This window comes from Jaculus jaculus, chromosome 10, assembly GCF_020740685.1.
Source record: "Jaculus jaculus isolate mJacJac1 chromosome 10, mJacJac1.mat.Y.cur, whole genome shotgun sequence".
Classification (NCBI taxonomy): Eukaryota; Metazoa; Chordata; class Mammalia; order Rodentia; family Dipodidae; genus Jaculus; species Jaculus jaculus.
In genome coordinates this window covers 109,426,546-109,497,011 of record NC_059111.1, presented here as the reverse complement: position 1 = coordinate 109,497,011, position 70,466 = coordinate 109,426,546, and the positions used below count along the sequence as shown (strand labels likewise).

The window sequence follows — 70,466 nt, the reverse complement described above, 5'->3', positions numbered from 1 at the left end:
GCAATGGAACTTAGTTAGTAACTTTCAGTGTGGAAGTATATAGACCTATGAAGTTTAATCACAGGTTCCCTTCAGAGCTACTTTGGAGAGAGAAGTTGCCAGACCTGACTGGTGAGACTCCTTCCCTCTGCTCCAGAGCTTCCCAGGCCTGTCCTTGAGTGGGGACTTCAGCCAGGAAGCAGAGGAGCAGCCTGCGAACCCCAGCCCACGCCCATGCCATTCTGATGTAACCATGAGCTGCCAACGGTCTCCTGCCTGGACCCCCAGCCACGCCACTCCAGCTTCCACGAGGACAGTTGCTGTAACTCCGACCTTCTCCAGTCTAGTCTGTGTGGTCAGCATCAGCCCCAGAGCCCCTCCCACCTGGGAGACGGCACCAGGACCGTGTCCTCGAAGCTGAAGCGTGTGGGAAGTGCGGGCTCTGGCCTGGGGAAAGCGGTTCACAGAGGAACCGTCCACCTTCTGCAGACAAGCTGGCTCTGGAGGCCGTCTCTCCTGGTCTGACCACCCGCGCCCAGACTGCTGCGGGGGGAAGAAGGAGGGAGACACGTTGGGGACAGCCGCTCCTGCCTGCTCCTGGCAGGTTCGCTCTGCCTATAGCGAGCTCACCTGCCCTGGACATACCCACGAGAATTCCTCATCACATTCCCTTCCTTTTCTTTGAGAAGCAAATAGTCTGAAAAAATAGAAATATGCAAAGGGAGGAGAGCCAGACCCCGAGAACTGGAGGGACGTCGAGACTACAGAAAGGGAGTGGAGGCAGCTTCCATCCACCCGACAGTGCTCCAGTGCGGCCCTGTGGCTTTCCTCTCTGCTTAGAACGTAATTGGAATGATAACATAGAAGCATAATGAATGTGAGAAATGTCTCCTCTGAGTTAAAAAATCATCGCACGCACACATACACACAATAAAACACGACCCATTGGGAATGAGGCACCCAGACTCAAACAAGAGATCTTACTGAACCAAAGCCAGTTGCTTTATTCCTGAGCTGTGGCTCTGTCCTATGTCAAGTCTCTAATAACGACCTTTCGTATTCATATTATGCATAGCACTCCTATAATACATTTGAAGTTTCTACTTATCTCCATAGAGTTAGTTAACACTGAATTCTCTTTAATCTCACCCAAGAGAAATCCTTTTACGGATCACAATGTCCCCAACCAGACCCTCTGCTTGCCTGTCTGCACATCCTTTCCTCAGTCTATGGGAGCAGCAGACATATATTACTGTTCCCATGGCTTTTGGGACTCATATGTGTTCATGTGTGCCTAATTTCCATCACTCTAGGAAAAACAGACAGCCCATAAACTTCATAAGTGGTCAAGACTGTAGCAACAGATCAACTCTTCCATTTGGCTTGAACTTCATTTGTTGAGATGAATGATATCATCAGTTGAGGCCAGGTAGATCCTCTCAAAAGGAAAAGATGTCATAAGAATGTGGACTGTCCTATAGTCATCTGATGTGCCCAAATGCATTACTGAGCCAAGGAGGAATGCAACGTCAAAAAGATTCTGAGCAGGGTGTGGTAATGCATGCCTGCAATCCTAGCACCTGGGATGATGAGGCAGGAAGATCAGGAGTTCGAGGCCATCCTCAGCTACATAGTGAGTTTAAAGCCAGCCTGGGACATGTAAGACTCTGTTTCAAAAAAATATTCTGATGATTTTTTTAAAAAAATACTTTATTTTAAGTAATTAATTTATTTATTTGACAGAGAAAGAGGGGGAGAAAGAGAGAGAGAATGGGCATGCCAGGTCCTCCAGCCATTGCAAACGAACTCCAGACACATGTGTCCCCTTGTGCATCTGGCTAACGTGGGTCCTGGGGAATCGAACCTAGGTCCTTTGGCTTGGAGAGATGGCTTAGTGGTTAAGGCACTTGCCTGCGGAGCCTAAGGACCCAGGTTCAACTCCCATGTAAGCTACACACACAAGTGGCACAAGTCTCTGGAGTTCTATTGTAGTAGCTGAGGCCCTGGTATTCTAATTCTCCCTCTCTCTCCCTCTCTCCCTCTCTCTGTTTCTCTCTCTCTCTCTCAAAACAAGAGTCACTTGCTTGGAAAGCCTGATGGCCAGGGTTTGATTCCCCATGCAGGTGTGCACAAAGTAACATATGCATCTGGAGTTCATTTGCAGGGGCAGGAAGACCTGGCCCACCAAGGAGCTGTGTTGTGGACAAAGCATTTAGAAGTGGACTCACATGACTGAGACTGTCTGAGAAGTTAAAGGGACCTCTGGGCCCCTGACGTTCTACAGGAGGGGATTAGCCAAGGAGATTGCTAAGTGTCCTAAAAGCACACATTTTCTAATGACTTCTTCAGAAATTGTGCAGGAGGGTGATGGAGAAGGGAGCGTCTCAGAGTGTGGAGCCATGTGTCACGGGGCAGGATGATGAGAGAGAGCCCCTCCCAGGTGACCGGGGGTCTCCTCATCAAGGAGCATCCCCTCCTACTGCTGAGAAAATAAATCAGTCTTCCCTGGGGTGCTGGTGTCCTCGCGGTGAAGAATGAAGCACAGAGACAGGTGACAACAGAGGAGAAGAGAGGACTTTACTCACAGGAGAGCAGAACTGAGTGAAAGCTCTGAACTTCAGTGGCAATAGGATGCCAACCGAGAGGGCACGAGGTGGGAGTGGCTGCTCTGCAGTCCCCTTGGTGGCACCAGGATACCAAGCACTGCTGTTGTGGAGAGTCACAGTTTGAAACCCTTGGCAAACTGGGGACGCCAGCCACAAGGGGCCCCATCAAAGTGACAGCCCAGACTGTGGGCACTGTCAGACAGGAGCTGGGGGCGCTAGACTGTGGGTGCAGGACCAGGTGCCAGGAGTAGAAGCAGGTCCCGGCTTGGAGAGCCTCTCCAGCCTGTGAGGCAGGAGCAGGTCCGGCAGCCTAAGCACAAGGGGCTTCAGTGGACAGCGGCGTTTGCCTGGGAGAGGGTGAGAGGCCCAATGCTGTGGGATAGAGAGGATGTCTGTGCAGATACAGAGGGCCCTGATTGGTTAGGTGCATGCAAATAATGTGAAAATCATGGGGACCAATCAGGAGAGGTCGTCAGCCTAGGAAGGGGGAGTGACCGAGTGCCAATAGATGGCAGCTCTGGTTCCCTGTTGCCATGGCAGCCAAGGCAAAGAAGCTCCTGGCTGTCAGAAGTGTAAAGCCACGCCCAGTTATGGTGTGGTGGGGAGTTGGAGCTCTGCCCACCCTAGCCAGTATCGCCCTGGCCGCAATGCTTATTGCTCTGGGTCACTGGGGAATGGAGTAGTGCACCCCATCCTGTGACTGCGCACATCCGGGAAATACGGAAATCGGCGTCTAGGGCAGCCTGAGCTAGAGCAGAAGGTCACAGGTGAGGATGGCCACTTTCACCTTCCACGTGAAGGTTACAAACCAGTTTCTGTGACAGGCAGGTTTCCCCTGTGTTCAATTGTTGGTATACATATGTGTCGATGGAAGTCCTTGTGTGTGTGTGTGTGTGTGTGAAGTGATTATTTGCGTATACACACGTGATGATGCACTTGTAAGCTGAGGCCAAGTGTCTTCCTGAATCACTCTCTACGCTGTTTTCTGAGACATAGACTTTTCACTGAATCAAGAGCTCCCTGATTCAGAAAGCTCACTGGACACAGATCCAGTGGATCACCAGGAGTGGTGATGCACACTTTTAATCCCAGCACTCAAGAGGCCAAGGTAGGAGAACTACTGTGAGTTTGAGGTCAGCCTGCGATTACATTGTGAATTTCAGGTTAGCCTGGGCTAGAATGAGACATTACCTTAAGGAACCAACACCAGAGTATCAGCGGGCTCTGCTCATCTCTGCCCCCTAGTGCCTGGTTTACAAATGTGCGCTGCCATGCCAGGTTTCTTACATGGGTTCTAGGGATCCAAAATTGGGTCCTCATGCCAGCAGGAGAAGCATTGTACTGGCAGAGCCATTTAATTTCTCCAGCCCCAGTCAGTCCATTGATTTCACAGTTTCTGGAAGACAAGGATCCTGTCAAGAATTAATGCAGACCACAAGATCCAGGGCTGGCATTAGATGAGGCTTTGAGGGTCTGGGAATGAGGCAGGCATGTTTCGTAATTGATTCTGACCATGAAGCAGAGGGGTCCATTCGCTCTAGCCCTTCACTGATTCTGTGTGCTGCCCTCTCCCACCCCCAAATGTCAGGCGGGCAGCCAGCTCTTTGGGTCTCCCCAGTCAGGATGGTCAGGCTGCAGGAACCATCGCTTTCGTGCTCACGCTCCAGAAGGGGCCAGGACGGAGAGGTGGTCCTGAGGAGGTGAGAGTTTGGAGCACACATGGCTCCAGGCTGGGCCTCATAGGAAGAAGAGGCTGATGGCAGGTGCCAGCCTGAGAGCAGGATGGGTGCTGAGCACTGGGAGGGGCCGTGCAGGGTTAGAGTGCTTATTAGATATGCATGAGCAGGTGGGGGCATAGCTCAGGGGTAGAGCATTTGACTGCAGATCAAGAGGTCCCCGGTTCAAATCCGGGTGCCCCCTTGCTGGTGTTTCCTTTAGATGCTTGGATGCAAAACTAAAGCTTTTGCATAGAGCTAAATAGTGGCTCCAGTCACCCATGTTGGCCCGTGGCTCCCAGCTGTGACCCAGATGCACACTGCACTGTGTTCCCTTTGAGGTCTGGATTCTGCTCAGGCTCCATCTGTGTCCTCTTCCCTGGCAGGAGGCTCAGCGTGAGGCCCAGGCAGGTGCGAGTCACTCATTCCATGGCTCAGCTGTGCCCCAAGGTAGTGATGGCAGGCTGACTCCCTGCAGGTGACCCGACCTGCACGAGGCCTGTGGCCTTGCGGAGTGGCTTCTCCCTCTGACAGGATGGCCTTGTCATCACTGCGGGAAGCTCCACGAGACTCCCAGGGGGGGTGCTCCTTTGCCCCGACCCCCAGGCCTCTGCTGAGCGTCTGTGAAAATCTGTAGTCATTGGTTGTCCTAATTTGGACTAAACTTTCAGTGGTGAGGCCAGTATCCTTTCATAGTATATTCACACGGATAGCAGGGATGTCACAAACTCCCTGTTTGCAGAGTTAGTGAGTGACAGTGTGAAATAATGAGGTCCCATCTGAGGCTGGGATGATGAGCCGCCTAAAGATGCACATCCATGGGCTGGAGAGATGGCTCAGCAGTTAAGGCTCTTGTTTGTAATGTCTGGTGGCTTGGGCTTGATTCCCTAGCACTCATGTAAAGACAGATGCACAAAGTCGTATATGTACCTGGAGTTCGTTTGCAGCGGCTGGAGGCCCTGGTACGCCCATTGTCTCTCTCCCTACCTTTCTGTCTGTTTGTAAGTAAGTAAGTAAATTTTTATTTATTTATTTATTTTTTTTTTTTTTTGCAAAAAGATGCACATTCAGGCCCAAGCCCAGTCAGCTGAGGCTGCGGATCTCAGGCGTGGTCTCCTCACTACTTTCCACACGCAGGGCTTGCAGGCATGTCCCTGGACATGTTTCACATCTGCTGCGGTCACCCAGTGACCAAAACACCGGGACTGCAGAGGCTTTCTTCTCACCTTCCCAGCGTCAGCCCACAGCCGGTCGCAGCCTCTCTGAAGTTCGTTGCACTTGCATAATGTGTTGGTGTTACAGGTTTTGAGAGCAAAGGAGCCTTTCTCAGCTCTTGGGGGCTTATCTTGGGGGTTAGGGTGGCAGATACTCAACAATCACGAATACACTCCCCAGGCTAGAGGCCCTTGAGTTCTTTGTCCCCCAGTCCCATGTAACAGTGAAGGGAAACAGAAGCAAGTCATGCAGGCAAGGTTTCTTAGAAACAGACACCACTAGGTTCCCAGAGTGGGAGGGGAGAGGACTTGAAGGAATTGCTGGCCCGTATGATTGACTGCAGTAGCTTTTTGTATAGGTTTCGATAGCGTCCAAATGATGACTTGTATGGAAATCAGGCATCAGACAGGTACAGACAGACTTGACAGGTCTACTAAACACATCTGGAGTCTTTAATAAATGACGAGGTAAGGTGAGATAGTTGTAGGCTAAGGGAAGGCTACCTATATACTAGGGAGTTGAGGAGAATCAGGACATGGGGAAAACAATGAGAAGCCTGACAAAGTTCTAAGGAAGTTGGGGGCTTAGGAAGTTGGGAGAACAACGGACAGAGGACGGTGGCCGACTGGTGTCCTGATCAGTCAGCAGCCACTATATTGATGAGTAGGGACTTTCTGACAATTTTAGCCCCAGGACTGGAATTGCCTTATTGTCACATTCAAGGAAGATCCAGGTTTACTTCTCCTTAAGGGCCTGTCACCCTGACTAAGCCTCTGGCAGTGCAAGGTGCCTGGGCTGTCCTTCCTGTCAATGTGTACTTCCACAATGCTTGGCAGTCAAACCTGTTCCCAGCCAGAGAGACGGAGGGCTTAGATGGCGCTGTGCAAGGAGAAGTCAGTGTCTCCCCATCTCAGGCTGGGAGAAGGTGGCCAATGCTCCAAAAGTGAGGCCTGACAAAATTCCCTTAGGAATGAGAGGGAAACCAGAGGGGGTGGGGAGAGGAAGAAAAGGAAGAAGGAGGAGGGAAGGAGGGAGGGTGGGAGTCTAACAGCGCTGCGGCAACAGCAGACACAGGCGCTCGGCTGGCTGAGGAGGTGGCAAAGAACGACGGGAAGTGTCTTGCTCTACATCAAATAGGCCTCATTGTGGTCTCATGGGATTGTTCTTTAATATTCATGGCCCTTGACCTACGTTAGTCTTGGTACTTTAGCAATTGGGGATTCCTAAATCTACTTCTAGTTTTTTGTTTTTTTTTTTTAATTTATTTAAGAGAAACAGGCAGATGGAGAGAGAGAATGGGCACACTAGGGCCTCCAGCCACTGCAAATGAACTCCAGATGCATGCGCCTCCTTGCATGGGTCCTGGAGAATCCAACTGGGATCCTTTGGCTTTGCAGGCAAACGCCTTAACCACTAAGCCATCTCTTCAGCTCCAACTTCTAGTTCTTTCCTGGAGGGGCTCATTCTCCAACTCTATTAACTAAAAAAAATAAGCCTGATATATATGCTTGAATAGGAAGTGCTAATTGCACCTTCCCTGTCAGGATAAATTATATGTTAAATCTTATGGATGGTCAGATTTGCTAGTCATAAATAAGCTATATTTTGTTTCCTGATTTATAGTGCCTTTGTCTAGTATAGTACATCTTCTATCGTTCATTAGGGAGGGTCTCACTTGGTCACAAGCCAACTTGGAAACTTCAACAGATAAGAAATCTTAGCCTCCTAATTGACAGAATTAAGGGTGTGCGGCAATACACATCTTAAGGGACTGTGACTTTAACAAATGTTAGAGGATCTGGTTGTCATAATATGTACTCTTGTATAAATACTCTGTGCTGTTTTTCATTGAATGAGTACATTGCTTACTTAAATTTTAGAATCTGCCTATATTTTGTTCCACTCAGCCTACTTGCATACTCTCATAGCAGGCAAACCAAACATCTAAGGTCACTTTTGTAGTTACTGTAAGAGTCTTAAGAGCCACACCTAGCACCTTAAGCTCCTATCCTGAAGATATATAATATCAGATTGATTGATACATTTAATAAAACCACAGCTAATTAGAAAATCCAAGCATTAAATTAATCCAAGGTGCAAAACTATGTACACTATAACACAAGAAACACAAAAAATCAAGACAATATAAATCCAAAAAGTATTAATGCATCAGAAATGGCCTCCAATGAGAATGAGTTAGAGAAAATTCCTGAGAAATATTTCAAAAGAATGACTATAAATATGCTCAAAGAAATCAAAGAGGAAATCAAAGGAGTGAAAAAGGAAATCAAAGGAATAAAAGAAGACACGGGAAACCAATTTAATGAAATAAGGAGGTCAATGCAAGACATAAAGGAGGAAATAGAAATAATAAATAAAACCAGTCAGAATTATTAGCAATGAAGAACACAGTCAATGAAATAAAAAAAATCCATAGAAAATGTCACAAGTAGAATGGATGAAGGAGAGGACAGAATATCTAAGCTAGAAGACCAGGTGGCAGATCTAATACAGTTCAACTAAGAGAAAGACAAATTAATAGGAAAGTATTAATGGAAATTTTCAAGATATTCAGGATACTATGAAAAGATCAAGCGTAAGAATTCAGGGTATAGTAGGAGGAGAATTTCACTCCAAAGGCATAGTAGGCATTTTCAACAAAAGCATAGAAGAAAACTTCCCTCAAATTGGGAAAGAGGTGCCAATGCAGATACAGGAATCCTTTAGAACACCAACCGGACAAAACCTGGAAAGGACCTCTCCTCACCATATAATTAAGCTACCAAACATACAAACCAAAGAAAATATATTGAAATCAGTTAGAGAGAAAAATCAAGTCACATACAAAGGCAAGCCCATCAGGATAACAGCAGATTACTCAACACAAACTTTAAAAGCCAGAAGGGCTTGGAATGATGTAAGTTTGGAAAGATAACAACTGTCAACTAAGGTTACTTTATCCTGCAAAGCTATCCATTCAAACAGATGGAGAAATAAGGATATTCCACAAAAAAAGCAGGCTAAAGAAATATTTGAAGACAAAAGCAGCTCTACAGAAAATACTTGAAAGAATCCTCCATGCTGAAGACAAAGAAAAGCACACATATAAGTAACCTGAAAAGAACAAACTGTACTCAAATACTAGTTAATACAAGAGAGCAAAGGTAAAACCAGAAGAACTACAAAACAATAAAAATGGCAAAAATAAATATACACCTTTCAATAATAACTCAATAACCATGGCCTCAATGCCCCACGCAAAAGACATAGGTTTGCAGACTGGGTTAAAAAGCAGGATCTTTCAATTTGTTGCCCCCAAGAAATTCACCTTTCAACAAATGATGCACACTATCTTACTGTGAAAGGTTGGAAAACAGTGCTTCAAGTAAATGGGCCTAGAAAACAAAAAGGGGCTGCTATCCTAATATCTGACAAGTCAAACTTCACTCCAACATTAGTTAGGAAACATAAGGAAGGTCACTTTCTATTTATTAAAGGCACACTCTAACAAGAGGACATTACAATTCCAAACATATGCACCTAACATGAGGGCTCCCAACTTCCATCAAACAAATGCTATTAGAACTAAGATCACAGATAACACCAAACACAGTTGTAGTGGGTGACTTCAACATCCCACTCTCATCAATTGGCAGGTCATCTGGCAAAAAATAAACAGAGATGTATCTGGATTAAATGAGGTCATAGAACAAAGGGACCTAACAGATATCTACAGGACATTTCATCCAAATGCTGCAGAATACACATTCTTTTCAGCAGCACATGGAACATTCTCTAAAATAGACCATATATTAGGACACAAAACAAATCTTAACAAATGCAGGAAAATTGAAATAATTCCTTCCACTCTATCTGATCACAATGGGATCAAACTACAAATCAATAGCAACAAAAGCTATAGAGCAGCCAGGCATGGTGGTGCACACCTTTAATCCCAGCACTCAGGAGGCAGAAGTAGGAGGATTGCTGTGAGTTCGAGGCCACCCTGAGACTCCATAGTGATTTCCAGGTCAGCGTGGGCTAGAGTGAGACCCTACCTTGAAAAACCAAAAAATAAATAAAGAAGTAAATGCTATTGAGTGTACACAAAATCATAGAAACTAAACAATACACTACTAAATGATGAATGGGTCAATGAAGAAATCAAGATGGAAATCAAAAATTTCATAGAGTCAAATGATAATGAGAACACAACACACCAAAACCTTTGGAACACAATGAAGATAGTCCTGCAAGGGAAATTTATAGCTTTAAGTGCCTTCTTCTAAGAAGTTACAAAGGTCACAAGTAAACAACTTGATGCTTCACCTTAAAGCCTTGGAAAAAGAAGAACAAAGCAAACCAAAAGTCAGTAGATGTGGAGAAATAAAAAAAGATTAGGGCAGAGATTAATGAAATAGAATGCAAAAAAAAAAGTCCAAAGAATCAATGAAACAAAGAGTTGGTACTTTGAAAGGATAAACAAGATTGATAAACCTTTAGCAAATATGACCAAAAGAAAGAGAGAAGACACACAAATTAATAAAACTAGAGATGAAAAAGTCACCATCACAACAGATACCAGAGAAATTAAAAAAATCACAGGGACATACAAGAACATATACTCCACTAAATTGGAAAATCTGAAAGAAAGGGATGATTTCCTTGATTTATATGACCAACCTAAATTAAATGAACCAGTTAAATAGACTTATAACAAGTATTAACCAGTTAAATAGACTTATAACAAGTATGAAGACCCAAGCAATTATTAAAAATCTATAAACTTTCCAGGTGTGGTTGCACATGCCTTTAAAACCAGCACTCAGAAGGCAGAGGCAGGAGGATTGCCATGAATTCAAGGCCAGCCTGAGACTACATAATGAACTCCAGGTCAGCATGAACTAGAGCAAGACACTACCTCAAAAAAAAAAAAAAAAAAAAATCTTCCAACTAAAAAAAGTCCAGGCCCAAATGGATTCACTAATGAATTTTACCAGACCTTCATGGAAGAACTAACACCAATGCTTCTTAAACTTTTCCATAAGATATAAAAAGAAGGAATCCTACCAAACTACTTCTACAAAGCTAGCATCACCCTGATATCAAAACCAGGCAACGATAGAACAAAAAAAGAAAATTACAGACTAATCTCCCTCATGAACATAGATGCAAAAATTCCCAACAAAATATTGGCAAACAGGATACAAGAATATATCAGAAAGATCATTCACCCTGATGAAGTAGGCTTTATCCCAGAGATGCAGGAATGGCTCAACATATGCAAATAGATAAATGTAATACATTATATAAATAGACTGAAGGACAAAAATCACATGATCATTTCATTAGATGCAGAAAAAGCATTCAACAAAATCAAACATACCTTCATGATAAAAGTACTACAGAAACTGGGGTTAGGGCTAGAGAGATGGCTTAGTGGTTAAGCACTTGCCTGTGAAGCCTAAGGACCCTGGTTCAAGGCTTGATTCCCCAGAACCCACGTTAGCCAGATGCACAAGGGGGCACATGCATCTGGAGTTCCTTTGCAGTGGCTGGAGGCCCTGGTGTGCCTATTCTTTCTCTATGTCTGCCTCTTTCTCTCTGCCTGTCACTCTCAAATAAATAAATAAAAAGAAACAAAAAAAACATTAAAAAAAAAAAGAAACTGGGATTAGAAGGAACATGTCTCAACATAATAAAGGCTACTTATGATTTCATAGGAATCATTCCCATTCACAATTGCATCAAAAAAAAATAATAAAGTACCTTAGAATAAACCTAACCAAGGAAGTGAAAGATCTCTACAATGAAAACTTTTAACACTCAAGAAAGAAATTGCAGAAGACACTAGGAAATAGAAAGACATCCCTTGTTCTTGGATCAGAAGAATCAATATTGTGGAAATGGCAATCTTACCAAAAGCAATCTACACGTTTAATGTAATCCCCATCAAAATTCCAATGGTATTCTTCATGGAAATAGAAAAGCCAATCCAAAAATTCATTTGGAAGCACAAAAACCCTCGAGGATCTAAAACAATTTTGAGCAACAAAAATAAAGCTGGTGGAAGCCACGCGTGGTGGCACATGCCTTTAATCCCACCCTTTGGGAGGCAGAGGTAAGAGGATTATTGTGAGTTCAAGGCCACCCTGAGACTCCATAGTGAATTCCAGGTCATCCTGGGCTAGAGTGAGACTCTACCTCGAAAAACTAAAAACTTAAAAAAAAAAAATAATAATAAGGCTGGTGGTGGAGATTTTAATCTATACTACAGAGCCATAGTAACAAAAACATCATGGTACTGGCACAAAAGCAGACATGCAGATCAATGGAACAGAATAGAGGACCCAGATGTAAGTCCAGGTAGCTATATCCACCTGGTATTCTAAAAAAAAATGCCAAAAGTACTCATTGGAGAAAAGACAACATCTTCAGCAAATGGTGCTAGGAAAACTGGATATGTATCTGTAGAAGGATGAAAATAGATCCTTATCTCTCTCCATGCACAAGAATTAAGTTCGAATGCATCAAAGACCTCAATGTCAGATCCCAAACCCTGAAACTGCTGAAGGGAAAAGTAGGGGAAACCCTTCAACATATTGGTCTTGGCAAAGGCTTTCTGAATATAACTCCAATTGCTCAGGCAATAAAACCATATATTAACTGGTGGAACCTCAGAAAATTACAAAGCTTTTGTATGGCAAAAGACACTGTGAATAGAGTAAAGAGGGAACCTACAGGAATAGGAGAAAATCTTTGCCAGCTATATATCTGATAGAGGATTAATATCTAGGATATACAAAGAAGTCAAAAAATTAAATAATAAAAAATCAAACAAAGCAATTAAAAAATGGGCTATGGGAAGGAGACTTAGGGGCGCCGGAACCGGTCCTTTCGAGTCTTTGCGAGCCGCTGCCCGCGCCCCATGAGGAAGATGCTCACCGCGGTGTCTCGCGTGTTGTCCGGTGCTGCTCAGAAGCCGGCAAGCAGAGTGCTAGTGGCACCCCATAACTTTGCAAATGAGGCTACATTTGAAATTAAGAAATGTGACCTTCACCGGCTGGAAGAGGGCCCTCCAGTGACCACAGTGCTCACCCGGGAGGATGGGCTCAAATACTGCAGGATGATGCAGACTGTGCGTCGAATGGAGCTGAAGGCAGACCAGCTGTATAAGCAGAAAATTATTCGTGGTTTCTGTCACCTGTGTGATGGTCAGGAAGCCTGCTGTGTAGGCCCGGAGGCCGGTATAAACCCCACAGACCATCTCATCACAACCTATCGTGCTCACGGCTTCACCTTTACTCAGGGCCTTTCTGTCAGAGAGATTCTTGCTGAACTAACAGGACGAAGAGGAGGCTGTGCTAAAGGGAAAGGAGGCTCAATGCACATGTACGCCAAGAACTTCTACGGGGGCAATGGCATCGTTGGAGCTCAGGTGCCCCTGGGAGCAGGGATTGCCCTGGCTTGCAAGTATAATGGAAAAGACGAAGTCTGTTTGACATTATATGGTGATGGTGCTGCTAATCAAGGTCAGATATTTGAAGCATACAATATGGCAGCATTATGGAAATTGCCTTGTATTTTCATCTGTGAGAATAACCGATATGGAATGGGAACGTCAGTTGAGAGCAGCAGCCAGCACGGATTACTACAAGAGAGGAGATTTTATTCCTGGGATAAGGGTAGATGGAATGGATATCTTGTGTGTCCGAGAGGCAACAAAGTTTGCGGCTGCCCATCGTAGATCTGGGAAGGGGCCCATCCTGATGGAGCTGCAGACTTACTGTTACCATGGACACAGTATGAGTGACCCTGGAGTCAGTTACCGCACCCGAGAAGAAATCCAGGAGGTAAGAAGTAAGAGTGACCCGATTATGCTTCTCAAGGATAGAATGGTGAACAGCAACCTTGCCAGTGTTGAAGAATTGAAGGAAATTGATGTTGAAGTGAGGAAAGAAATTGAGGATGCTGCTCAGTTTGCCACAGCTGATCCGGAGCCGCCTTTGGAGGAACTAGGATACCACATCTACAGCAGTGATCCACCCTTTGAAGTGCGTGGTGCCAACCAATGGATCAAGTTCAAGTCTGTCAGTTAATGGGAGACTGTATTCAATGGATGTTTGTTGCCAACTGTAAAGAACTCTTTGTGCTTTCAATTTTAAAGACAGGTAATATCCAGACAAAGTCTATTGTAAAGTTTCATTAAGACTAATATGTAAATTAAATAAAAGAGTAATTGCATGTAGTTTGTATATTTTAAAATTGATGTATTTCACGTCAAAGAATATTGGGTTGGTGTATATCTAGTTAAGACAGTTAAGCCTTCCCTCATTATAAAGGACATCCCTGCCTGTGGAGAAACAAGCAAGGATGCGATGAAATAATTGTTCCATTTGAAAGTAAGACTACTTCTCAATCATGTCAGAGACAAAATAATTTAGTTTTTTCCATTTATACATTTCAACAAACAAGTCATATTTCTATTACAAGGCACATTTTTATCATGTTTATTTATTACTACGTACACTAAAACAACTCCCAGCCTCTTATACCCAGTGATTGATAAAAGGTAGAGTGACTTTGAATGAAACATTAATTTCTAATGTGCTGGGATATCAAAACAGTCACTAACACACAATTCTGTACATCTTTAATCATGTTGATAAACAGCAAGATGTTTTTAAACTGTATCAGTAAGGAGAGTCTTTAAATGCTTGAATTAAATGAGCAAGGGTGTTTCTGTGCACACTCGGAATTTTTGGGGTCATGAACAGAAGCTTTAACCACAAACAGCGTATTGGCTCACTCCTCAGCGTAAGTGTCTGATGACACCTAATCGTCTATCACTGTGAAGACTCTTGAGCCTGTCTTCTGTGCTGGGAGACTGCATGCCGGAGTCTACAGAGGACACCACCACTGCAAAACAAGAGAATCACTATTGTGGCAAAAGCTTTAGCATTTATCATTCATTTGCCATCTGCTCATCAAAATGTAATCTCTTAACTTAAAGCAAAAGTACGTTCTCTTCAAGGTCTACTTGTGCATGGCTGCTATGTAAAGGACCTTGTAGTGCCTCATGCCTTCTTCCCACCTTAAAGCTAGAACTGAGTTTGGACAGAGATGAGTAGTGTACTTTCTAAGACATAGGAAATAGAGTTCAAGGAGAGGCAGAAAACCTTTTGTTTTCTACTTCATTTAAGAGCGTATTCACACAAAACTGGAAGTGCTTACCGTAGTCTAAGGCCTCTTAGGTCTTCCTTAGTGATGTTATTAAGAATATCTGAAAGTGTATAATCCTCTTCAACAATCTGAAAAAGATTAAATATATGAGAGAAGCTTTTCAACAGTAGCATAAAAATGCTTTTGAATCACAAATTTACCTTTTTGATTGTATTTGCATCCACTCCTTGTAGTTGCAACCAATTTATAAGATCTGTGTCTATTCCAGGCCCATCAGGGGATGTTGTGTTCTCTGAAATACCTGTAATTATTAGAACTGTTTTGTAGCAATGTGTAACCACAAAATGCTTCAAAAGTGAATGCAGTGAAATATCCAGAATGTGACAAGAAAAAGAAATGAATTAAACTTGGATGATTCAGCAGCTTTAAAAAAAAAAAAAAAAAGGGCTATGGAACTAAATAGAGAGTTCTCAAAAGAAGATATACAGATAGCATATAAACATCTAAAAAATGTTCTACATCCCTAGTTATCAGGAAAATGTAGATTAAAACTACATTGAGATTCCATCTCACTCCTGTCAGATTGGCTACCATCATGAAAACAAATGACCATAAATGCTGGCAAGGATGTGGAAAAAGAGGAATCCTTTTACACTGTTGGTGGGAATGCAATCTGATCCAGCCATTGTAGAAATCAGTGTGAATATTCCTGAGGCAGCTAAAAATAGATCAATTATATGACCCAGCTATACCACTCCTAGGCATATATCCTAAGGACTCATCTCACTACCTTAGAGATAACTTGCTCAACCATGTTTATTGCCACTCTACTCACAATAGCTAGGAAATGGAACCAGCCTAGATGTCCCTCAACTGATGAGTGGATAATGAAGATGTGGCACATTTACACAATGGAGTTCTATGAAGGTATGAAATTTGTAGGAAAAATGGGTGGATCTGGAAAGGATTATAGTAAGGGAGATAACCCAGTCCCAGAAAGCCACGTGTCACATGTTCTGTCTCATATGTGGATCCTAGCTGCAAATGATTGGACTTCTATGTGAGTAGGAAGAAAACTCAGTAGCAGAAGCCAGTAAGCTAGAAAGGAGATATAAAGGGAATAGAAAGGGAAGGAGAGGGGACTTAATAGGATGATATTGTATTTTTGTAAGTAGAAGAACAGATTAATGGGGTGAAAAGGCCTAAGTGAGGTCATGAGAAGAGATTGAATAAAAGAAAGGTGGAGGGAGGGCTTATCAAATTCTAACAGGATATAATGGAACACACAGGAGCCATAGATTGTTACTAGAAAAATTTTCAGTGCCAGGGATGGGATACCTTCCAGTGAGTTTGGCCATGGAGGTCCCTGATGCCCCCAAAACATTACAGGCCATTGCTGAGGCCCTTGGTTTCCTACCAGAAGTAGATGGTAAGACCCTATTGCTGAAGACTCCACATACTTGAGCTGCAAGGCCACTGAGAAATCCTGCTGGAGCTAAGCTGAAAACCTCCTCCAGGTAGACCAGCTGACAGATAGCTAGAAAAAGCCACACTGCATGAAGTTCAATGGGAAAGAGAGAAATCAGCAATGAAGATACTCCACAGTGGACACTGCAAGCCTTATATTTGCCAGCCAGGCCAAATGAGCCAATGGGTGCAATAGTGGCACATCTGTCATGGGGGAAACCAACTGCCCTCTAATTTGACTGGAGGCCCGCTCCATGGGAGGGAATACATCCCTGATACTGAAAACTTAAAACAGGGGTAGTCATGAGTCCTAAAGGTGTTAACAGCTGCTGCTGGCTGGCTAAATGTATATACCATGCTCACCGAATTGCCCAGTAAGCACTTCTTTTAATATTCAAACCCATATATGAATGCTACTCTCACCTTTGGTAGAGAACCTTCTCTTTTCAGATAGCTGGGACCTTGGGATGACTCAGAAGGCATCATGGTGCTGAGAAGTGACAGAGGAGTGCTCAGCACTGACATGTCTCTATCACACCTTCCAAGGCTCAGGGTCTAATGCGGAAGAGGTGGGAGAAAGAATGTAAGAGTCAAAGGAAGGGTAGGACTCCTTACAACGTGCTCCTCCAGACACAAAATGGCCTGGACATCCATGACCTCACAGTGCCTGACACTACCTACACAAGGCCATCGTAATAGGAGGAAAAGATGATGACAACAAAATAAAAAAGAGACTGATTGAGAGGGGGAGGGGATATGATGGAGCACTCAAAGGGGAAAGTGGGAGGAGAGAGGGAATTACCATGACAGATTGTTTATAATCATGGAATTTGTAAATTTAAAAAATTTAAAAATAAAAAAAGCTAAGGAAACTTACAAGACTCAAGCAGTTTAGGAAATTACAGGAGAACGCACAGAGCTCCTCCCTAATGTTACCTAAGCAGTGAGGACTGGTGGAGAGAGGAAACTCCCTACTGGCTGGGCTGTAGGGAATCCATTTTTCTTTGTCATCACCCACACTGATATTGGCTTTTTGGTGATGCAACTGTGTTTGGGTCAGTTACATTCATTCAGTTAACCCCTCAGCAATGCTCGTGAAAGTAACCACCATAGTTCTCTAATTCAGTCAACCAGACTTGCATGAGTGTGTGTCTTTGGTCTGTCATCAGCACCCTACCTGGAATGAAAAGATGCTCATTCAATTCACCCAAGGAACAGTTTGTACTTTTTTTTTTTTTTTTAGAGGTAGAGTCTCACTCTAGCCCAGGCTGGCCTGGAATTCACTCTGTATTCTCAGAGCGGCCCCAAACTCATGGCTCACTCCTCCTACCTCTGCCTCCCGAATGCTGGCATTAAAGGCATGTGCCACCATGCCCGGCTTCAGTTTGTACATTTTTATGAGAGAATTGATGCACCAGGGTCTCCAGCCACTGCAATCAAACTCCAGATTCAATGTGCCACCTTGTGCGCATGTTTGACTTTGTGCATGCATCACCTTGTGCGTATGGCTTACATGAGATCTGGGGAGTTGAACATGGGTCCTTAGGCTTTGCAGGCAAGTGCTTTAACTGCTAATCCATCTCTCCAGCCCCAAGATAGTACTTTTGTAGCTGTATAGGGGGTACCTTGGACCAAATATAGGCCTACGATGGTCAGGCCTGCCTCTGTAATCACCTGTGTCAGTACAGATATTTCAGTCATGAACATTTTCTGTTAGTAGGTCCCCACCATAACTGGCTCCAACCTTGATTCTGAGGACCATCTCACAGCCAGTGTCACTGCTTGTCCAGGTGCCTTTCTGCCCCCCAGGATGAAGGCTAAGAAGAGTCAGGCCACAGGGCTCCTATAGATGGGAGCCCATCCCTTGTTACACAGAAAGGTGACAGATTTTCTCTGACTCAGACCTCATAACTCCTGAGCACTCCATCCTCAAGTGTCAACACTAGGTTAGGTCGTGTGGGTGTGGTTTAGGAGTAAAAGGTATAATTAAAGCTCATATTTGCAGGAGGGGGTATAGCTCAGGGGTAGAGCATTTGACTGCAGATCAAGAGGTCCCTGGTTCAAATCCAGGTGCCCCCTATATCCAGTGCTTTTTGGTACCTAATCTTAGCACTAAAAGGCCACCTTGATTTTCCTGCCACAGTCCAGGTTGTAGAATCAACCTGGAAGGAAGACTGGACCCTGGTTTGGTTGAATATCAGTGATGGGTTCAAGCGGTCTTCTCCTGTGTTGACTTCTGGTCTACTCCTGGGCCTGTGTGTGCTTGTGCACTCTGTCTTTGTGTGAGATAATCTCACTTCCCCAGAGGAAGGATGGGGGCAGAAAAAACAAGTGTGGAAAATGGCTGCGTCTATATAAATGAAAATATACAAAGAATGGAATTTTTAAATTTATTTTTATTTATTTATTTGAGAGTGACAGACAGAGAAAAAGGCAGAGAGAGAGAATGGGCATGCTAGGGCCTCCAGCCACTGCAAAGGAACTCCAGATGTGTGCACCCCTTTGTGCATCTGGCTAACGTGGGTCCTAGGGAATCAGGCCTCGAACCAGGGTCCTAAGCTTCACAGGCAAGCATTTAACCGCTAAGCCATCTCTCCGGCCCAAGAATAGAGTTTTTAAATGATAAGCTTATTATACTTTATATGTTTATTTGAAAGACAGAGAGATAGAGGGAGAAAGATAGAGGGAGATAGAAAGGATGGGTACACCAGGGCCTCCAGCCACTTTACATGAACACCAGACACATGCATCATCTTACACATTTGTTTTACGTGGATAGTGGGGAATTGAACCTGAGTCCTTAGGCTTCACAGGCAAGTGCCTTAACTGCTAAACCCTCTCTCCAGCCCAATGATAAAACTTTAAAAAGAAATTTTTTTATTTACTTGAGAAAGAGAGCTCACAAGTGGCTCTTGCCATTGCAAACGAAATCCTGACATGTGTGTCATTTGTACATCTGCTTTTACGTGAGTACTGGGGAATTGAACCTAGGTCAGCAGACTTTGCAAGCATGCCCCTTTAACCATTGAGCCATCTTTCTATGCCCCGAATTATTAAGCTTTTTATCTTTTTGTAATTTTTTTATGAGAGAGAGAGAGAGCAAGAAAGAAAGAGAAAGTGAAAGAAAGAATTGGCATGCCAGCGCCTCCAGCCACTGCAATTGAACTCCAGACAAGTGAAACATATTGTGCACATGTGAGACTTTGCATGTCTTCATCAGCTTGTGCATCTGGCTTACATTGGACCTGGAGAGTTGAACATGGGTCCCCAGGCTTTGCAGGCAACAGCCTTAACCTAAGCTATCTCTCCAGCCCTCATACGCTTTTTTTTTTTCGAGGTAGGGTCCCACTGTAGCCCAGGATGACCTGGAATTCACTCTGTATTTCAGAGTAAACTAGAATTCATGGTGATCCTCCTACCTCTGCCTCCCAAGTGCTGGGATTAAAGGCGTGCACCACCACCACCACCCCTTTTCCTGATAAGCTTTTAAGAACAACATTTGACTTGGAAATATAACTGTGAAAGATACTTTAATAAAAATGTATGTAACATTGAGACATTCATGTACTGGGGGTGAGGGCAGTGGTCACAGCAGATCTTTCTCCACAGAGGCCCTTTGTGATCCTCATTCCATGCTGCCTTCAGGATGCTTCTCAGAACTCCTCCATGATCCAAGGAGGATTTAGGAGGCTCTTCTCCAGCCTCCATCCTCAGGGTCTAATACACAAACCCACAGGTTGAAGAGATGTGTTGGGATGTAAGTACTGCCTGTGTCTCTAAAGAAGTTAGGCAGAATTGCTTCAAACTGAGGTTTTGCTAGTATAGCATGAGAAAAATCAGTCATGCAAATCCTAAAGGTCCTTGAAGCAGTAGGGCTATATGTCTGCTGCTCCCACAGACTAAAAAAGAGAGAGTGAGCCAGGCGTGGTGGCACACGCCTTTAATCCCAGCACTCAGGAGGTAGAGGTAGGAGGATTCCTGTGAGTTCGAGGCCGCCCTGAGACTACATAGTGAATTCCAGGTCAGCCTGGGTTAGAGTGAGACCCTACTTTGAAAAGCAAAAAAAAACTACATAGTGAATTCCAGGTCAGCCTGGATTAGAGTGAGACCCTACTTTGAAAAGCAAAAAAAACTACATAGTGAATGCCAGGTCAGCCTGGGCTAGAGTGAGACCCTACCTTGAAAAACCAAAAAATTATAAATATGTGTGTGTGTGTGTGTGTTTCTTTATTATTTATTTACAAGGAGGGAGAGAAAGGGATCCCCAGGGGCCCTTGTCACTGCAAACAAATTCCTGAGACGTGTGCCACTTTGTGCATTTATCTTTATGTGGGCACTGGAGAGTTGAACTCAGGCCATCAGGCTTTGCAAACAAGCACCTTTAACTACTGAGCCATCCCCCCCAGCCCCTGTTTTATTATTTTTAACTGAAAGGAGCTATTGCTCCTATTCAGCTCTTCTTCCATTCATTCCAAGTAACTTCTTCAGCAGACCAGGAAGCTATAGCACAGGCTCCTTCCCCTAATATCATGTCTGTTCATACTGTGTGTGTGTCTATGCAAGTCTGTGCACATGTGTGTGGCACATGTGTGTGTGTGTCTGCCAAAGAAAATAAGCTCAGATGTCATTCCTACTTTGTTTGAATTTTTTTCTTTTTTGTGACAGGGTCCTTCATGAAACTCACCAAACAGACTAAGATTACTGCACAGTGATCCTTAGAAACCCACCTGGATCCAGCTCACCGGTGCTAGGATTAACAAGTGCACCCCACCATGTCAGCCTTGGGGGGAAAAACAATAAATAAATAAGTAAAAATAAAACATGTTTTCTGAGGATTAAACTCAGTTCATCCACTTAGACTCCGTCTCATTTTTCTTAGTACCATTTTGAAGGTATCGTTGTCAAGAGATGGACAAGTTTCATATAAACTTTCCCTACTTCCCCCATATCTTTTTCTAGAATTTTCTTTTATGTTGTTTTTATTTTTTTTTTCAAGGTAGGGTCTCACTCTACCTCAGGCTGACCGGGAATTCACTATGTCGTCTCAGGGTGGCCTTGAGTTCATGGTGATCCTCCTACCTCTGTCTCCCAAGTGCTGGGATTAAAGGTGTGTGCCGCCACACGATGCCCGGCTTAGAATTTTCTTGTATAAATTTGTCTCTTTCCCTGGCTTACTGTCACCTGCTTGACTGGGCACCTTGGATGGCCTTCCTCTGCCTGCTTTTCTTCCTCCCTTGATTCCACCCAGGCCTGCAGCTTGGCTCCATGCACCCTCTCCACACTGTCAACTCCATACTGTGTGTGCAGCTGATGGCGTTCTGTGTCTCCCTCAAAAAGCAAGTGTGGCGGGGGAGGGGGCAGGCTGGAGAGATGCCAGTGTTGGTGCAGTGCTTGGCATGTAAGCATTGAGAACCTGAGTTCTTATCACCAGCACCCCTGTGAAGAGCCAGACATGTTGGTGTGTGCCTGGCACCCTAGCTCTGGGGAAGCAGAGATAGGAAAATCAGTAAGTGACCTTGTTTCAAAAAAATAAGGTAGAGGGCTGGAGAGATGGCTTAGCATTTAAGGTGCTTGCCTGCAAAGCCTAAGGACTCATGTTCAAATCCCCAGGTCCCATGTAGCCAGACACACAGTGACACAAGCACAGAATGTCACACATGCCCACAAGGGGGCGCACACATCTGGAGTTTGTTCTCAACAGGCTGGAGGTCCTGGTGTGTCCATTCTCTCTCTCTCTCTCTCTGCCTCTTTCTCTGTCTCTCTCTCAAAATAAAAATAATTAACAATAAATAAATAAAAATAAGGTGGAAGGTGGAATATGATAGAGGAAGGTAATCAACATTGAACTCTGTGCTTCACACACATGTACAAATATGTGCATGCATGCCCACATGAACATATACAAACACATACACCACACACGCAGAAATTTTACTTAGCTATTTGTCTTGGGAAAGCATGACCTTGAGGGACAAGCATGTGTCAGTTGTCATTGGGAATGCTGAATCTGTTACCATTAAATCTTGTATTTAATTTTCAGAAGCAGGAAGTGGTTCATGATTATTGTCCTTGAAAATATGGATGGCAGCATAAAAGAATTATTATAATAAAAGACAGAGAGCCAGGAAGGCCTTCTCTGTACAAGACTAGTCAGCAGGAGTGACTGTGACTCAGCCTATTGCGAGGAGGAACACACAGGACAAGCCTGCAGTAGAGTGGGGTTGGGGGGCTGTACCACATTCCTCAAAAAGAAACAGATATTCCTGTGGAAGGAAAAGGATGTAATATGAGGCAATAGTAAAGAACTGTATCTGTTCAGGGGTGAAAGACATAAAAGTCCCTTGGAACCAAAGTTTCTCCATGGATACCAAGAAGTTACCAAATGAGCTGATTTGTCCAGAAAATGGCAGGGGTTAGGATCCTACCCACGTGTCTGACTTTTTGGCATCTCCTGATGAAGTCCTCAGGCTTCTGTCATGTACGGAGCAGAGTCTTTTTTTTTTTTTTTTTTTTTTTTTTTTCAGGAGCAAATGTCCTCCAGCGCTTGATTTTTAGGAGACCCTCTGGGTCCCTGGTGACCTGTTAACTGTTACAATTGGCTGAGGATACTGTCTTCTTGATTCTGATGTGCTGAGTTTATATCACTTGGCTGGTGGGTGTGGGCCAAATTTCTCAAGGATATGTGGGTCCCCTTGTATTACAAATTTTAAGGAAGCATCATCAGTGGTAGGAGAATCTGGCTTACCTCTGTAAATCTAAGCAAGGAGACACCATCAAGCAACCAGCACCACCAACATTAGCAAGTACAGTCAGAACTCTAAATTGATTTTACGTCTTAGGGCTAGGCTCTAGATTTACCTTAAATTTACTTTAGGATTTGGCTCTGAGATCTGTCCTTAGTGATACACCTCCTTTTAATGAGACATGTCAAGGAAAAATTGGACTAATACAAATCAATAGCTATCAGGTAAACATCAGTGAGGACAATTTTGGATCTTTGACTTAAAGGCAAACAGTAGCTGACTAATCAGAGCCCGGCAGAGGCAGAAGGCATGAGTTAATCGTTCAGTATTGTAAACCAGCATCAGGCAGGGCAGTCTCTTTGTCTGGATCTTGGTTTATATTGCAATATCTTGTAGTTATATTCTCTTACTGGGTGTTTTAGACCATGTAGGCACTAAAAATTAACTATGTGTTATATTTTAGAGGTCATTCATGGCTCTGTAGGAGAGACTTTAGGGACCTGTGGGGAGTTCTATGAGTCTCAGCAATGTCATCTGCTAGGGTAATTCAAAGCCGTGCTGACCAAGTGGCCCTTCCTCTTTTGTGTGTGTGTGTGTGTGTGTGTGTGTGTGTGTGTGTGTTTTCATTTATTTGTTGTTGTTGTTGTTGTTGTTGTTGTTTTTTGAGGTAGGGTCTCACTCTGGTCCAGGCTGACCTGGAATTCACTATGGAGTCTCAGGGTGGCCTTGAACTCACGGCAATCCTCCTACCTCTACCTCCTGAGTGCTGGGATTAAAGGCGTGCGCCACCACGCCTGGCTGCCTTCCCTCTTTTGGGAAGCCTGGAGGACTGATTTTCCTCTGATGTGACTCTACTGTTGCAGATACACTGACTTGGAATTCATCTCTGGGTCTCCACATCCTCTCTAATCAAGAAGACAGGTAACTCACCAGAGGCTAGAAGTTAGCAAGTGTATCATCATCTCCTATGGCCTTCTGACCTGGGAGCAGGAACCAAAATATTGGTTATCCTTTTAATGCCAATGTTTTCAATTGACCCTGGCTTTTACATATGATTATTAATCACTCAGAGAGACTGTACATACCTGATTAGCAAAACAGATTCAGTTAAAAAGATATAGAACATATCTGGTCAGACTTGGTCAGAGAATGACACAATAGTTTAAAAGCATTTTGATTAGCATTTAAGTTTAGTTGTCAGATGACAGTGTGAGCTATATCTGGAACATAGAAAGCATACACATTTTATCTTTTAAGTAACTGTTAGTTATAAGCATAGGCAGAACATGTTAGCAGCCCTGGAAACAATATTTTATCCACAGTTTTAAATCAATTGATTTGATCTAGAAATTTATGTCAGGGAAAGACAAGGCAGCATAAAAATTTGGCATCTGTGTTTGAAAACAGCTTTAGCTGGGGCTGGAGAGATGGCTTAGCGGTTAAGAGCTCGCCTATGAAGCCTATGGACCCCGGTTCGAGGCTCGGTTCCCCAGGTCCCACGTTAGCCAGATGCACAAGGGGTACACGCGTCTGGAGTTCGTTTGCAGAGGCTGGAAGCCCTGGCGCGCCCATTCTCTCTCTCTCCCTCTATCTGTCTTTCTCTCTGTGTCTGTTGCTCTCAAATAAATAAATGAACAAAAAAAAAAAAGAAAGAAAGAAAACAGCTTTAGCTAGTCTGTATACTTATGTAGGTACCAATTACCCCACAAAGTGGAAGCACAACAGCAGGGAACATGTCTTAAGTATCAATATATCTACAAGCAATGAACTTAAGATACAAGAAACAAGACAATTACTTAAGTAAAACCTTGACTGAGACTGGTTATACATAGCTTAGGAATAAAGCCAAACCTGGTCATTGTTGAGCTAAATTAGTCTGATTTTAACATACACTAAAGACATTATGATAGACATAAATTGATGTCTTCATCAAGTACCTTTAATCACTGAACCATTTTTAAGTTTAGTATAAGGCAATATTTATGAGTGTTAGAATATATGAAGCTTAGACAAACTATATTAACACTGTATATTGCAGGCTTTCCTAGGACAGGAGGAGTTTCCTCAGTTTCCCTAAGAACAAAGTCACAATGACTAAATCAATTTTTTTTAATTTTTATTTATTTATTTGAGAGCAACAGACAGAGAGAGAAAGAGGCAGAGAGAGAATGGGTGTGCTGGGGCCTCCAGCCACTGCAGATGAACTCCAGACGCGTGTGCCCCCTTGTGCATCTGGCTAACTTGGGTCCTGGGGAATCGAGCCTTGAACTGGGGTCTTTAGGCTTCACAGGCAAGCGCTTGACCACTAAGCCATCTCTCCAGCCCTAAATCAACTTTTATAAGACTTAGCCAATAATCTCAGTGATAATAAACAAGGAAAACAGCATGAACAAGACAGGAACCATCTTAAGGTTACAGTATTTTGGGATTTTTTGTTTGTTTATTTTAAGATAAAATAACCTTATTAAATATTAAAAGGTTGACAAATAGAGGAACATAGGAAACTTGGTTGATAACTTTAAAGCAGGTCTTTTACAACCTTATACCTGTTATTATGATCAGATTAACATCAGTAAGTTAAAGTTTTAAATTATAACCTAAATATCATAACATCCTGCAACTAGCTAGGGCCATCCTTTGTTAGTCTGATATAAACTCTAGGCTAATAGTCATCTTAATCTCAAGTAGCCTTAATCTGATTAAGCACCTGAAGACTTAATCAACTTCATCCTTAAACCTTCTGTTTAAGTTTACTCATACCTTCATCTACATACTTTTACCTTACAATCTGTGTAACCATTCTGTGACAATCTTCTCTATCCAACATTGAATATCCAACATTTAAAGTTTCTTCTTCAGTTTTTCCTTTTATCTAGTTTATCTCATTATATTACCAACAAATCTTTTATTGTCCTTACCATAAGGCCTTTTAATATGAACATTTAAGTGTTTTTTTCTTTTGCCTTCAAAAGGCTCTTTGAAATAATCTTTTATGAAAGAGTAGACTAGACTTGACTTACATTATTTACTCAGAATATACACATAGGTTTTTATCATTTGTTGGTTTTTGGAACCTCTTTTATCAGCTTTCTGAAATACATATTTTAAAAATATGAAAGCAGGGCTGGAGAGATGGCTTAGCGGTTAAGCGCTTGCCTGTGAAGCCTAAGGACCCTGGTTTGAGGCTCGGTTCCCCAGGTCCCACGTTAGCCAGATGCACAAGGGGGCGCACGCGTCTGGAGTTCGTTTGCAGAGGCTGGAGGCCCTGGCGCGCCCATTCTCTCTCTCCCTCTATCTGTCTTTCTCTCTGTGTCTGTCGCTCTCAAATAAATAAATAATTAATTTTTAAAAAATATGAAAGCAGCCATGTGTGGTGGTGCACTCCTCTAATCCCAGCACTCGGGAGGCAGAGGTAAGTGGATCAACGTGAGTTCGAGGCCATCTTGAGACTACATAGTGAGTTCCAGGTCAGCCTGGGCTAGAGTGAGACCCTATCTCAAAACAACAACAACAAAATATATGTGTGTGAGAGAGAGAGTGTGTGTGTGTATATGAAAGCAGATTAGAACACTATTAGAAGTTTTAGAAATTTTATGACAAACTCAGTATTGAGTACTTCTCAATCTAAACACAAACCTTGGGACTGTTGTCTGTTAGCAGTTCCATAGAAGCATAGAGAGATAAAGTAAACTTAAAACATAGAGAGATAAAGTAAACTTAAAACATGCCAGGTGTGGTGGCGCACGCCTTTAATCCCAGCTCTCAGGAGGCAAAGGTAGGAGGATCACTGAGAGTTCGAGGCCACCCTGAGACTACAGAGTGAATTCCAGGTCAGCCTGAGCTAGAGTGAGACCCTACCTCGAAAAACAAAAACAAACAAACAAACAAAAACCAGTTACTCATGTCTTATAAGAAGATCCCATCTGTCCACAGCAGTTTGGCGCTCACCCACCATCATGTTGTGAGCAGGACCCTGAGATTCCCTGTGTCTGTAGCTCCCTTGGCTCTGCAAGACAGGGAAGCCAAGGAAGCAGAGCCACTGGAGATTTCCCTGGGGTGGCATAAGCCCAGAGAGCTTTGTGCCATGTCTCCCTATCCAATGAGACTCGTGGGCCAGGTTCCCCCTCCTATGCCAGGGCCACCTGGCCCTCAGGTAGGTCAAGCCCTGCCGGGAAAGCACGAGGTGACCGGGTGCAGTGGCAGGCGCCTGCTCTCGTGTGGTCCGCGTTCAGTCCTTGCCTCGGAGAGCTGCCCCAGCCGCAGCACATGAAAGCAAGACAGAGTTTCCCCAGGTTTCCAGCACTTGCCTGGGACTGGCCCCAGAATTTAGCTATTCCTGATTGACCTTCTGCCCCAGGGGACACAGCAGGGCAGCGTAACCCTTCTGTGCCAGCGTGGGGGGCTCTCCCTCCTCTTCTGGTAGGTTTATGGCTGGGTTTAGGACTTGAGTGACTTTCATCCTATTCGTTTAACTCAAAAGTATTTGTAAAACCTTGCAGTGAGACTTTTATCTTGGTTTGTCTTTTCTATCATTTAATTTTCTTTAGTGCCAGGCCCCAGAGTGGTGGAATTTCCCAGTAACCCAGACAACATTATCTCCTTTTACGCACCCCCCAGCGCCCCCCACACACACACACAGACACACTTCTGTGGCCGTGGGTTTTGCCAATCTTAAGTTCTGCCAGCCAGTACCTCACTACTGGAGAGCATGTTAGGAGGAAGCTGTAGGGTGATCTCTGCCCTTAAAGCTTCTGTTCTGACTCTAGTTGAGCGGTTTTTGTTTTGTTTTGCTTTGCTTTGCTTTGTTTTTCCCAGGGAGAGTTTTGGATTTCTCTCTGGGCTACAGGGCAGCTCCCTGATCTTGCCATTGTATAACTTTTAGGAGGAGGAGAATCTCGCATTTTTCATGTCTATAGTCTTAGTTACTTTCAGTGTTCCCTCTGGAGTCCATTCAACATTAAAAACTGCCTTCCTAACTTACAGAGGCCTTTGATGTTCCTGGTGTCGTCTTAGTATTATAATCTCCTGAATATTCCCTTCTGAAGTATGGTTTGTTTTTGACCATGCAGTCTAGGACAGTGGGCTTGGTGGAGGACTTACCCACAATGAATTTCCCCCTGTGATAGTGCGCAGAACAGACACAAAGACAAACGTGCGGGGCTGTGAGCCACATGCAGCCCTGTACACACATCGCATTCCTCTCAAGTGCACTTTTCATACAGACTCAGATGGCCATCTCCCCCTCACTCATTCGTTCATTCATTCAGAGTTTAGACAATTTTTCTTATCTAATCCCATTCACAAACCTGATCTAGCAAATTACAGAGATTGAGCAACATCCGTATTATCTAGCTAGTTACTGAGACGGAATACCATCTGTCAACCTGATGGAAAGAGGCCCATCGGGGCTGGAGGGATGGCTTAGGTGCTTGCCTGCAAAGCCATAGGACCTCAGTTCGATTCCCCAGGACCCATGTAAACCAGCTGTACAAAGGGGCACATGTGTCTGGAGTTCTTTTACAGTGGCGGGAGGCCCTGGTGTGCCCATTCTCTCTCTCTCTTTCCCTCTCTGACTCTGTCTCTCTAGTTCCCTCAAAAAAAAAGCTTGACATGGTGGCAGTAGGAGGATCTTCATGAGTTCGAGACTACATAGTGAATTCCAGGTCAGCCTGGATGACAGTAAAACCAAAAAAAAAAAGGAAGGAAGGAAGGAAGGAAGGAAGGAAGGAAGGAAGGAAGGAAGGAAGGAAGGAAGGAAAGAAGGAAAGAAAGAAAGAAAGAAAGAAAGAAGGAAGGAAGGAAGGAAGGAAGGAAGGAAGGAAGGAAGGAAGGAAGGAAGAAAGAAAGAGGGCCTTCACCTTGCAGCAGTATCCAGGCTTGGGGATTCCTCCTCTTGTGATGATCAGTCCGTGCAGGCTCCTCCAGGCCTGACTAGTCACAATTTCCAGTTTCCAGTTACCCTAGGGAATTCTTACCTGGTCACAGATGTAAGTCTCCTTCCACTCAGGAACTCCGGTCAGGGGCTTCACAGTCTCCTTGGGCCAGGCGCGCGCTTCCCGGTTCCAGGGACCTCTGGCCAGCTGGGAGGCCTGGGCAGCAGTCCTTCCGACCAACCAGCGTCCTGGCGAAGGAAAATCTCCCGGGAGGGGTGGGGGGGACCGACCTCCAGAGATGTTGTAGAAATTCTCAGGAAAGGTCACTCCAAAGCCAGAATGAGTGAAAGTAGAGGGCTTTATTACCTGGAGGCCAAAACGCTTGAGGCAGCACTCCAAAGAAGCTTTGGCCCCAGCAGAGATTTAATTTCCATTTTTATAGTTGTCATAGCGAAGGGGAGGGGGGAGTGAACAAACAAGATGTGGCAATTTGCATATCAATCATTTCTGTAGTCAGCCCACCCTGACAATGAACTCCATTTTACTTTGTTTTAGCCTAAACTGTTTTTCCTTCCTTCCTATCATCCCTCTGGGCCCTTTGTGGACAGTTCCTTCTTTGGGATTTTTCCATCTGCTGACAAAGTTTTAGCTCCTTAGCAATTAACTCTTATAGTAACTCAGTGAATAAGTTCAACTTTTAGGTTCTTTTCTACCATAATACTCTAAAACACAGTTTGTGGGCTGGAGACACGGCTTAGCAGTTAAGGCACTTGCCTGGCAAACCAAAGGACCCAGGTTCACTTCTGTAGGATCTACATAAGCCAGATGCACAAGGTGGCGAGTGCATCCAGAGTTCATTTGAAGCACCTGGAGCTGGCATGCCCATTCATTCATTTTTTTTTTTTCTCTCTCTCTCAAATAAATAAATAAAATAATTTTAAAAACACAGTTTCAGAGTGGAGAGATGGCTTAGCGGCTAAGGCATTTTCCTGTAAAGCCAAAGGACCCAGGTTCAATTCCAGAACCCGTGTTAGCCTGATGCACAAGGGGGCGCACGCATCTGGAGTTTGTTTGCAGTGGCTGGAGGCCCTGATGCACACATTCCTCTCACTCTCCCTCTTTCTCTGCCAAATAAATTAAAATAAAATACTTTAAAACACAGTTTCTATTGTACAAGCCTTTACCAGGGAGACAGAGTGACTCCAAGTCTCCCTCCTGCCTAGGAAGCTGCTCCCTGCTTGTATCTGGTTAGTGCAGCCAAGGGCACCAACACCCCTGAACAAACAGCTTTCTGTTCTACATGCGCGCTCTCTTATCACTGGCTTACTGCTAAGGAATTTTATTTTTGTGTCACAAAACCATGTAACCTTAGAAACCTGTAGCCCACCACTAGTGTAAAGAATTCAAGAGGATATCAAACTTCCTGCCAGACTGTCTATAAAAACTCTGGGTTCTTTGTTGAAAAAAATATGATTATTGGGGCTGGAGAGATGGCTTAGTGGTTAAGGTGCTTGCCTGCAAAGCCAAAGGATCCTGATTCAATTCCCCAGGACCCACGTTAGCCAGATGCACAAGGGGGCGCATGCATCTAGAGTTCGTTTACAATGGCTGGAGGCCCTGGCGCACCCATTCTCTCTCTCTCTCTCACTCTGTACCTCTTTCTCTCTCAAATAAATGAATAAAATATAAAAATATATATGTTTATTATAGTTTGTGACAGGTACATTTCAAAGTATCAGATACTAATTTATCTTTACATGTTGAAAATGTGGCATTACAGACATGTGTAGCCATGCCCAACTTCTTATGTGTATACTGGGATTCTAACTCAAGTGATCTCTCAACCGTCTTCCCAGCTCTTCTATTTTTTTAAATTTTGGGAGCTAACAACATACACACACACACACACACACACACACATACACACACACACACACACACACACACAATAAAACTGCTTTTGCTTTTCTATTGCTCTGTAGAATCCTCAGCCACTTATCTCACAGGGACATTGCGATTACTGTCCCCTTCCCTGCTCTGTCCCCTTCTCTCCATCTACACTCTGCCCCAGTGAATGAACCAGTCAGCTTGTCTCAGTCAGAGCCTGAGCATCTTCTTGGACTTCCCTTTTCCTCACTCTTACATCTAAGTGATGAACCTGATCAATTTTAACCCACATATCTCCCTCATCTTCTTTTTCATATGTCAACGCTCACCACCCAAAGACCCTCATCAGCTCCCATTTGACAATTTGTACAGTGCCAACTTTATATGGCCGAAACTACTTTCCCAGTACAGATCCAGTTACAGTGAGCCAAAGCAGGATTCTAGTGGTGTCTGGGAAGCGGAGATGACACAGCATCAGTGACTGAGTTTTCACTGGGTATTGTGACACACAGCCACAGATGCTCGTGGAGTCCAGTTTACACATCTCCTCGCCGTGTCCTGCTTTTCTTCCCAGCTGCCAGTCCTGGCCATCAGCAGTGACCCCAATGCCACCACAAGGTAAGTGGTTGAGGACCTACAGAGTCATAGAAAAACAGAAGTGAGGCTGGGAAGACAGCTCAGGAGTTAAAAGCACTTGCTTGAAAAATAGTAGTGGTGGGCTGGAGCCCTTGCCTGTGAATCCTAAGGACCCCAGTTCCATTCCCCAGAGCCCATGTAAACCGAATGCACAAGGTGGTGCATGCATCTGAAGTTTGTTTGCAGTGGCTGGAGGCCCTGATGTGCCCATTCTCTCTCTCTCTCTCCCCTTCTGCTTTCTCTGTCTGTCACTCTCAAATAAACAAAAAATAAAAAAACAGAAGTGGTAACATTCTTCCAAGTCTTTTGTCAGCCCTCTTCATGGTCCCACACCAGCGGCTGAGTGTAAGCACTTTCCCACGGTCTCTTGTGATCTCAAGGGGTCTTCCTTGCTGCACTTTGAGCGACTGTTCTTTGATCCTCCAACTCCCCCTTCTGGACTGTTACTTTCCCTAGTTCATCCCGTAACACTGCATGGTTTTAGTTCCTGTAATTCAATAATATTTATCAAGATCCTCTGTCAGTGACTGTCACATCTCACTGAGTAGATTTCTCTTTTCTTTTTTCAGTGTGTGTGTGTGTGTGTGTGTGCGCGCGCGCGCGCGTGTGTGCGTGCTATGCATGTGAATATGCCCATGTGGCATCTCATGCACATGGGGTGCACTCCCCTGCGGTGGCCACAGCAGAATGTCAGGTGTCCTGCTCTGTCAATTTCCCACACATTCTTATTTGAGCCAGAGCCTCTCATTGATCCCAGAGCTTGCTATTTTTCACAAGCCCTAGTGATGTTCCAGTCTCTGCTCTCCTAAGGTACTGGGACCACAGGTGCATGTGGCCACACGCAGACGTTTACGTAGGTCCTGGGGGTCAAACCCGAACAGTCTCTCAGGCCTCCTCCAGGCCTTCTGCTTGTACAGCAAGTGCTCTTATCCACCATCTCTCCTGCAAAACCCCTTCTCTCCAGTCCTAGATTTCTTTTTTTTTTTTTTAACTTAAAAAACACTTTTATTTGTTTGCAAACAGAGGTTGGGTCTGCCAAGGCCTCTTGCTGCTGCAAAGGAATTCCAAACACATGTACCACTTTATGAACCTGCCTTTGCATAGATACTACAGAATTGAACCCAGATCAGCAGGCCTTGCAGACAAGCGCCTTTAACTGCTAAGCCATCTCTTCAGCCCTAAACTTTTATTTATTTATTTATTTATTTACTTAAGAAAGGTGGACGAAAATTAAAAAAAAAAAATTTTAACAAAAGCTGGGCGTGGTGGTACATGCCTTTAATCCCAGCACTTGGGAGGCAGAGGTAGGAGGATCGCTGTGAGTTAGAGGCCACCCTGAGACTCTGTAGTAAATTCCAGGTCGGCCTGGGCTAGAGTGAGACCCTACCTCAAAAAGCCAAAAAAGAAACATGGAGAGAAAGAGGGAGAGGGAGGGGAAAAGAGAAAGAGACAGAACATGGATACCCCAGAGATTCCTGATATTGCAAATGAATTCCAGATGCATGTGCCCCTTTGTGCATCTGGCTTTATGTGGAAACTGGGGAATCGAACCCAGGCCACAAGGCTTCGGCAAGCAAGTGTATTTAAGCACTGAGTCATCTCTCCAGCCCTGAAGCCCCTGACTTCAAAGCCCCACGTTCATTACATAATGCAAAATTCATTCAGTCTAATTTCAAAAATTCTCCCTAGTCTTTAACAGTCCCAATACTATCCAAAAGTGTCAGTGAAAAGTCTCTTCTGAGGCTCCGGCAACTTCAACTTGTGCCCCTCTGAAATAAATAAATAAATGAAAATAAAAGCATGCTATATACTCCCAATATAAAATGACACAGTATAAATATTCCCATTCCAAAAGGAAGGAGTGGTGACATGACAAGGAAAGACTGGGCCAGTACAAGACCAAAACCCAGCAGGGCAAACACCAAGTCCTCTGGCTCCATAGCTGCTGCCTGGGACTCATGACGGAATTGATAGGAGTGAGACACACATTCCACTGGCTGTGACCAGAGATGGTGCTAGAAAGGCTTGTGCACAGGCTGAGAATCAAGTGTAGGCTGTTTTCACTCCACTCTCCAGATGGCCAGATGCCCGCTTTCTGTCACCTGCTACAACATCAAGAAAGATGGCACTGCCACCCTGGTTGCCATGCTCTGGGTGGTGGGTTTTCGCCCTCCAATCTGGGTTTGGCAGCTCCCAACCAGCCAATTAGGGCCCTCCTGGCCTATGTAATCCTTGCACATAGCCGGCCAGTGGCCAGGCTTGTTCTAGCTTCCCCTGACTAGAGCTGCTTTGCTCCAGCCACAGGGGTCAGACCTGTCCTGAGTGCCTAGACCTGGACCTGATTCTACTCCCGGCACCCGGACCAGCTCTTGGTGGCTACCTGTGCCCGGATCTGCTACTGCTCCTGTCTTTATTTTATCTTAATTAATCCTTTGTATTTATTTATTTGGAGAACTGGGCATGACAGGACCTCCTGCCACTACAAACAAACTCCAGAGAATTGTGCCACTTGCTGGAGCTGGCTTTACATGGGTCAGATGGAGGCACCGCTTTGTGCATCTGGTTTTATGTAGGTGCTGGAGAATTGAACCCACCACAGAGCCATCTCCCCAAGCCCCTGCTCCTGACTTTTATGACGGACTCATTCCCTTTATTGCAGGAAGAAGACCTATCTTAGGGGCAGACATACTACCCCTGCCTGTGAGACCCAATTACTCCTGGTCAGCCTGGGCTAGAGTGAGGCCTTCTCTCAAAAAACTAAAATAAATAACTAAGTAAAATAAGGTGGAGAGGTAAGCCAGCTAATTAATTGGTCTGCTTATCCGAATGTGTTTCTGCAGAAATGTAGAGAGCTGGCAATAGTGATGCCATGTTACAGGCCTTAAGGACAGTTGAGGTCATTAAGGTCCCTGAAAATGGCTACAATACTATAATGTTGAAGTATCTTCATAAGATTTAATTTTAACGTAACTTGTTCTAAGTTTAATGAAAGCCAAGAATTAATAAATTGCATTTTTTTGAAGAAAAAAAATAGGGTGGAGAGTTGATTGGGGAAGCCACCTGATATTTTACTTCTGGCCTTGATCTACAAACATGCACACACACATACATAAAAGAAAAATATCATGTCTCTACTCAAGGCCTCTCTTTCATGTGGTATTTGATCTTATTTGATTGGTGTGTGTGTTTGTGTGGTGGATGCATGTGTGTGAGAGACACATGCAAAGGCCAGAGGAAGACACTCTCACTGACCCTGGATCTCCCCACTTTTCAGTTCAACTGGCTGACCAGGAAGCCCCAGAAATCCTACAGGCACCCACCTTCTCTGCAGCTTGAAACTCATTCCTTTCCTCAGACACATTTTTCATATCTTTCTGCTTCACTGTTGCTCTTTTTCACTAGGGTACTTATTAAAAAAAAAAAGATGGGGCTGAGGAGATGGCTCAGTAGTTAAGAGGGCATCTCGGGCCAGTGACTGCCAAGTTCAACTCCCCAGAACCCATGTAAAAAGCTGGACATGACTATGCGCATTTGTAACCCCAGTCCTCAGGGGGCAGAGACTAGAGAATCAATGGGGCTCATTGACCAACAGCAGCTCCAGAGGGAGAGGCAACCCCTGTCTCAAGGAAACAGACAGATGAACAATGACGGGAAGCCCAACACTCGTCAATGGCCTCCGCATGCATACACATGGGGGTGCTTATCACACACATGTGCATACAGCACACAGCACCCGGCATCCATGCATGCACATGCCAAAACAGACACACAGACAGAGGGGGTAAAGGCCACGTGGTGACGGACATAAACTGATGCTGCCTCAAATCGCGTAGCACCAGCAGTGACTAGAAGCTGTAACTGACAAAGGAGTCTCCCCTAATCTGAAGGGAGAGTGGCCTTGCCAACACTTTGACTGTGGTCTTAGAGCTTCCTGAAATATAAGAAAACACAACTTTCTGTTGCTTTAACCCACTCAGTTTGTGGTAACTTGTTACAGCATCCTTAGGAAACTGATGTAAATGGGCATTCTTTTATTATTCATTTATTCATACTTTTACTATTTTTAAAAATATATATATTTTAGCCAGGCGTGGTGGTGCATGCCTTTAATCCCAGCACTCGGGAGGCAGAGGTAGGAGGACCCCTGTGAGTTCGAAGCCACCTGAGACTACATAGTTAATTCCAGGTCAGCTTCGACCAGAGTGAAACCCTACCTCAAAAAAATATATATATATATATAATTTTGTGTGTGTGTGAGAGAGAGAGAATAAAAGGCATGCCAGCACCTCTTGTAGGTACAAATGAACTCCAGACACATATATGCCACTTTGTGTGTCTTTATGTGGATATTGTGGAATAGAACCTGCTAACCACCGAGCTCAGCCCTCGTTTAGTATTTTAGATATTGGGGAATGACTCACTAAAATCTTTCTCAAGTGACTATTTTTTTAAAAGTATTTTATTTATTTGTTTATTTGACAGAGAAAGAAGGAGAAACTGAGCACTCCAGGGCCTCCAGCCAGTGCAAACGAACTCCAGACACAGGTGCCCCCATGTGCATTTGGCTAATGAGGGTCCTGGGGAATTGAACTTGGATCCTTTGGCTTTGCAGGTAAATACCTTAACCACTAAGCCATCCCTCCAGCCCATCAAGTGACTACTTTTGTTTTGCATGTGCACGCGTGCGCGAGTGTGTGTATGTGTGTGTGTGTGTGTGTGTGTGTGTGTGTGTCCACTATGAACTTCAAATTGTCCTTTATGCACCTCACCTTGATGAGTGTATTTTCCTCTTGAGATCTGCTACCTTCCCCTTAAAACAACTGCTTATACAGCACCAAGAGTCATCTTGCCACCTCAGTTAACCCAGCCTAGCAATTCGTTCACAAACATTCCCAGAGATTTGTCTCCTACATGATTCTAGTGTCCGTCAAATTGACAATTATTAACCATCACAGGGTCCCTGCTATATCTCTTAGCCTCTCTTAACTATAGACTTTACTGATTCCTACTAAGTTTTATCCCTAACCAAGTTAGGGAGGACTCAGTGTCCCTATAAAATACTGCTAATTTCATTTGACTAGCCTTTGATGTGACATCTTTCTCCCATTCTAATAGTTATAAAACAGTATTGTATTCATTATGAGGTCATCAAAAGTGGATGACTCAAGGGGTCAGTCTTATAAAACTTCAAAATGTCTTGTAACTATGAAGCAGGATCTGAGTAATAAGCTTGCTTCTATTATAATTACTAATGTCACTGCTGGGGTGGGCTGTGGTTTCTCACAGTAAGTGTTCCTGAATACATGGCGAGAAATCTAATTTTTATAAGTAGAACATTATCTGCACAAGCTGTGGAGCACTTAGTTCTGTGACTTTTCCTGGGGGAGCCAGGAACAAATGACTATTCACCCCAGATAGGGCACCAATGACAGACAAAAGAAACTTCCACCCAAGTCTTGCTTGGAGGACCAGTGAGTTTATTGGGGTTACTCATCAGCATGGGTGACTCAAAGGCAGCTGCATCACTGAAAAGCCCACCCCAGGGTGGGTGACAACTCACGGAAGCTGCATCACTGGGATCTTCCTGAATGACCTATAGTCAGCTCCTCCAGAGAGTCCCCAAGCCCTTCAGCAATCGTTGACCGCTTTTATAAACTTGGGGAGGGGCCTTGTGAGTCCTGCAATTTTTTGAGTTTCCTGAGCCTAACTTTTCAGAGCTTCCTGAGTCTTTTATAAGCTTCCTTCCTCTCGCAGAGAGTATTTTAATTCGGAGAAATAGCTGCACAATATATAGGGGAAATTTGAAACTTTAATAAATTTTTAAATAAATCTAAACACAAACTCTGATTTTGACTTCATATGTCTGGATTTTTTTTTTAATATTTGGAGATTGCTTAAAGTAAGGCCCGCCTATTTATTCTTTCTTTGTACTCCTGTCTGCTGGTGAGAAATGACCTCCTTTCCTCCATGGAAAGTTCAGGCCTCACAGCCCTTCCACCCCACTGAGGAAACCTGGACTGCTCTGGGGTTCTGTTTACAGTTCTGTTTACAGTTGTTCAGAGCTCTGATCCCAAGGAACACAGAGGCTTACAATGGGCAACTATCTAAACTGTTGTCAGTGACAGGCACCCTTGGTATAGGCAGGTTTGACATCCCAGCGACTGAAGCCATAGAAGGTTCTAGAAAACATGAAGGGTAATAATAGATGAGCTCTGAAACTTCCTCCACACACACACATAATGTGTCTGCCTCATCCCTGGTTCAAGGTGACATCAGAGCTTCATCTCTAGCTACACTGAGGGTTATGTCATCATGGCAGAAGTTCCAGGCACTTAAGAAGCCCAGAGCAATGCTTCTCAGACAGAAGCTTGGACCTTCTCAAAGGAGACTTCCCAGAGCACCCAGAGATGTAGGAACAAGAGCTGGGTTCTTGAAACAGCAAACCAAAAACAGTTTTCATTGGTCAATAAACCAAATGAATTTTTTTTTTTCAAAATTCAAACAAGGAGAGTGAAGAGATGGCTAAGTGGTTAAAGGTGCTTATCTGCAAAACTTGATGGCCCATGTTTGATTTCTCAGGGCCCACATAAAGCCAGATGCACAAAGTGGTGCATGAGTGTGGAATTTGTTTGCAGAAGCAGGAGGCCCTGGTATGCTCATATTCACAGACTCTCCCTTTCTGTCTTTCTCTCTCTTTTTTTTTTTTTAGGTAGCATCTTGCTCTTGGCCAGGCTGACCTGGGATTCACTATGCATTCATTCTCAGGGTAGCCTTGAACTCACGGCAGTCCTCCTACCTCTGCCTCCTGAGTGCTGGGATTAAAGGCGTGCGCCATCACGCCCATCTCTTTCTTAAATAAGTAATATTTTTCATGGTTCAAACAAGCACAGAAGTTTTCTAAAGGAGACTCCAAGATTCAGATGGGTTGTTGTGACAGTTCAGCACCACTTCTGCCTTGCTGAGGGCCTCTTCAGGGCAACCCTCACTTTCCTGTGCTTGAGGGCACTAGCGTGGAGTGTTGCCTCCACACAAGTCCACGCATAGCCCATCCCACAGACATATAAGCCTCCCAGCTCCCGGCAGAAGAACTGGAGAAGGAGGCAGCTCCACAGAGCAGCGGCCCTACAGCCATTGGCCTTCCAGAGACACTGGGGGAGCTGGTCTAAGATGGAGGCTAAGAAATCTCTACCTTGAAATGGGGCTGACACATCCCACACAGCAGACGGGGCGGGTGCCGTGGTTAAGAATGACGCTCCAGGGCTGGAGAGATGGCTTAGCGGTTAAGCGCTTGCCTGTGAAGCTTAAGGACCCCGGTTCGAGGCTCGCTTCCCCAGGTCCCACGTTAGCCAGATGCACAAGGGGGCGCACGCGTCTGGAGTTCGTTTGCAGAGGCTGGAAACCCTGGCGCGCCCATTCTCTCTCTCTCCCTCTACCTGTCTTTCTCTCTGTGTCTGTCTCTCTCAAATAAATAAATAAAAAATTTAAAAAAAAAAAAAAAGAATGACGCTCCAGGGAGCCGAGCGTTTCTGATCAGTTTCTGTTGCAGGAGTGCTCTAACTCCATTCCACCCTGTGCCGTCCTGAAGAGACACTGCTTACTCTCGCTTAAGGGGTATCTTTTACAGCTCCCTCAGTTCTGTTCCTTCCTTGCCATTCCATTCCCTTGCTGCTACATTTAGTCAGACCTTTCCCCCTTCTCATCTGGACTCTCTTTTTTAATATTTATTTATTTATTTATTTGAGAGGGGAAGACAGAATGGGTGTGCCAGGGCCGCTAGCCACTGCAAACTCCAGACACATGTGTCCCCTTGTGCATCTGGCTTACATGGGTCCTGGGGAATTGAACCGGGGTCCTTAGTCTTCATAGACAAATGCCTTAACCACTAACTGCAGCCCTCCTTCTAACCTTGCTTGCATTTTATCTGGGTAGGTCTCTAGTGACATCATTAATTTATTCTCTGCTCAACCACAGTTGCCAAGTCCAGCACCTCAGAATGAGTAAAGGCACTTGAGCTTGTCATGATGTGGTTCAGCCTATGTTACAAGCCTGCATGCGGAATGGCCACCAAAGGCCACTGTGTCAAAGGTGTGGCCTTCAATGCTGTTGGGAAGTGGTGGGAGACCTTCAAGAGGTGAGGCCCAGTGGGAAGTTTGAAAGCCACTGGAGGTGTACCCTCAAAGGGTGTTACAGGTCCCCAGTCCCTTCCTCACTCTTTACTTCCGGGCCATGAGGAGAGTGGTTTTGCTGCCCACGCACTCTCACCATTATTATCCAGCAGGCCCCAGAGGGGATTAAAAGCAATGAGTCTTGACCCTGTCATGGGTGGAAACTCTAAAATTAAGAGCCAAAACAAACTATTCTCTTTATAAGTTGATGATACAAGGAATTCTGTTTCTAGTGACAGAAAGCTGTCTGGCAGCCTATTTTCCTTTACTGTCCAAATTCCTAGCACAGTTGGATTCCACTTTTCCTAAAATGCTTGGTACATCTCTCCTCTATTTCTTCACAGGCTGTCACCCAGTTCACACCTCCATACCCACCACCTGCTCTGAAATGCTCTCCAATTACTAAAATCCTGCCCTCCTGCAAGATCCAGCTCAAATTTTTTGTTTGTTTGTTTTTGGGTTTTTTTTTTAATGCTTTCTTTTTTTTTTTATTTTCACAATTTTTATTAACATTTTCCTTAATTATAAAAAATATCCCATGGGGGCTGGAGAGATGGCTTAGCAGTTAAGTGCTTGCCTGTGAAGCCTAAGGACCCCGGTTCGAGGCTCGGTTCCCCAGGACCCATGTTAGCCAGATGCACAAGGGGGCTCACACATCTGGAATTCGTCTGCAGTGGCTGGAAGCCCTGGCGCACCCATTCTCTCTCTCTCTCTCTCCCTCTGCCTCATTCTCTGTCTATTGCTCTCAAATAAATAAATAAAAATAAACCAAAAAAAAATTTTAAAAAGATCAAGGCGGGGCTGGAGAAATGGCTTAAAAAAACATATCCCATGGTAATACCTCCTGTCCCCAGCACTTTCCCCTTTGAAATTCCATTCTTCATCACCAGCTCAAATTTTATCCAGTCTATAGCCTTTTCAATTTGAAAAAGAGAAAATAATAAAAACAGATATATATATACACATACACACACATTCCAAAGAGAGAGAATATGGGCATGCCAGGGCTTCTTGCCCTGTAAACAAACTCCAGATGCATGCATCACTTTGTGTGTCTGGCTTTACACGGGAACTGGGGAATCAAACTCAAGACAACAGGTTTTGCAAGCAAGTGCCTGTAACTGCTGAGCCATCTCTCCAGCCCAAAACGTATATATTTAAATATGTTTTTAAAATGTACATATCTCACATATTTTCTTCCTTAATTTATTTTATTTATTTGAGAAAGAGAGAATGAGTGCAGGTGACCAGGGCCTTCAGCCACTGCAAACGAACTCCAGACACATTCACCACCTTTTAAGTTAATGGAAAGAACTTGGGGGGGCTAGAGAGATGCCTTAGGGGCTAAAGTGCTTGCCTGCAAAGCCAAAGGACCCAGGTTCGGTTCCCCAGGACCTAGGTAAAGGCAGATGCACAAAGTGGTGCTTGCATGTGAAGTGACTTTGCAATGGCATGAAGCCCAGGTGCATCCATATGTTTCTCTCTCTCCTTGCAAATAAATAAATGAATTATCTTAAATAAGTAAATAAAGATCACTAAATTAATTTTAACTCGGGATTAAGTATTTTCTTTTTTTTTTTTTTCCAAGGCAGCGTCTCACTCTAGCCCAGGCTTACCTGGAACTCATTCTATCGTCCTAGTCTGGCCTTGAACTCACAGAGATCCTCCTACCTCCTGCTTCTGCCTCCCAAATTCTGGGATTAAAGGCGTGTGCCACCATGCCTGACCTGGGATTAAGTATTTTCAACAACTTCTGAAATGGTCCCAAACATATATCTGCTATTTGAACAACATGATTATGCAAAATGATGCTATCAGCATTGACAATTATAAAATCAAAATATCAATCAACTCTGAAAAACATTGAAGATGCTCTATTCTCTGCAGTATCAAACATTCAGCCAAGATCTAATTCTTTATGTTAAAATAAACAAGCACATCTACCTCATTAGTATGCAAATCTGTTTTCATCTTTAACAAATGATAAAACCCTATCTATACCAAAGAATTGTTTTAAGTGAATTTATGTAGTTTATTTGTGTACTTTTTTTTCTTTTACGAGGTTGGATCTCACTCTAGCCCAGGCTGACCTGGAATTTACTCTGTATTCTCAGGGTGGCCTTGAATTCAGGGTGATCCTCCTACCTCTGCCTCCTGAGGGCTGGGATTAAAGGCATGTGCCACCATGCCTGGCTCATGGTTTGTTTGTTGTTGTTGTTGTTTTTTAACTAGCCCAGGCTGGCCTTGAACTCAAGGCAATTCTCCTACCTCAGCGTCCTGAGTGCTGGGATTAAAGGCAAGCGCCACCACGCCAAGCTTGTAGACCTATTTTATATGACTGCATACCCAAGTCGTGTAAAAATTTCTCAGGCAAAAAAGGGCCTTCAGTGGCAAGAGTTTAAGAACCCACAGGGAGAATGGAGAAAGCACTGGTTTTCTACTGGGTTCAGTAGTAAAGCAAGTTAGTGGTGAAGGGAGGTCAAAATCCAGGAGGTTTCCAGAACGATCACCTTACATGAGCCCAGGAGACTCCTGAAGACTAGGTAAATTGACCAAGAACCTCTGTCAGAACCTGTAGGTTTCCCCACACCTAGGTCTCCCTGCGGCCCCCCCCCCCCCCGCCACGACAACCTCCAGGGCTCATCTCCCAGGCTAGAAAAGCTTGAATATTGAGGGGCAATCCCCCTAGATTTAAGAGACTTCATAGGTAAAGAAAGGGAGGAGTCAACCGTCCCAAACATTACAAGTAAGGGCTTCCACCAGAACAGTTCCGAGGAAATTCCATTTTTACACAAAAGAAGGATACTTCCGGATGACTCGTTGGCTGGAACTTGTGCCCAGGCTGAAGAGAACGTAAAATGGGGTGCCCAGACCTTAGTCACTAGATCTTGCCACTCAGTTCTGCTGGGAAATCCCCGGAGCCCAGGCAATCCTGAAAGGCAATAAATACACCTCTGTCGCCACACGGGGGCCCCACATCAGATTCCTCTGGAGCTCTTGGAAATATTGCTTTTATTTTTTCTCTCTCCCTAAAAATACTGTTCGCGTCATTTTAAAATAAAAACAGGAATTAATAAAAGAAGTTAGAAACTGCCTAAGAAGAGCCTATGGTCTGCAGATTATATAAAACTAGTAGACTGTTAATGTATACTCTTTCAAACCTGTCTGAACGTCTTACGTATAAAATTTCACATAAACTTTATAACATTACATGCGAAATCACTTTCGTTTATGAACACTTTATTATATACACGTCTTTAGATGAAGACGGGCTCTCTCTGGTCAGACTTCCTATGTCATGAAATTTTCCCCCATATCAATTTCTTCGCCAAAGTAGTTATGAATGATGGCGCTGTGTCCCACCTTTCAGGCCATTAAAACATTTACTATAATATAATAAACACGTTAAAGGGCTGGAGATATGGCTTAACGATTAAGGCATTTGCCTATAAGGTCTAAGAACTCGGGTTCGATTCCCTAGTTCCCACATACGTCAAATGCACAAGGTGGCGCATGCAGCTGGAATTCCTCAGCAGCAGTGGCTAGGAGGAGCCCTGGCGCGCCCAATTCTCTCTGTCTCTCTCTCTCCATCAAATAAATAAGTAAAATATCTTTAAAAAAATTAAAACAAACACATTATAGCACATTCTTGTTGACGGCCTACCTGGGGGATTTCCCGCGCTACCTTTCTATTGTTGGAAGCATTCATTCCATTTCAAGGTCAGCACAGACGGTGCCCCGGCTGTCCTAACCCTGAAGCTCCAGCAGTGACCGCGCGGGTCCACCGGTGGGGCTGCCCAGGCGGGACTCGTGGGTTTGGATTGGCCGGGAGCTCGCCCGCCCGCCCGCCGACCAGGCTGGTCCCCAGAGCGCCCGCAGACAGGTCTTGGGGTAACGAAGTCCCCCGGGGGGTGTTGAGGGTCGGGGACGGTGGATCCGGGGGCGGGGCGCTCTCGGGGGGGGCGTGGTTTGAGCGATGGGGCGGGGCGCCCAGAGCGGGTGGGCGTGGTCTCCCTGGGGGCGTGGCGTCCGCGGTGGGCGTGGCTCCGGAGGGCGGGCCGGGCGCTGCCGTTCGCCGCTCGAGCTGCAGGTGGGGCTGTGCGGCCGCGCTGCCTCCAGGAAGCCTCACGGGCCTTCGTCGGCCTGGCCGCGGCGCCGGCTCCCAGGATGCAGTGTGTAGCGGCCGGGCGCTGACGGCGGCCGTGCGTGTGTGAGAGAGTGAGCGCGCGCGCGAGCGGAGCGGAGCGGAGCGGAGGCCAGCGAGGAGCGCGGCGGGCAAGGAGGCCGGGCCGAGCCGCGCTGCCCGCCGCCTACAGAGGACCCGGCGGCCGGGCCTGCGTGGGGCCGCGCGCGCGCGCGAGGCGGCGGCGGCGGCGGCGGCGACTTCCTCCGCGCCAGGCGGGACAGCGCAGGGCCATGGCCGAGGCGGCCGCGGCTCCGGTAAGGACAGCCCGCGCGCTCGGACGCGAGGCCTCGGGCACCGGGAGGCCGGGGCCCAGCACACGGCGCCACAGGCCCCGGAGAGACCGAGCCGGGCCTCCCGGGCCTTGGAGCTCCGGCGAGCGGGACGCGAGGTCCGCCCGGGCCTATTGCGGCCGACGGCGGGGATCATCCCCACCCACCCCCCAGCACACACACATACACCCCAAATTCGGAGCCGAGCGGGGCGAGCGGGCGTCTCGGCACCGCAGCCCTCCGGGGCTTCCTGCCCGCTCTCCGGCCGCTGTCCTCTCGGTCTCCGCGCCCCCCGGCCCGCGTTCCTTTCTCTACGCCTGGCCGGTCCTTCCCTCCCCCGGCTCCCCCCAGCGGCCTGCTGGCACCTGGGAGGTGTCCGGTGGCGGCGGCGATTCCGCGCACACGGAGCACCCACTACGTGCTCTGCTTGCCCGACCGACGCGACGCGCCGGGGAGGTTTACTCGCGTTTGGCGAACCGGGCACTGCCACCCGGCCCTCGTCCTCACTGCAGACCGGTGGGGTCGGTACTGTTACTATCACTACCATACAAAAGAAAAAAACAAAAACAAAAACTGGAGAGGCCCCCAAGAAGTTTACTTGCCCGGGATCACAGCGAGAAAGTGTGGGCAAGACACAGTCGCTCACAGTCTGGAGGACTGTGATAAAGGAAAACAGGTACCTCAGTAAGCCATCTGGCCCAACAGAATGAAGGAGCGAGCACACTGCCTGCGTGCAGGTCGGGAGTGCAAGGGCAGCACCAAGGGGCTGCTCGGGCCAGGCCCCCTCTACCTGGCCCCGTATTGTTTCCGAGATTTGAGCGGGGTGTTCTGCGAAGACTAAGGGTTTTTTTCGGTGGAGCTAGACACATGCAGCTTTCCAGGGAGGGAGGGCGGCCTTCAGTGGCACAGTACAGTTGCAGGCACCGGAGGAGGCCCTGAGCCTGATGGGAGGCTGCAGACTTGGAAGAGGCTGGAAGGCCTGGACCTGTCAGGTGGTGGGGAACTATCGAGGGATTTGGAGTCCCCCTCAGACCAGCAGCTCCTCTGCGTCTCAAGAGTTTCAGCTTGCCTGACTGAGTGTATTGAAGCTGGCCATTCCGTCTTCTAGTTAGTAAGGTGCCCAGCTGCAGCAGGGCACAGTTGTCCCCCCCACACTAGACAGTACAAAGTAGGTAAGGCTGACAGACCCCAGGAAAATGGTAAGCAAACAGGCCCATTGTTTGGCTATTAAACAGGAATATCTTCTTTTTATCAATTAAGAGGGAGAGAGAATGGGCATGCCAGGGCCTCTTGCCACTGCAAACGAACTCCAGATGCTTGCAGCATGGGCAAGCACTACCTTGTGCATCTGGCTTTATGTGGGTACTGGAGATTCAAACCTGATCAGTCAGGGTTATAGACAAGCACCTTAACCACTAAGCAATCTCCAGCCCGAGGAATACCTTCTAAGTAAAGCAGATGTTTGTGGAGATGCCCTTTTGTGTAACACAAAAATCACAGCAGTATATGATACAGGGCATGAATAGGATTTCAGGGGATAAGGAGCAGCTGGTGTACAGGATGCATCTGGAATTGACTCTAGGAGTCTAGGATAATCCCAGTCAAAGTTGACCCCGACAGGAGGGAAGAGTGGAACGGACTACTGAGCACAGGGCCCAGCCACCTGCCCATTGCACCCATGGCTCCTCCAGAGCAAGGGCCCTCCGACGGCAGTGTCTCCCTTTCAACAGCTCTGCCAGTCAGCACCCCATCTTCTGAGACCTAGGAGACATCCTGCCTCAGTCACGCTCAGCACCCTGTCTTTTTGTCCCCATTTTCTGATGTGATTCTCAAATGAGTCCACATTGGTTCCTAGAAGCTGCTTTATTTTGCAAGCAGCCACAGACTTCTTGCATGGGATTGCTTTTCCAGAATGTACTCATCTATTTTCAGTCTCTGGGAAAAGGATCCTTGGGTTGCTCTGTCAAATAAGGGTGGGCAGGCGGTCAGTTTCCCACCCCAAATGTATGTGGTCTTCATCGTCCCCAGTGGGTGGTACTTAAGCCTCTATGTGACCCTTCCTGGTGGCAGGGAAGCTCCAGGCTTCTGATGGTCGCTGCATGTGTAAAACTGTGACTACATGTTCTGTGTCTGTCCTCATCATTCTAGGCCATGTCACTGATCTCAGTGCAGCTGATGTCTGAGGTTGTATCTTGGGAGGAAAAACAGTGAAAATCTCAGGGGAATCTGGCAATGTAAAAAGTTCAACTCCATGCCAGGTGTGGTGGCAACATGCCTGTAATCCCAGCACTTTCAGAGACAGAAGCAGAAAGATCAGGAGCTCAAGGCCCATCCTCAGCTACCTAGCAAGTTTTAGGCCAACCTAGGCTACATGAGGCCTTGTCTTAAAAACGAAACAATAAAAAAAAAATACAACTTGGGATTGGCAAAGATTTGCTGTAATGGTAACTAGCCTGTTGGGCAGGGGCACTTAGTGAGGGACATTATCAGATTGTCCTGGAGGAAGGGAATTGGCCACTGGCTTTATCTGTTGAAAGGGGACATGAGAAGCTTGTTTAAAAAGCCGTTGAGCAACACTTGTTTGTGCCTCTCAGCATAGCAGCTGGGGTTTTTGCTGGGTCATCATCAGACAGTTCCTGTGCAGTTGTGACAGGCGTGCAGGCCAGGCGCTAGTAAATAGGCAGTTTACCATTTCTCCACTAAAACACCCTGGTGATACTAAGTCACTGTTTATTTTGCGAAGTCGCACGGGGTGCCTGCCATGTGCCCAGTGCTGTGAAAGGCACAGTGACAGTGACCACTGCTGAGATACAGCATGGGGCTGTGCAGGAAATGACCGCATAGGGTGGTGAGCACCGAGATCGTAGTCAGCACAGTGTGCCATGGGGGCCTGGAAACAGAACGCCTGTCAGACTGAGGCCAGATCCGAGGAGGCAGTCACCAAGGTGAGAGCGGGTACCTGATGTAGGATACCTGCACACGCCACAGACAGGGCTTCCCCACTTTCAGCCTGGTTCTGCCACACCTAAGGGGTCTAGGTTGCCAGAGCACAGTGGATGCATGAATGTTGCTGGTTTCTCCTTTCTCTGAAAGATTTCTCCGTGGACAATGGCAGCTACAATTCAGGCCATGGAGAGGAAGATTGAATCGCAAGCTGCTCGACTGCTATCCCTAGAAGGTCGAACAGGGATGGCTGAGAAGAAGCTGGCCGACTGTGAGAAGACAGCCGTGGAGTTCGGCAACCAGCTGGAGGGCAAGTGGGCCGTGCTGGGCACCCTGCTGCAGGAGTACGGGCTGCTGCAGCGGCGGCTCGAGAACGTGGAGAACCTGCTGCGCAACAGGAACTTCTGGGTCCTGCGGCTGCCCCCCGGCAGCAAGGGCGAGGTCCCCAAGGTACAGCCTTTGGGTGCCCTGAGGTGGGGAGCCTAAGGGCCTGTGCCTATAAGCTGTGGGTGAGCGAGCCTGACACTTGTGGTTCCAGGTGCCCGTGACCCTTGATGACGTGGCCGTGTATTTTTCTGAGCAGGAGTGGGGCAAGCTGGAGGACTGGCAGAAGGAACTCTACAAGCACATGATGAGGGGCAACTACGAGACGCTGGTCTCCCTGGGTAAGGCCTGATGTGTACTTCTCTGTGTGGTGGGGTTTTGAGAGTCCCCAGACCTTTCTCTTTGGGAGATAGTTTCATCTCTGCCAAATATAAATCTGTCAATGCTCCTCCTCGAAATGATGTGGAGTGGAGTCACATACCCCCTTCTGCTTAGAAGAGTGGCAGACTGAGCAACAAGGGGTGGCTCCTCTCCTTACTAGCACCAGAGAATGGGCATCTCTGTTCCTGCATTGACGTGGAGTGCAGGAACTCCTCTGCCCTCTCATCTACCTGTAATCTACTCCATGCTGGGAAAAGACTGCTGCTTTAACCTTCTGTCATATGGCTTTTATGTGACGTGCAGGCTTTCTCCCAGACCCTGAAGCCTTCCCTGCCTAGAGGGACCTGTGCTCCTCTTGCTCTTGCTTCCTAGTTAGCCACGCTTAGTGCAGTTAGGAAGGCGCGCAGACATGCTGCTGCTTCATGCGGTTCTGCGTGTCAGCCCCACTGACGCTGTGGGCCAGATAACTCTATTGGGGTGAGGATTGTCATGTGCATTACTGGATGTTCAGTAGCATTATCCCACTCCCCTCCCCACCAACTCTATAGAAAATTGTCTTCAGGCTTCTAGACCATGCTTGGTTTTCCAACTGCCTGTCCCCGGCTCTGACAGGAACACGGTGGACGTTAACCTCCCGTCTTTCCTCAGACTATGCCATCTCCAAGCCCGAGGTCCTCTCCCAGACTGAACCAGGCAAGGAGCCATGCACCTGGCGTCGCACTGGCCCCAAGGTCCCGGAGGTTCCTGTGGACCCAAGTCCAGGTGAAGAGTTGGGAAAGGTTAAGGTCACACAGGTGACCAGATGGACACAGAAAAGTAATGAGCTAGAGATGTTTCTCTCCTTTCCAGAGAGACATGGAGAAATGTCAGACTGGAACATTGTAAACTTCTTTCCTCCTTGCAGTTTTACTATAGGAACTAGTACTTTCCATCCTGGAAACAGAAGAGCCAGAGTCAGGGACACAGAATTTGGGGACAAAGTGGGAAGAAGTTAGTTGTTGGAGACAAATTCATTCAGAACTCTGCAGAGCATCATCTAAGTTGTCTTTAAGCCTATTTGGAATTGTAAAACATGAGCCTGTTGGCAAGCTATACAGTCCAATGTGATTAGATGCATTTATTTCCTCTGAATGTGAATACTTGTATATCTGTCTCAGATTTCCCTGGAGCCAGTCAGCACCTTTGCAAGTTAAGGAAAGGACATGGGAAGAGTTGGATTCCTGAAGGGAAGACCTTGATGGGTCATTTGGCTGAAAGACCCTGTCTTCACCAACCTCTGCCGCTTCTCTGTCCTCCCCACCTGAGCTAGTTTTCCTCTAATACTGTGTCCCCAAGAATCTTCTTGTGGTTAACGCCAGTACAGTGTTTTACGTCAGTGTTGCTTCGCCTCAGTCAGGTTTTTATTTTATCAAGGGCAGAAGCAGGTGCAGAACTGACCATGTTGTCAGTTTTCACTAACACACTTACGAGTGTAGTTTAACAAATGTGCTTTGAGAGTCTTCTGAGTGCTAAGGACAGTGTGACATTTGGAGGGTGGGATGGTAACTGCGGAGCTCTGCTTGCTTGAAGAAGGCACAGAACATTAAGTGGCTTCAGTTTCTAAGTCTGGGTGGAGGTTCATGGTGACTGGTTTGATTTGCTGTTGTTTATAAAATGCGGAATCTTGACCGATTTCTGCATCATTGCTCTTGAGGGCCGCCCATTGGGGCCAGAACGCTATCCACTGCTAGTGAGCCCCTGTGTCCAGCATAAACTCCAGAATCCACTTGAAGCTGTCAGCAGGAATTACATATGGTCTTTCTCCCTCTCCTTGGTCTAGGTAGTTAGGATCCCTCCCCTCCCCTCACTTCCATTTGGCTGGGCCCAGGCCCTTGTCAGGCCACCTCTCCTTCTTTCCCCTCCTGTAATCTTCATGGTGTTTTGCGGCACCTGCAGTGCCTAGCAAGCCCTGCTGGGTCTTTGGGTTCCCGTCCGCTCTTGCTCAGGCCGAGCCCTGGCTCTTCCCAAGCTCCCCGCAGCTCTCATCGTCTTCAGCGTGTTCCTCTGATGTTGGGTTTGCAGGTGGCAAGTCTTTTCTTCATCCTTGCCTCCTTCCTGCTCGCCTCCCTTTCTTCTCTCTGGAAGCCTCGCCTTGAGGCCCGGTCTTCCCCAGACCTTCTCACCTCACTCGCAGTGGGGCAGTGTTGGCGTGGGTGTCATTTAGCTCCTCTCTACCCACTTGGCCCCTGTGACTGCTGTTGTCACTGCATCCCTGCCACCATCTCCAGTCCTAGCCACCTTGAGCGCCTCCTGCTCCCTACCCTTCCAGTGCTCCAGAAGCCCAAGTCCAACAGGTTCTCAACCCAAAATCAGGTACAGATGCTTTTGCCTTCTCTCCATCTGCTCACCCTCATTTCATGATTGTGACCATTAGTCACCCTTTCATACACTTGCTCTCCCCTCGCCTCTTCTATATGTGCGCTCAAGCAGCTGCCTATGGTGGGAGCAAACCCCACAAACCTGCTGGCCTCAACTGATATTCCTGACCAGGGTCATGGGTCACCCAAGTCACTAGCTCAGAGGTTAGCGAACTGTGGCTCAAACCTAAACCTAATCAAGCTATTTACAAAGGGCCCATCAACTGAGAAAAAATTTTTTGATTTAAGAGAACTTTTTTTTTTTTTTTTTTTTTTTTTTTGGTTTTTCGAGATAGGGTCTCACTCTGACCTAAGTTGACCTGGAATTCACTATGTATTCTCAAGGTAGCCTCGAATTCACAGCGATCCTCCTACCTCTGCCTCCTGAGTGCTGGGATTAAAGGCGTGCCCCACCACACCTGGCAAGAGAACATTTTTAATTAGAAAAGTCCTCATCTTTATGACTGTGTGTGTGTGTATGTGTGTATGAGTATGTATGTATACGTATATGTATATATATACGTATACATACATAAATACATAATTTTCTTTCTTTTTTTTTTTTTCAAGGTAAGATCTCACTCTAGCCTGGGCTGACCTGGCACTCATGTAGTCCCTGGCTGGTGTCGAACTCACAATGATCATCCTACCTCTGCCTTGTGAATGCTGATATCAAAGGTGTGTGCCACCACACCCAGCCTATCAATATTTTTAAATGTCTATATGTAATAACAGTTTGTAATAATGTTTTTATGTTATGAAAAGTTAACATTAATATCTATTTTTCAATCAGTATTGTGTATTTTTTTGTAACAAGATCTTTCTGTGTAACCCAAACTTAAGATTTTCCTTCCATAGCTTCTTGAGTAGTGAGATTATAGGCATGTATCCCTGTTCCTGGCCCAAGATTTAACAGATGCTAATTTTTATAAAATTATAAATTTTAAAAATTTATAATTTTTAAAATTATTTTTTGAGGGCCCAACAGACTGATCCTTTTTCTTTCTTTTTTAATGAGAGAGAGTGAGAGCAAGAGAGAATTAGCATGCTTTGCACATGCGTCACCTTATACATCTGGCTTATATGGGATCTGGGGAGTCAGACATGGGTCCTTAGGCTTCACATGCAAGCATCTTAACCACTAAGCCATCTTTCCAGTCCCAGATGCTGAATATTTGAAAAGCAACTATATATCTGGGTGCGGTGGTACATGCCTGAATTCGCAACACTTCAGAAGCTGAGGCAGAAGGATATTGATGCCAGCTGGGGCTACAACTGAGACCCTGTCTCAAAATAAGATAAAAGAAAAAGCCAGGTATAGTGCCATATGCCCATACCTTAGCACGTAGGAGGCTGAGACAGGAGAATTGCTGTGAGCTCAAGGCCATCCTGGGCTACATAACAAAAAAAAAAGGGAAAAAAAACCTATAAACTATATTGGCAATTTATTTTCCAGTAATTTCTGGGTTTTCACTATGAAATTGAGCACTGCAGGGGACATCCTTCAACGTATCTTGGTGCCCGTATACTGGGGAATAGACTGGAGGTGCTTCACTACATCAGGTGCACTGGTCCTCTCTGCCGGCCACTCTGCCCTCCAGATGGTCACAGCAGCTTCTCCCACCAGCAGTTATGAAATGCCTGTTTTCTGATATCTTTTCCCACTTTCCATAATGAATGTTTTGTCAGTTGGATGGAAGTGAAATGGTCTCGGTGTAGTTTCTATCTTCTCACCTGTTAATGAAATTACCCTTTTCATTAGTTTATTTGGTTTCTTCTCTGGATTACTTTTTTGCTTTTCTACCAACTTTTTCCCCTTTCTTGGTTCTGGACTTCCCTGTACACGGTCTAGATGCTGATCTTTTGTCTGTTATTTGCATTTAGTCTGACAGTCTTTGTAGTTCTTTTATGGAAGTTTAGTTGGTAAAGTCAAGCATGCCAGACTTTTCGTTGTGATGTGAGGTATCCTTGCTTACCTCCTCACTCCAGATCAGGAACACACTATTTTTTCAGCTCAGGGCTTCAGAGGTTCTTGGTCACTGCGAGGTGGGGCACATGGAGGGGAAGGCTGTCCACTTCATGGTGGAGGCACAGTAACATAGTATGCTTCAGTTTTGCTCTTAAATTTTGAGTCTTTAAATTTTGTTTATTTTTATTTATTTATTTGAGAGCGACAGACGGAGAGAGAAAGGCAGAGAGAGAGAGAGAGAGACAGAATGGGCGCATCAGGGCCTCCAGCCACTGCAAACGAACTCCAGATGCGTACGCCCCCTTGTGCATCTGGCTAACGTGGGTCCTGGGGAATGGAGCTTCGAACCAGGGCCCTTAGGCTTCACAGGCAAGCCCTTAACTGCTAAGCCATCTCTCCAGCCCAAATTTTGAGTCTTTAAACCACCCAGAATTAATATCATGTGGGCTGCAAGGACAGATTTAACATTTTGTGCCGGAAAGCTGTTTGATTTTCCAGCAAAGTTGCTGAGTATTTTTCCTTGCTCTGCTAACTCGTAATGCCCCCATTGACCTGAACCAGGTCTCTGCATGTGCGAGATGCTGTGTCTGGGCTCTCGATTCTCTTTGTGTGTCATTATCTGCTTCACACCATCACCATCATCTCAGTATCTTGTTCCTTAAAGTCTTGTTCTGGACTCTTCTTGAGCCTTTGCTCTTCTGTCTGCATTTCAGAATCTTGTTTTGTTTGTTTGTTTGTTTGTTTGTTTTTTCTTGAGGCAGAGTCTCCCGGGCTAACCTGGAACTCACTCTCGCTCTGTACCCAGGCTGGCCTTGAGCACTTAGCAATCCTCCTAGTTCAGCCTCCCAAGTGCTGGGATTAAAGGTATGTGCCGCCTCACCTAGTTGCATTTCAGAATCCTTACATTGAGTTCCAAAACTTAGAAGCTTGAAAAGAATTACATTCACTTTATAATTTAATTTCCAAAATCGTTGTCATTATAACTGAGCGTTCCTGTCTGGGAAGTCTGATTTGCTGAAGGTTGAAGTAACATTTTACAATTTTATTCTGACCTATGGTCATTGTTTTTTCTCTTAAGTGGCATTTTCTTTAGAATTGTGTGTTTTAAATAGCTGCTACATACAGGTCTGTTTTGTTTTCTTTCTTTTTGTGTGTGTGGGGGGTTGAAGTAGTGTTTCACTCTAGCCCAGGCTGACCTGAAATTCACTGTGTAGTCTCAGGCTGGCCTCGAACTCACAGTGCTCCTCTTACTCTAGAGGCCTCCTGCGTGTTGGGATTAAAGGAGTGCACCACCATGCCCGACTCAGTTCTGCTTTTGATGTGAGAATAGTAAGAAATATTTTTGCTTTTATTAGGTGTAGTAAGATTGCTATTTAGATGAGCTTGGATTTTATTTTTTTTAATAATTTTATTTGTTTATTTGAGAGAGAATGGGCATGCCAGGGCTTCCATCCTCAGCAAATAAACTCCAGCTGCAAGCACCACCTGTGCATCTGGCTTACATGAGTCCTGAGGAATCGAATCTGGGTTCTTTGGCTTTGCAGGCAAGCACCTTAACTGCTAAGCCATCTCTCCAACCCAGATTTTTTTAAATAGTTTTTCAAGATAGCCCACTCTAGCCCAGGCTGACCTGGAATTCATTATGTAGTTTCAGGGTAGCCTTAAACTCATGACAGTCCTCCTTCCTCTGCCTTCCAAGTGCTGGAATTAAAGGCCTGCACCACCATGCCCAGATTTTATTTTTTAACGTGGACAATTATATGTTCCACACACAAAAAAGAGAGAGAGAGAGAGAGAGAGAGAGAAAGAAAAAATAACAGAAGTGGTTCTACTTTTCAGGTAGGAAATCAAACCCAGTACCTCAGGTGCCTTTTAAATTTTTTTATAACATGATTTTTCTGGTCTTGCAGTTTGGCTAAAACATTGTAGAATGTAGTACCAGTGACAGGTAGCATTCTTATTGATGGTAATTGATAGTTGTAGAGTTTCTAGAATAAGTGTAATTTTATCGGGTTTTGTTTATGATTTTTGTACTATTAGAACTGGGTCTTGTATATGCTAGCAAATACTCTACCACTGAACTATGCCCCCAACCCCTTTTTATTTTAATTTTGAGATGACATCTCACTGTGTCAGGCTTGCCTTGCACCTATCATCTTCCTGCCTCACCTCTCAAGCTCTGGGTTGTTACCTAGTGGGAATTTTCTTCAGTTCTTGTCATTTTAAAGAATTGAGCTGTATCTAGGCATTTGATCCCAGCACTCGGGAGGCCAAGATAGGAGGATTGCTGTGAGTTCAAGGCTAGCCTAGGCTATAGAGTTCCAAGTCAATCTGGGCTACAGTGAGACTTTGCCTAAAAAAAAATTAAAAAGCCGGGAGTGGTGGCATACACCTTTAACCCCAGCACTCAGGAGGCAGAGGTAGGAAGATTGCATGAGTTCGAGGCCACCCTGAGACTACATAGTAAATTCCAGATCAGCCTGGACCAGAGTAAAATCCTACCTCAAATAACAAAGAAAAAAAAAAAACAACTGAGGTATATTTTATTTTTCTTTAATTAATTAATTATGTATTTGTCAGCAGAAAGAGAGAGCATGGGTGATTCCCGGGTCTCTTGCCACTGCAAACAAACTCCAGATGCACGTACCACTCTGTGGGCACTGGGGAATTAAACCTGGGCCAGAAGGCATTGCAAACTAGTGCCTTTAACCACTGAGTTGTCTCCCCATCCCTGAGACATGCATTTTACCCAAGAATTTCTTTAGCAGTGCAGAACAACAGTACAGCTAGGAACAGGCCAACCTCAGGGGTAGATAGCAGTAAAGAGTTTGGAGTTTGTTTTTCTAAGAGATGAATATTTATAAGATGGATAGAATATTCATGGCATAAAAAAAGAATATTCATGGCATAAAGTGACCTTTTTATCCCCCTTCTCAAATCATACTGAACCAGATGTCCCTTTAAGGGCATTTCTTCCCTTGATGCTTTTAGAAAGCACCCAATGGGGATCAAAACTATGATGTAAATAATAATATTAGCCAGGCGTGGTGGGGCACACCTTTAATCTCAGCCCTCAGGAGGCAGAGGTAGGAGGATCACCGTAACTTCAAGGCCAGGATTGAGCTAGACTGAGACCCTACCTGAAAAAAACAAAAAAAAAAATAATAATAATAATAATAATAATATTTTTATTATAAGGAAGCCAGTCTCCCCCCCCCATGTGTATGTTATGTGCACAAATATTTAGAGGCCAGAGGTTGACATCAGGTGTTTTTCTCAATTGCTCTCCATCTTCTTTTTTGAGGCAGGGTCTCCCTGAATCTTAAGCTTACCAAGTTGGCTAAACTCGCTAGCCAGCAAGCCTCGGGGATCCTCCTGTCTCCACCTCCCCAGTGCTGGGATTACAAGTGCAGGCTTCAGTGTCCAGCTTTTACAAAGGTGCTGGAGATCTGACCTCAGATCCCCATACTTGCATCACAAGCTCTTTACCAACTGAGCCTTTGTAATAGATACAGAACTTTTGTAAGTGTGTATGTGTGCCTGTGGAAGCCCTTGGCCTCTATCTAACTGCAGCTTAAGAATGTTTACCCACAAAGGGGATGTGACCGTAGACACAGACACCAAGGTACAGATGCAGTTTCCTTGGTCACTGCACATCTATATCTCTGCCTGCAGCGTCTCAGGCTTACAAGCATGTACCGCCAGACCTGGTCGGGAGTTGTCCTTAAGAGCTTCTTCAGAAGCTCATCAAATCGGATGGGTGTGGCGGCACCCTTGTCATCCTGCCACTCAAGAGGCAGAGAAAAAAGTTTTGGTTTGTTACTCTTTTAGGGTTTCTGTGCAGCTGTGTGGGTATTGAGTTCATGGCAAGGGCTCTACCACTGAGCTATGTCTAAACAACATCTCTAAACAAAAAGGTTTCATTGTAAACAAATAATATCCAGTGCTACCTTTTCAGTGGTGGGTGGCTACTTTGTTACTCTATGCTGTACATACAGTCAACACCTGTATTTTAATACCTGGCATCAAGGTGGTCCACAGCCAGAACCTTTCAGAGTCTCTCTTCCTGGTCACAGCCTCCCCCTTTTAGAGATGCACAGAAGTCAGAAACTGAGCAAGTCATTCCTTGGCCTTTTTTTTTTTTTTTTTAATTTTTATTAACATTTTCCATGATTATAAAATATATCCCATGGTAATTCCCTCCCTCCCCACCCCCACACTTTCCCATTTGAAATTCCATTCTCCATCATATTACCTCCCCATTACAATCATTGTAATTACATATATACAATATCAACCTATTAAGTATCCTCCTCCCTTCCTTTCTCTACCCTTTATGTCTCCTTTTTAACTTACTGTCCTTGGCCTTTCTTGACATGTGATTCTCTTGTATGTATTTCCAAATACCGCTGCGTGGCTGTGCCTGCTTGGAACTGTTCATAGAGTGGTGTCGTGCCGCAGATACTCTTCTTGGGCTTATTTTTCTCATGTGACGTCATGTACTGGAAACCATATGTGTTGGTATAGTGTAGCCTTAGTTCACTCATTTTTGTTTTTGTCAGTTTATTTTCATCTTATGTCTATGACACTTTTTTTTTCTTCTTCTGTTGGGGAGCATTTGCAGTGTTTCTAAGTTTTGTTTTTTACTTTTAAAGACAATGTCGTCTTGAAGATTCTTGAGCATGTGTAAAAGTTTCTTAAGATAAAAACCTAAGAATGGACCCAGGAATGTGGGTCATCGGACAGATGTGTTCTCAACTTTATCTGAAGTAGAAGTATCAGCCTCGAAAGTAAAAACAAGGGCTAAAGGGGTCGCTTAGCAGTTAAGGCACTTGTCTATGAAACCTAAGGACCCAGGTTTGATTCCCCAGAACCCACATTTGCCAGATGTGCATGGTGGCCCACGTGTCTGGAGTTGGTTTGCAGCAGCTAGAGGCCCTGGTATGCCCATTCAACCCCCACTTGCCCCTACAAATAAGTTTTTAAAAATTAAAAACAAAGAGGCTGGAGAGATGGCTTAGCAGTTAAGGCACTTGCCTACGAAGCCTGAGGACCCAGGTTTAATTTCCCTAGTACTCATGTAAGCCAGATGCACAAGGTGATCATTTGCAGTGACTGGAGGTCCTGGTATGCCCATTCTCTCTTTTTATCTCTACCTCTCTCTCTCAAGTAAGTTTTTTTTTTTTTTAAATTAAAGACAGGGCTGGAGAGATGGCTTAGCAGTTAAGGCACTTGCCTACGAAGCCTGAGGACCCAGGTTTAATTTCCCTAGTACTCATGTAAGCCAGATGCACAAGGTGATCGTTTGCAGTGACTGGAGGTCCTGGTATGCCCATTCTCTCTTTTTATCTCTACCTCTCTCTCTCAAGTAAGTTTTTTTTTTTTTTAAATTAAAGACAGGGCTGGAGAGATGGCTTAGCAGTTAAGACACTTGCCTGCAAAGCCAAAGGACCCAGGTTCAATTCCTCAGTACCCATGTAAAAGCCAGATGGACAAGGTGGTGCATGCATCTGGAGTTTGTTTGCAGTGGCTAGAGGCCCTGGTGTGCCTATTCATTTTCATTCTCATTCTCATATTCCCTCCCCCCCGATAAATAAATAAAAATTTTAAATGTATTTAAAAAAATTAAAAACAAAAATGTTACATGTTCCTAATTGAGCATTATATCCTCTATTCATGGGCCATTCTTGTTTCTGTGTGAAAATATATTTTATTTATAATTTATAGCTCAGCAGTAATAGGTGCTTGCTTGTAAAACCTGATGGCAAAGGTTCTCTAAAGCCAGATGCACAAAGTTGCACATGCATCTGGAGTTCACTTGCAATGGTATGAGCCCTGACACACATATTCATTTTTTTCTCTCTCCCCCCCCTCTCCCTCACTTCCTCTTTCCTTTCAAATAAATAAAACACTTTTGTTGTTGTTGTTGAGGTAGTGTCTCACTCTAGCCCAGGCTGACCTGGAAATCACTATGTAGTCTCAGGCTAGCTTCAAACTCACAGTGATCCTCCTACCTCAGCCTCCCAAGTGCTGAGATTAAAGGCATGTCCCACCATGCCTGGCCAAAAAAATATTTTTTTAAATGTCTGTTTATGGATTTTACCCACTTTTCTTTTATTCTTTTTTTTAGAGAGAATTGGTGCACCAGGGCCTCAGCCACTGAAATTGAATGCCAGACACTTGCACCACCTAGTGGGCATGTACGACCTTGCACTGGCACCTTTGTGCATCTGTTTTACATGGGATCCAGAAAGTTGAACATGGGTCCTTAAGCTTTGCAAGCAAGCCCCTTAACTGCTAAGCCATCTCTCCAGCCCCAGCCCCATTTTTTAAAATTTTATTTTATTTTATTTGCATGCTAGGGCTGTCTGCCACTACAAATGAACTCCAGAAGCATGTGCCACTTTGTGCATCTGGCTTTATGTGGGAATTGGAGAATTGAACCCAGGCTACCAGGCATTAAGTCATCTCTCCAGCCCCAAAATAAATATATATGTATATTTTTTAATTTACTCTATTTATTTTGAAAGAGATGGTGGCAAATGGTTATGCCAGGGCCTTTAGCCTCTGCATATGGACTCCAGATACATGAGCCACCTTTTGCATCTGGCTTACATGGGCACTGGGGAATTGAACCAGGGTTATTTGGTTTTGCAGGCAAGCACCTTAACTGCTAAGCCATCTTTCTAGCCCTCTCACTTTTCTCTTAAATTGTTTTTTTTTGTTGTTGTTGTTGACTTATAAGAGAATACATATTCTGAACATGAACCATGTGACATTTGTGTGTGTTGCTCGTATCTTTTCTGTTTAGGTTTTTGTTATTTTGTGGGGCTGGAGCTGGAACCCAGCACATGTGCATGATAGGAGCGTGCACTACCACTGAGCTCCACTGTCTCTGGTGGATTTAAAGCACAGGTGCTTTTCATGTCACTGTACATGGATGTGCTGGTCTTTTCCTTTACAGCTGATCCTTTTGTGTCTTCAATATGAAATGTTCCTCAGCTTCCAGGCCATAGCACAACATTTCATATATTCTTCTTTTTTAATATTTTTATTTATTTATTGGTTTTTCGAGGTAGGGTCGCACTCTAGTCCATGCTGACCTGGAATTCACTATGTAGTCTGAGGGTGGCCTCAGAGTCACGGCAATCCTCCTACCTCTCTGCCTCCCAAGTGCTGGGATTAAAGGCATGTGCCACCATGCCTGGTTTTGCCATTTCATATTTTCTACTAAAACATTTTCAAGTTGTGCCTTTCAAGTTGTCAGTCTGACATGGTGGGTTCTGAATTGAATGCTGACATTGAGACCCTGGTTATTTTTCACTAGCACTTTGTTCTTTTCCTTTGCTGTTGCAAGGAAACTTTCAAGATCCTTATCAAGTGTCATGGGATTTGGGTTGAAATTGCACTTAGTTCAAAGAGAATTGACCCTTTCGCTTTATCAAGTCATGTTATCCTCAATCCCTCCATCCCATCTGTAATTTCTCAATGAAGCTGTATAATTTCACCCTGTAAAGGTCTTAACTCTTCTTCATCCAGTTTACTCCTGTGCTCTCTTTGTGTGTTGTGGTGTGCTCAGCAGTGTCTTCTTCTAACTTGCAGTCTCTGTCTGTTGCTGGTTCGTGGGCTTGAGGCCAGGGACTCCACTCCCCTGCAGCAGGAGCTCTCTACACAGGTGGCCTGTGGTGGTGTGAAGTCACATCCCCCATGAGGAAGTGAGGAGCAAGCACTAGACCAGCCCAGTGCTCAGCCACTGCTGCCTCCTGGGGCAGGTGCCCTCTGCTGCTCTGCTAGGGACAGGTTCCAGCCCAGCCGAACTTTGATGTTAGGGTCATCATGAAAAATTCCCATTGCCTTGCTACATTCTGAATTCTCACTAACAAAAGTAGCTTCACCCCACTGGCCTTCATTGTTTTTCTCAGGTTAAGATCCATGACAGCAAAGAAAAATGAACATTGATTGACTCCCTCAAAATCCTAATTGTGTATAAGTAAGCAGCTGTCATCAGTTGACATTTCTATCTAGAATCCCTGCTGAAATCCTCGTTAATACTAATAACTTTTCTAATAATTGTTAGCTATTCGATTTTCTGATAAGTTAGTCATATCATCCATGAATAACCCGAATATATTGTTTTTCTGTTTAAATTTTTGTGGCTTTTTTTTCTTTTGTTTTATTGTACTGACTGAAAAATCCCAGCAAATCCTTCAAGTGACAACAGGTATCATTGGTGGTCCATGGCGGTAGAGGATGCTTCCTCACTTCCCTCACTGAGCATGGCATTTGCTAGAGATTTAGTCAACAGAGCCTTTGGTTTGGCTAAGCAAGTTCCCCACAGTTCTGGATGATTAGGGCTTTCCAACATCCAGCATGAGTGGCTGCAGGATTTTATAGAATACAGTGTATTTGTATGTATTGAGATGATAAGGTTTTTCTCTAGTGTGCTAATATGATGTTAATTGTGGTTTTTTTCCCTGAAGTTGTGCCAAACTTGCAATCCTGGAATAAGGCTAATTTAGTCATGCCCATTTTTATTATGGATTTATAATACTGGTTGTTTTTATCTTAAGACTTTCCAATCTTTGTTCATCAGTTAGATGAACCATAATTTTTCTTTCACAGACTGCCTTCTGACGTGGGCATTAAAGGTATAAGCTATGATGTGTTCCCTCTATTTATTTGCTGAAAGAGTTTGTGAAATATTGGAATTATCTGTTTTTCAAACATTCATTAGAACACGGCATTGAAGCCACTTGGTTCTCAAGTTTTCTTTCTTTCTTTTTTAAATTTTATTATTTTTATTTTAGAGAGAAAAAAGAGAATGAATTGGCGCCAGGGCCTCAGCCACTGCAATTGAATGCCAGACACTTGCGCCACCTAGTGGGCACCTTGCACTCGCCTCACCTTTGTGTATCTAGTTTATAGGGGATTGGAGGGCCGAACATGGGTCCTTAGACTTCGCAGGCAAGCGTGTTAACCACTAAGTCATCTTTCCAGCCCTTCTTTTCTTTCTTTAAATTTTTATTTACTTATTTAAGAGCAGGGAAGAGAGACAGAGAATGGGCACACCAAGGCCTCTAGCCACTGCAAATGAACTCCAGACGCATGCACCATCCTGTGTGTTTGACTTATATGGGTTTTGAGGAATAGAACTTGGGTCTTCAGGCTTCCCAGGCAAGTGCCTTAACTGCTAAGCAATCTCGCAAGTTTTCTGTATGGGAGGTTTTGACAACAGATTTATTTAGTTATAAAACTGTTTGGACTTTCTGTTCTCTTCTTTAGCCCATTTTAAGAATATTTTACTTGCTTATTTATTTGAAAAGGAGCTAGAGCATAACAGGGCCTTTAACTGCTGCAAATGAAATCCAGACCCATGTGCCACTTTGTGTCTGGCTTTATAAGGGGTCCTGGGGAATTGACCAGGCCAACAAGCTTTGCAAGGATGCAGCTTAACCCAGCCTTTGTTCAGTTTTGGCAAGTTGTAATTTTTCCAGGAATTTGTCCATTTTGTCAGGATTTTTATATTTTGAATTCTGTTCACAGTATCCTCTTTAGCTAATCTCTGCTGTATCTGAGTTGACCCTTTTTCATTGCTCAGGCTCACCATTGATGCTGTCTCTATTCTCCTGATACTCTTGCTGGAGATAAATTAGTTTAATATTCTCTTCAGTACACCAACTTTATTTTCTCTCTCTATGTTTTCCCTTTTATTAACTCTTAGATCTTATTTCCTTCTCTCATTTTTGTCAGTACTAGGTTTGAACCTAGGGTCTTTCACATACTAGGCAAGTGGCCTACCACTAAGCTATGTTCCCGACTGTCTGTCTGTCCCCCTGCTTTTGTTTACTCTCTTTTTGGGGGGGGGGGATTTTTTTTTTTTTTGTTTTTTTGAGGTAGGGTCTCACTCTATCCCAGGCTGACCTGGAATTCACTATGGAGTCTCAGGGTGGCCTCGAACTCACGGCAATCCTCCTACCTGTTTACTCCTTATTTTGAGACAGGGTCTCGATAAGTACCCTAAGCTGACCTGGAATTCACGATGCAGTCTTAGAGTGGCCTCAAACTCACAGTGATCCTCCTACCACTGCCTCCCAAGTACTGGGATTAAAGGCGTGCGCCACCATGCCCAGCTTCCAGGAAGATATTTTTTAATCTAATGGAAATGGACAATTTACATGCACTTTTAAGTTTATTTGTACCTGGAAACTTCCTATTCCACCCCTGTAGCTGAAAGACAGGGTTCTAGTTGGATTATTATGATGGCTTTTTAAGCAAATTTTCTTTATGGAGAGATAATACAGGTGCTCCAGGGCCTCTTGCCTACATTTTGTCCTACAAAATGGACTCTAGATGCATGCAAGACTTTGTACATCTGGGAATCGAGCCCTGGGTCACCAGGCTTTGCAAGCAAGTTCCTTTAACCACTGATCCATCTCCCCAGCCAGGATCTTTGTTTTTTTTTCTCTTGCCTGTGAAAGTCTCCCTGTTTCTCATTGGCTGTTCTTGGATAGGTCAGCATTCAGTCTTAACAGTTTATCCTTTTGTGAACAACTTCCTGTTTTCTCTGCTTGCTCTTAGGGCTCCTGTCTTTGAGCATACACAGTTTCACTACGGTATATCTAGATATGGGGGTCCCCTCCCAGGACTAGGGATCAAATCTGGGACCTTGTGCGTACAAAGCAAGCTCAGGATTTCTGTGGATCTGTTAGAGGTGACTGGTTTTCCTCCTGGCTCAGGGGTTTGTCACTGAGATCATTCAGTATTCTGAAGCTGTCCCTGAGAATGGAAGCGTGCTGCTCCTGGCCACCTGGTATCGATCAGTACACACTCAAGGTCACCTTGTCCATTTTTTTTTTCAAGGTAGAGTTTCACACTAGCCCAGGCAGACCTGGAATTCACTATGTTGTCTCAAGGTGGCCTCAAACTCACAGCAATCCTCATACCTCTGCCTCCTGAGTGGTGGGATTAAAGGCATGCCATGCCCCACTTCCCCAACTTTGAGGACACTGGGGCTGAGAGGCCTGGTAGCCCTGGCCTGTGCATGTCTCGTGATAGAGGTGGTTCTCCCCCTCAGCCTAGAGCCAGCCAGGGTGGGCAGGGGACTTGGATTTGAGCTGTAACTTAGACTGGGAATTTGCTCTTTGGGATCCAGGATGGGTGTGAGAGTGGTGGTCGGGGGTCTCTTCATGAAGCCTGTCTAACCGCAAGCCTGCGGACACACTCCCCTCAGTCCAGCAGATCACACCCTCCAGCTTCCTCAGGGCCTGAGCTGTCCACAGCTGCTGGCCGCTCTCTTCATGGCATTGCGGGTCGTTCTTGCCGTTGTTCTCGTTCACCTTTGCTGTTCCGTCCGTGTAAACACTGTCCATGTGCATTGGTTTTTACTTCCTCTTTGAAAGTTGATGTGTCTGCTCAAGCTGAGGGGCTGCTCACCCCTCCTCTGCCCTCACTTCTGGGATTTCTGCCAGCATGTGCTGGAGCTTTTCACTCCGCCCTCCACGTCTCTGGACCTTCCATTTCTTTCTCTCTCAGTGCTGAACTCGGAATTTTTTTACCCAGATCCATCTTCCCAGTCACTGATTTTCTCTTCAGCTCTTTTCAGTCTGTGAAGCTCTTTATCTCATTGCCATGACTGCCTTTGTCATTTCTAGAGTATCTGTTAAGTTATTCCACAAATTTGCTTTTTTAACTTACTGTAGCCTTAGAGATTTTGTTCCTTTCACTTTTCTGAATATTTTAGATGTAATTGTATCTAAATTTAGACATGCTTATCTACAACTCAGCCAGCCTGTTTTCTGTATTTCTTGGTAGTACAGTCTGCCATGGCTTTTTGGCTCCTCTTCATATTTTTTAAAGTTTCATTTTCTACTGCTTTTAGTGTTGTAAAGGAACAGCGCCTTGAGGCCTATGTTGGGGGGTCGCTTTCTTGTCTAGAGGCTTGCACTTTGCTATGGCTCTCAGCTGAAGTTCAGTGTCGTCTGAACTCTGTAGACAGTGGGCAGCTTCCTAGTGGCTCTCGGGTGACTGGACCCTTCCTAGTTGCATCTCAGAGGAAGTACAGGACCTTCGGGTCTTGCTCCATGCAAGCAAGCCCAGTCCCCATGGCCAGCATCCTGTGTCAGCAGCTGTCGGGACTGTTGGCCTTCCTCTCTACCTCTTTTTTGTGTCTGTTTTGTTGTTTTTTCAAGGTAGGGTCTCACTCTAACCCCGGCTGGCCTCTCACTCAGCAGTTGTCCTCCCGCAATCCTTCTACCTCTGCCTCCTGAGTTCTGGGATTAAAGGTGTGTGCCACCATACCCCGCTTTTTTTTTTTTTTTTTTTTTTTTTTGGAAGTAGGGTCTCGCTCTAGCCCAAATTGACCTGGAATTCACTATGTAGTCTCAGGCTGACCTCGAACTCTGTGTGGCCAAGGATGGTCTTGAACTTCTCATCCTCCTACCTCCACCTTCCAAGTGCTGGGATTAGAGAACACATCGCTGTGCTTAGTGTACACTAGGGATCAACTCAGGGCACCATGCGTAGTAGGCAAGCAGGTTACCAGCTGTGCTGTATTCCCATCTGTCTGTCCTTCTGTTTTCATCCACTCTGTATTTTGAGACAGGGTCTTACTTATTTAAGAGAGAGAGATAGCCAAAGAATGGGCATACCAGGACCTCCAGCCACTGAAAACAAACTCCAGGTGTATGCACCACCCTGTGCATCCAGCTTATGTGGATCCTAGGGAATAAAACCTGGGTCCTTTGACTTTGCAGGAAAGCATCTTAACCTCTAAGCCATCTCTCCAGCCCTGGAAGTTCATTTTTTAAAAATTTTTTTATTTTTTTATTTTTTTAATTTTTATTAACATTTTCCATGATTATAAAATATATCCCATGATAATTCCCTCCTTCCCCACCCCCACACTTTCCCATTTGCAATTCCATTCTCCATCGTATTACCTCAACCTATTATCAACCTATTAAGTATCCTCCTCCCTTCCTTTCTCTACCCTTTATGTCTCCTTTTTAACTTACTGGCCTCTGCTACTAAGTATTTTCATTCTCACACAGAAGCCCAGTCATCTGTAGCTAGGATCCACATATGAGAGAGAACATGTGGCACTTGGCTTTCTGGGCCTGGGTTACCTCACTTAGTATAATCCTTTCCAGGTCCATCCATTTTTCTGCAAATTTCATAACTTCATTTTTCTTTACCGCTGAGTAGAACTCCATTGTATAAATGTGCCACATCTTCATTATCCACTCATCTGTTGAGGGGCATCTAGGCTGGTTCCATTTCCCAGCTATTATAAATTGAGCAGCAATAAACATGGTTGAGCACGTACTTCTAAGGAAATGAGATGAGTCCTTTGGATATATGCCTAGGAGTGCTATAGCTGGGTTGGAAGTTCATTTTTATTTGATATTCCTACATGTAAAGTGAGAGCAGAACTCCCCGAGGCAGTGAGACTCCACAGGGACCAGCCATAACCCTGAGAATATGTTTGTATTCCCTCTCCTTTTTCGTCCCTCATCTTACTGCTTCCTTCCTTCCATACCCAAGTGCCATGTATTCTGCCCAGAAGCCCTGGAGTCCCTGTTCGCTGTTTTCCCTTTCCACCAGGCTTTTTGCTGTTGGACCCTGTTAAGGACAGTGTGTCCCTCTCCTTGGTTGGGTAGGCGTCCAGCCCAGGGCTGGAGGGTTTACCCACTCTCCCTTTCCTAGGCTCGGGGGCCCCTGTTCCTGCCCCTGACCTCCTGATGCAGATCAAACAGGAGGGAGAGCTCCAGCTGCAGGAGCAACAGGCTCTGGGCGTGGAGGCCTGGGCTGCTGGGCAGCCAGATATCGGGGAGGAGCCCTGGGGTCTCAGCCAGCTGGACTCTGGGGCAGGAGACATCTCTACGGATGCTACCTCTGGTGAGTAGCTAAGACAGGGGAGCCAACACTGGAATGAGTTGTGAGGGCTAAGGGTAGGTGTTGGGGAAGGCTCCTAAAAGCATGTGGGGAGCTGTGAACTCTCAGAACTTCTGGCTTGCTAGTTCAGAAGTTTCCTCCCTTGAGGCTGGGGCGCCAAAGTACACCGTGTGCCTTCTGGTGTTGGTGATGCTGACTGTGGGTGTTCTTTTGCCCTTTCAGGCACACCTGCTTTTCCTGTCCCTAACCTTGGGCCAGGACATCACCAGCTACCTCTTGTTGAAGAAGGGTTAAGACTCAGGGAAGTTTAACCTGTGGCCAGTGGGCTTCGTGCACCCAGGATTACTATGAATGCAACCCAAAACATTTGTAGATAACATCATGTTGCAGCGTTTAAAGGTTGTGTGTTTGTGGAAGTGAATAAGTCAGTGATATTTGAGCTTCCCAATGCTGCAGAGAAGGGGCGAAAGACCCTGACTTTATGGAGCCAGGTCATCGTGGTCATTCAGAACAGTCCTGCTGCTCTGGACTCAGGGTTGAGATGCCTTTTCTCCCTTGTCATCATTTTCTTCGGTGCCCCTTCCCCTCCCTCCATCCTTCCCCTAGCCATCTAACCCACAGGCTGTGATCTCTCTTCCTTGCAGGTGTCCACTCCAACTTCTCAACCACTATCCCACCTACTTCCTGGCAAGCAGAGCTCCCTCCCCACCACCCCTCCTCAGCATGCTCAGATGGAGCGCTGAAGCTCAGCACAGCAGCCGCCACAGAAGGTACAGGCTGGCAGGAGAGGAGAGTGAGCGCCCGCCGTGAGAGCCCCAGTCTTAACTAGGAACTGTCCCAGTCTTTTAGCGAACAGGCATGGGGGACTAGGGGGTCTTCATGCCTTCTCTTCTCTTACTTCCAAATCCTCTGGCTTCTGCAGCCATTCCTGAGGATGCCTGTGCTCCTTCCAGACTTTTTCATGTGGCATTAGCCAGTCTAATATGATCAGCAATCTAGAGGATTCCTTGGAAGCTAGGCAGGTGACCTGTGGCTCATTGGGCATAGATGCAAACAAAACTGAGCTGAAACCACTCTGAGGTACTAATACTGCAGAGAGGTGGCTAAAGGCCAGAGATGAGAACAATGATCATATTTACCTATTTGTTTTCTCTTGTTTTAAATGCTAGTTATCTGTTACTTGAATAAAAATTTCTATCAGAGATGTAGGAGGATCACTGTGAGTTTGATGCCAGCCTGAGACTACATAGTGAATTCTAGGTCAGCTTGGGCTAGAGTGAGACCCTACCTTGAATAAAACCAAAAAATAAAAGTCTGTGAGGATTCCTGATCTAAAACCTTGGATGTGAAATTAAAGTACATTCATATAAAATCAAATACATTTCTACTCCTTCAATGGTATTCCTGTCATTAGGTAGGTGGCTATATTTACTGCATGCTTACTGCATGCCAGATGCAGCCCTGTGAGGCTGGGCATTCACAGCGAAGCTGGAGCTAAGAACCCAGCTGCTACAAAGCTGCCCCCATACCTTGGAATCCATGTCTCCTCCATTTTTGCACTGTTTTTGGCACATGGCCACCAACTCAGAATTCCTTAGGATAAATTCATGATTAGCCTTAGCAGCGAAAGTGGAAAGATCTGAGGTTCCTTTTCCTGTGGTGAAGGTATGCAGCTCTGAAGGATGCTCTGCTGAGCTGTGGCCTTGAGAGTTGATGGTGAGATCCCCGTGTGGTGGTCCACCGTGGCCGAGCGGCTGCTTCACATCGACGAAGATATCAGGTCCTTAGGCCCGACAGAGGTGAGCACCAGAGTCATACCTGCCCTTCTGCTTCTCTCAGCAGATGTAAAAATTGTGATCAAAACCGAAGTCCAGGAGGAGGAGGTGATAGCCACGCCTGTGCATCCCACGGACCTAGAAGCTCATGGGACTCTGTTTGCACCAGGCCAGGCCGCAAGGCTCTTCCCTAGCCCCGTCCAAGAAGGAGCCTGGGAAAGCCAGGGCAGTTCCTTTCCCAGCCAGGACCCGGTCCTGGGGCTGCGGGAGCCCACCCGTCCTGAGAGGGACATCGGGGAGCTCAGCCCTGCTGTGGCTCAGGAGGAGACAGCTGCTGGGGACTGGCTCTTCGGGGGGGTCAGGTGGGGCTGGAATTTCCGATGTAAGCCTCCAGTGGGCCTGAACCCACGGACTGTGCCTGAGGGGCTGTCGTTCTCCCCTGACAACGGAGAGGCTATCTTGGACCCCAGCCAGGTTCCACGAGCCTTCAACGAGCCCTGCAAATACCCTGGCCGGACCAAGGGCTTTGGCCACAAGCCAGGGCAGAAGAAGCACCCCGCGGCGCCGCCGGGAGGCCGGCCCTTCACCTGCGCCACGTGCGGGAAGAGCTTCCAGCTGCAGGTGAGCCTGAGCGCGCACCAGCGCAGCTGCGGACTGCCCGACGGCGCGGGCGCGGGCACGGGCACGGGCCCCGGGGCCGCCTCCACGGCGGGCAGCGGCGGCGCCCGGGACAGCAGCGCCCTGCGGTGCGGGGAGTGTGGCCGCTGCTTCACGCGCCCCGCGCACCTTATTCGCCACCGCATGCTGCACACGGGGGAGCGGCCCTTCCCCTGCACCGAGTGCGAGAAGCGCTTCACCGAGCGCTCCAAGCTCATTGACCACTACCGCACGCACACCGGCGTGCGGCCCTTCACCTGCACGGTGTGCGGCAAGAGCTTCATCCGCAAGGACCACCTCCGCAAGCACCAGCGCAACCACCCCGCCGTGGCCAAGGCGCCTGCCCCAGGGCCCCCGCTCCCGCCGCTGCCTGCCCCGCCAGACCCCTTCAAGACCCCGGCTGCCAAAGGACCCTTGGCCGCCACAGACCTTGTGACCGACTGGACTTGTGGCCTAAGTGTCCTGGGACCAGCCGATGGAGGGGACTTGTGAGGACCCCTGCAGGCCACAGGTGTACAAAGCGAAGCCCGTGTGCAGACGGCAGGATGGCGCGGCAGGAAACCATGGAGTCGAAAAGGGAGACAGAGTCAAGTGTCCGCGTTGCCGAACTGATCCCTGGAAAGAATCCATCCAACCGTGCAGCTTCCACCTCTAAACAAAGTAGGGTTCTGATTGTGACACTGAACACCTGAGTAGAATCTTCAGTAATTTAATTACACATCCATTTTTTTCCTTTTTAATTCTTGAGGAAAAAGCTGGCAAGCAGTAGCAGCTTCAGTCGAAGTTTTGTAGCGTACTTTTGGTCTCTGGGGTGTGTCCACCCTGTCCTAGAGTGTGGAAAGGGTGGCCAGCGGGGAAAGGGGGTGAAGAGGCCCTGGATGCCCTTTGGCCCTACCAGCTCCTAGGTATGTGTCCTTGGGCCGTACAGTCACGTGACAGCCACGCCCGTGACCTGAGGTCCTGGGTGGTGAGGGTGCCGGGGCCTGAGGCCAGCCTTCGTTGGGCAGTAGGGACCCCACTAGGAGCAGACCTGACACTTAACCTCTTACCTGTCCTGTGAGTACCCCCATCCATTTCAGGCCACCTGTGGTTATCTGTCCAAAGGAAGGTGGCAGCACCCCATTTTGTATGGCTTCTGGGCCTGGCTGGAGTCACGTGGAGCTTAGTGTTAATCATGGAGGGGAAGAATCTGGGTACTAAGCCCTCGACTTGTCACAGAACCGAGGCTGCCCCCCTCGGGCTTTCCCACTCTCGGTCGCTGCCCGCTGTGCGCCGTCTTACCTTCAGGAGGCGCCACCTTGCATCTCTTCCGACCATTGCCATGACTTTGGGTAGCAAAGAGATGAGGAAATAAAGGGCTCAGAGGGACACGTGTCAGTCAGGCTCTCACGATGAGTGCAGTGTGTACCAGGAGCTGGAAGACCCCGCTCCTGAAACAGCAGCGTAAGCGAGAAAAGGCTTTCAGCTTTGCCCTCTCGGGAACTGCCTGCGCCGCTGAAGCTGAGCCGTCCCGCAGTGAGCGCTTGCTCACCACTCGGGGCCCCGGAGGTAGTGGGAAGGATGGTAATGGGAACCCGGCTCGCTCAGCCCCCTCTGGAATGTCTTCTTGGTGGAATTAGGAGTAGGCCCAGGCTTGTTCACACGACAGTGCTGTCCCCACCACACACATCCATTCCCACTTTGTTGAAGCAGCCACTAGGTCTCTTGCCCAAGTGGGTAACACTCCCTGCAGAGGGCAGAGACCATGGTGCCCATTCAGCTCCCTCCTGCATACCTTTATTAGGAATAGACTAGTTAAGAAAATGGTTTCTATGTACTGTATATTTTGTACTTGTTTACACTTCTAATATTGATATAACTGATATTTTGAAAAATGAACAGAAAACATCCCGTTAAAATAAAACCTAACCAGCATCAAGGCAGTTTGGTGGATGCCGTCCTTAGACCTGCGTCATTTTCTCTGGTGCTTCTAGACCGTCATCCTGGAAGCATCTGCCGGTGGTTACCTTGGACCAGGAATGGATTCCAGAGAGGCCTGATGCCGTACGGATGATCTGGCTTGTGAAGAGAGAATCCAAGCACATCCAATCATTACCTTCAAACATAAGCGTGGCTTATATGATTCAGTTTGAGATGATACATAGGAAATTCCTGGATAAAACCGAAATATCAAAGAAAGATAATGGGTGTTAGCTGCCTTTGTC

General features: G+C 45.7%; 2 protein-coding genes, 2 long non-coding RNA genes and 3 other non-coding genes across 11 annotated transcripts; 5 read left to right on the top strand and 2 right to left on the bottom strand.

Annotated features, from left to right (window-relative positions):
* Nucleotides 1-4,433: 4,433 nt before the first annotated feature.
* Nucleotides 4,434-4,505, top strand: Trnac-gca. The gene has a single exon. It is a non-coding gene; the product is annotated as a tRNA-Cys (tRNA).
* Nucleotides 4,506-12,397: 7,892 nt separating this feature from the next.
* Nucleotides 12,398-13,763, top strand: LOC101610619 (pyruvate dehydrogenase E1 component subunit alpha, somatic form, mitochondrial-like). Its single transcript, XM_045161061.1, is given in 2 exon segments — nt 12,398-13,138; nt 13,140-13,763. Coding segments are annotated over 2 exon segments (1,170 nt in total). The 5' UTR covers nt 12,398-12,443; the 3' UTR covers nt 13,615-13,763.
* A 248-nt stretch (nt 13,764-14,011) lies between these two features.
* LOC123464117 lies at nt 14,012-16,644 on the bottom strand. The gene is made up of 4 exons (XR_006639367.1): nt 16,589-16,644; nt 14,899-14,999; nt 14,750-14,826; nt 14,012-14,434 (listed from the first exon to the last, which is right to left on the bottom strand). It is a non-coding gene; the product is annotated as an uncharacterized LOC123464117 (long non-coding RNA).
* A 1,528-nt stretch (nt 16,645-18,172) lies between these two features.
* Nucleotides 18,173-18,244, top strand: Trnac-gca. Its single transcript has one exon. It is a non-coding gene; the product is annotated as a tRNA-Cys (tRNA).
* Nucleotides 18,245-30,617: 12,373 nt separating this feature from the next.
* Nucleotides 30,618-43,366, bottom strand: LOC123464118. The gene is made up of 3 exons (XR_006639368.1): nt 43,134-43,366; nt 42,214-42,401; nt 30,618-31,302 (listed from the first exon to the last, which is right to left on the bottom strand). It is a non-coding gene; the product is annotated as an uncharacterized LOC123464118 (long non-coding RNA).
* On the top strand, nt 34,099-34,231 carry LOC123464289. The gene has a single exon (XR_006639518.1). It is a non-coding gene; the product is annotated as a small nucleolar RNA SNORA33 (small nucleolar RNA).
* Nucleotides 43,367-43,852: 486 nt separating the features above from the next.
* On the top strand, nt 43,853-70,180 carry Znf746 (zinc finger protein 746). Of its 5 annotated transcripts, none has more exons than XM_045160848.1 (7): nt 43,853-43,909; nt 47,018-47,317; nt 47,451-47,532; nt 48,221-48,334; nt 65,642-65,833; nt 66,475-66,600; nt 67,673-70,180. In XM_045160848.1, the coding sequence occupies exons 1-7, from the start codon at nt 43,886-43,888 to the stop codon at nt 68,752-68,754; spliced, it is 1,920 nt and encodes a 639-aa protein (XP_045016783.1). In that variant the 5' UTR covers nt 43,853-43,885; the 3' UTR covers nt 68,755-70,180. The 5 variants fall into 5 exon arrangements, with proteins under 5 accessions (XP_045016783.1, XP_045016782.1, XP_045016781.1 ...); XM_045160847.1 differs by having other exon boundaries at nt 67,670-70,180; XM_045160846.1 differs by having other exon boundaries at nt 47,406-47,532.
* Nucleotides 70,181-70,466: the final 286 nt, after the last annotated feature.

Bases quoted from the DNA above. Each gene is read 5' to 3' on its own strand.
- Znf746 (XM_045160845.1), top strand. From the start codon at position 43,886: ATGGCCGAGGCGGCCGCGGCTCCG. The intron at 47,318-47,405 runs GTACAGCCTTTG...TTGTGGTTCCAG, and splicing joins GCAAGGGCGAGGTCCCCAAG to GTGCCCGTGACCCTTGATGA. The intron at 65,834-66,474 runs GTGAGTAGCTAA...TCTTCCTTGCAG, and splicing joins CTCTACGGATGCTACCTCTG to GTGTCCACTCCAACTTCTCA.